The sequence below is a fragment of the Sciurus vulgaris genome, assembly GCF_902686455.1.
Source record: "Sciurus vulgaris genome assembly, chromosome: 4".
NCBI classification, from domain to species: domain Eukaryota; kingdom Metazoa; phylum Chordata; class Mammalia; order Rodentia; family Sciuridae; genus Sciurus; species Sciurus vulgaris.
This window is the reverse complement of record NC_136464.1, coordinates 148,045,570-148,117,658: the sequence shown is the minus strand read 5'-3', so window position 1 is coordinate 148,117,658 and position 72,089 is coordinate 148,045,570. Positions and strand designations below refer to the sequence as shown.

Sequence of the window (72,089 nt, the reverse complement as noted above, 5' to 3'; positions counted from 1 at the left end):
AGCCACACATGAAAATAAAGCGCGAGCACAGTGATCGCAGGCATTTTCAGCCTGATGAGTCAAAAACAGCTTTTGCAAAGTTTTGTTGTTGTTTTTAATGGAAGGGTTTTTCTAAAACAGAGAGTCTAAGGGTCTGTTTCACCTGTAGCTTGCCTCTCCAACATATAAAGAAATCTGGGTGGAATGGGCCGTCCTTTTTACAGTTAGGACTTTCTGTTATTTGCCGTTGTGGTAAAGAGGGGAGGAATGAAAACCAACAGGGTTAGTTTGGGAATGACTACTGACTGTTACCGGCAAAACCTTAGCAGGAAACCAAGGCTGCCTTCCCGAGGTTCACACAAGAGAACTCCCTTCTGCAGCTTTGAAAATTACAGCCGGTTTTTGAGTCCTGTGGTGAAATGGATATTTGGCGATGCCGAGGCTGAACCATGCAAACAAGTACACAACTCCAAGTCTCCCGCTTTCACAAAAGCGAGTAGACGCTGTGTGAACGCGCCTCTGGTCAGCTGGAGATCTAACAGCTCGGCTGCGTCCTACATCAGGTGCCTGTGAGACCCGACTCTTCGCAGAAAAAACGGTTTCCCCATTCGACTCATTTAGGAACAACAGATTTTTAAAACACTCAAACCCATAAATATTACTACAACAAAGGTGTTATTAAATAGAGTAAAGTTAAGTGTTTACTAAGGTAACATGCGGTTTTTCGGACGTTTGGCTGCTGGAGTAACAGCGAGTGCTCCGCAGGCCAATCTGTCTGCAGGTGTTGGTCCACTAGGAAGCGGATGCAGGGGAATGAAGCAAGGACACATTTTAGCTGACCTAACTGTCACCGGCTGCTATCCCTTACCGGCGGTTGTGGGCAGTTACCCTCACCTGGTTATGATGCCTTCCTTTAATTGAAAAAGCCTGCCGCCTGTAAGGCCGCCCACGCGGGCCGTACCTCTTCCAAGTCTGTTCAGGGCGCCCTCGTCCCTGCAGTGACTCCCACAAGGGGGGATGACGGGCGCGTAGGATGTCACCAGAGTTTCCTGAAGTCTTTATACAGCATAGAGCTCTGATTTTTGCGGGGAGGAGAGGTGCTTATCCGACTGAAAGGGAGCAAAAAGCCACGGGCCTCGAGTCCCATGCGGCCTCTAGGCGCCCTCGCAGTGCTCCCGCTCGCCCTGACCCTCTTGGGAATCCGCCGCTGGGCTCCAATGCTGGACCCCGCGCCACACTTCTTTGCCTCTGCGTACCTTCTGCTTGGTCCTAATCAGTCTTGAACTTCAACTCAAGACCCGGGCCAAACTTTCCCTGAGGGGGGTTTGGTATATTTATTACCCGCGTTCGCTTTTCCCAGGGGAGAAATAGAGCGACAGGGCACTAAGCAGATCCTGGCAACTCCTGGGCGCCCTCCGGGTACTGTCCCTACCCAGCTTCCGCGCAGCCCGGGACCCCAGACCTTGGCCTCCCACGGCCGCACTCAGGGAAGCTGCTGCTACTGATGCGCCCCGAGTGCTTTCGTTTTGCTTTCGCTCCCTCCTTTCCGCAGCTGGGAAGACCGCGGAAGAACAAAGTGGGGGCGAAAAGCGCGAGTCCTGACAAAGTGGCTGGGACACCGCAACTTGGTCTAAAGCTAGGGTCTGGAAGCCAACGCTGAGGCAGAGGCCTGAGCTATCTCTAGCCCTCATAGGGCCAGGAAGGGCCAGGAGGCTCTGGCTTGTTTTCTTCATGAAAAGTAACGTGATTTGTAGATACCGATGCAACAAAATTGGCGCGGAAACGAATTTGCTTTCCTAGGAGGGTTGTGTTTTTCAAATGCTGGCGGCAGGGTAAGGTACAAAGATGGGAAGAGGGGCGGCTGGGGCCTTTCCCTAAATAGGAAGGAAACCGGGGAATAAAAAGTCAGCTCCGGCACCGTCAGGTGTGGGAGACCAAAGCGGTCGACTCAATTCCACACTTGGGAAACAGCAACCACTGCACAAGTTCGCTTTACTTCATCTTGCTTCCTTCTTATAGCAGGCGCACACACTGTTAGCTTGAACCCGTCTTCTAGGGTCTCTTCCCCGCTCTCCCCACCAAAAAAGACGGCTCAAGCCTGGAAAGATTTCCAATATAGAGGAAAACTGAACGTCAGGCCCGCGCGAAAGCGCTCCCAGGCTTGGACGAACCCAGTATACCCGGCCAAGGAAGCCCAGATGGGGTGCACAGGCCACACCAGCAGCAGCAGCAGCAGCAGCATGCCCTTAGCCTGACCGAGGGTGAACGCGCGGGAACAATTTCCCTAAGGTCCTTAAAAAAATAACATCATCCTTCCAGACTGTTTACCACAGTCCTGCTCCAGGGAAAGATCCAACTCATATTCAGCCCTCGTCTTAGCTTAGCCTCATTTTCCTCCACCAGTGATCCGGTGGGTTAAATTATTCTTTTCCGATCCTGGAAAGTTAAACTGCGATCTAAATAAATCATTTAAGGAGAGGACAGGAAGCTGTGAGGGTAAATTACACCCAAACTAGCCACTTCCACTTGGTTTTGTTGTAAGGCCTTCTTGTGTTTACCGCCTTCCTTGTTTACAAGGAGCCCAAGAACAGAGGCTTTGGGCTGGCAGGGAGCTCGGTTTCACTTCGGGGTATGGCAGGGCCTATCATTTTGTCATCAGATTTTGAAGAAAAGTTAAAATGTTTTTGCCACAGTAACTCCTGTGACAAAACAGTAACCGCTCAAACACTACATTCTCCCCACCGTGGTTCAGGTTTGCAAAAACCTTGGACCCTAAACAGCCGGGAAGAGAGACGTGAGCTCGAGCAACTGCTCGCTGCACCTGCGGAGGAAGAGCGTCTGCGAACGCCCGCACGGGGCTTCCCGCGCTCTGCCGGCTAGCCGCTGCGAACCACCCCCGCATCCCTCCTGCCTACGCCCTCCCCGAGTTGTGTGGAGCAGTGGGGGCTAGCACCCCAATCCTGGCTGCAGGAGCCGCGCCAGGGGCACAAGGACGTGTCAGGCCCCTGGTTGCGAAGCGAGGCTAGAGCGCGCGCGCGCACCGCGAGCAGGGCGGTGGCGCTCCGGGAGCGGGAAGGGAAAGGAGGGGCGGAAGCGCGCGCGGGACGCTCGGGAGCACTTCCACAAGCCGTGGAGCCGGGGATCCCCGCCGGGTGGCGAGGGCTTGGGTACCCACGATGTGCGCGACACTTGGGCCGCGGCCCGACACCACGAGCTAGGCTTGCAGCTGGGCGAGGCCGCTGCACGGAACCCAGCGGGCCGCGCGGAGCCCTAGGGAGCTGGTTTTCCCGGGCGGGCACGTGACGGGGTTGGCAGCGCTCTGGCCCAGCCTGGGAGGAGGGGGGGAGCGGCGAGCAGGAGGCCGGGGGCGGGCGGCTGGCGCGTTGTGTACTTAGGTCGTGTGCTGGGGCTTTTCTCTCCCAGGAGCCGGGAGGGGGAGGGGCTACCGCTCCGCCTTCTCCTTTTCGCAATGTTGACGCAATCTATAAATAGTGGAACAAAAGGACCAACTTCCTCGGAGCTTTGCTGAAACTGCACAAAAAATCAAGCTGGGGGGTTCCCTGGTCCCTGGCGATGGGGCGGGAAGCGCAGCGCCGAAGGAGGGGGCGGGCGCGGCGGCGCGGGCCCCGCCGAGGGGGGACACCTGGCTGAGACACAGCTGCCGCCGCGCCGCTCCGCGCGAGCGCTCCCGTCTCTGTGCGGGCTCGAGAGCTCGCCCCGACCCGGGGTCTTCCTCCACCGTTGACAGGTCAGTGCGTACCGCCCCTTTCAACACTGAATTTTCTTTTCCCTCCCCCAAATCTCCACTTTTAGAAGGGAACTGAGGGAAAAAACAGAACGAGGCGCAACAGCAACCAAATGTGCAACCCCAGCAGTCCACGGCGGGGTGGCAGAGGGGGCTCCTGGAGGCTATCAGCGCCTGACCGCTCGTCGATTGGCTTGTGCCCGGCAGAACAGGCGTGTGACGCCTGGGTGGCGGGGAGAAGAAGGCGCGGGCCTCAGCGTGAGGGTCAGGACGGGCTCCCCACTGCCTCTCCCGCATGGGAGCCGACCCCCGGTGGCGACATATCAGGGCTGGGAGACCGCTGCGCGCGCCTCGCTGCTCCCCCACCCCCAAGCTCCGACCCGGCGCGTCCGCCTCGTTCTCTGGCTTCGGTGGGAGGATTGAGTACAGAAGCGCTATCGCCGCTCGCCGCCGCGCCCCCTGGTTCCAGTGCCCACGCACCAAGTGCGCTGGGGTTTGGGGGGCAGGGTGGGACCCAGGACACGCTGGGCTCCCGGAGTCCCGGACCTGAGCGCGAGCGCCCGCTGCGCCGCCGTGGCGGTTACTCGGGGCGCGGGGGAGGGGGCGGAGCTGGCGCTGTTGACAGCGGTGCCGGAGCAGGGAGGGCGAAAGTTGGAGGGAGGGGGCGGGGGAGAGGTGGGAGTCGGGTTGGGGGAGGGAGCGCGCGCGCGGGATTCAGCGGGGCGTGGGGGTCTGTATCACATGACAAGCAGACGCCCCCGCTACAGGCTGACTGTAGGGGTGACGTCACTACCCCTGACTGCAGGGGGTGGCACTTCCGTTCCCTCCCCCATTGCGGCTCCCAGAGCCCCTCGTACGGGCAACCGTTTCTCCTTGTGGGGAGTGGGCAGCGGTTAGGAAAGGGGTTTCCAGACGGTCTTAGATTTGGCTGCTTCCCCAGCAGCCGTGAGTCCCGGGCCTGGGACTAGAGCTGGAGCGGCGGCCGCCCCCTCCTGACGCGACCCATTGTGTGAGCGGCCAGCTCTGGGTGGAGGCTGGTGCCTGCCCCCCGCGGCTACCCGCTCGCAAGGGGGCGGGGGTGGACCCTTAAGCACATCAAGGCCAAGTCCCGTCGTCAGCCGGGTCCTGCGTCCAGACAGCGGCGTCCGAGCCAGCGAGGTCCGACGCTCTGGACTCCAGGCCGGGGCGCGGTGGCCTCGTCCGCGTCCCTGGGGCGCCGGGTGGTTAGTAACCCGCTCAGTGGCGCGGGTCCACGGCCAGCCCGGCGGGTGTGTGGTCAGAGTCTGTCACCGCTCCGAGGGGAGTGATTCCAGCAGTCGTTATGAGCTATTTGGGGAAACTCGGGGTTTGGGTGACTCAGCGCGGTGAGCGCTATTTATAGGTAAATGCGCTAAGAGCAGAGAAATACATTGAGACGGGATCCGTCCGCCGGAGTACAGCAAAGAACTCCATTAGGAGGAAACAAAAGACAACTTTTGAAAGAATAAAGATTTGGCTGTTTCAGCGTGTACTGTGGGACAACCAGTTTCACGAGCAGGCTCGTTAGAAGTGTATTTTTAAAAGTCGGAACGTTTTCCAGAAGTAGATGGAGAGTTGGAGGACACTTCTGGACTGTCTGGCTGATGGTTCTTGAACTAGGAGCATTAATTCGTGCAAAAGATTCAGCAGTCCTAGTAGATTCCAGAATAATCAAGACCTGCGTTTTTTAATTACAGGCTTTGCATACAACCATGTGGTGTCAGGGTATAAACCCGAATGATGGTGAAAGTCCCTACACCATATTCTTTAACATTGAGGTTTGTGTGGCATTTATCCAGCATAAAAAATCGGGTAGATTATAAATTACATGTTTAAGCACCCAGTTTTTTCCTTCCCAAGAAAGCACTACAAAACATTACAACCTGAGGTTCTTCAACAGTGTATAAATGCTGCTATTAACTTTTAAATCATTGTTTCTCTTGAGTTTATGGTTTTTAATTCCCCGCCCCCAGCTCCCTGTTAGGAAATAGAGGTAGAGACTAAGCAATTGCAAAGTTGGCTGCAGAGAGACAAGAGTTGACACCCAGCTTGCTTAGCCTGCCTGCACAACTTTTTGTAGGTAGTGTGACAGGAGCTGTTTCTTGAGAGTTGGTTTCCTGGATGACCTGAAGTTAGGACAGCTAAGAGGAATACAAAACAGAGCAAAACATGGACAGGAGCCTATAGTCAAGAATAACAGCTAGGTAAGTGAATGTCTGAAGAGGGAGGGGTAAGAAGGGAGCTGGACCTGTGGTCATGCAGGACTTTTTATACCATACTAAGGAAGTTGGGCCTTAGCCTGAAAACTTACAAGTTTTGATTTTTGGGGGGACACATGCCCCATCCAAAAAGCAATGGGCTGTCCTACAGACTTGCACTAAAATTTTGCTTATTATTTCAGAGAGGTTTTTCTGAGAGTAAATAAATTCCTGTTGTACTGAGTTGTAAAACCTATCAGAAAGGGAAAGTCGTGGAAGGTTTTTTTTTTTAAACGGAACTGACTTGATCAGGTGTGCATTTTGAAAAGTTCACTTAGTAAGAGTCCTGGAGACTTGAAGGTGAAATGTAAAACACTCTGTGATCTGAGTAAGAATCAACTAGGAATGATAGTAGAATGGATCAGACCTAATTACCCATGTGCATATATGATTACATGACCAGTGTAACTCTACATCATGTACAACCAGAGGAATGAGAAATTACACTCCATTTATGCATAATGTGTCAAAAATGCATTGTCATGTATAACTAGATTTTTTTTAAAAAGGAATCAACTAGGACCACTGCTGTGTACCCAAGGACAGTGAGGATAGAAAGAGAAATTCAAGAAAGGTAATTAGAGTAGGTGGAATGGAAAAATGGCCCTATGGGGCAAAGGATACCGGGAGTAGAAGGAATGGGCCTCAGGGCCCGGAGAAGGAATTATTTTCTCCTTTTAGCATTTGAAATACCAGAGAACTGTCCCAGGAAGGCTAACCATAAAGCCTGACTCCCTGAAGTCTTTAAAATAAAGATGGTAGCTAAAAAACATAGGAGAATTTAAGGTGGACCTAAAAGGGCACTAAGTGAGAAAAGGCCTAAGAAGGGAACCCTGGGGAATATATAACATATGCTGGGGAAGAGAAGAGCTAGAAGTACCTTTGAAGGACAGTGGTGTTCTTAACATATAACTGATAGGTAAATCCAGCTTCCTTCATAGTGAATGGAAACACTGCTGCTTTGCTTCCTTTGTACTATTGAAAAGACTCTTTCATGGAAAAGGAAAGCATAATTTTCCACAGATTTGAATTCAGATGCGTGATGAGGGGAGGAGAGGACTGAATCTTGCTTTTCTGTCTCCTTTTTGAATCTAGGGATATCTAGAAAATAAGAAAAGGAGAAATGGAGGAAATCAAACTTCCTCTTTCCCCCACTCAGCACTAAACCTTCAAGGAAAAGATTTAGGATAGACTGGGTCACTGTGACAGTTTTTTGTTCTCCCTATCACGCAATCTCCAATTAGAACTAGAGCTGCTAAGATGGCAGTCTGGCTAAGGAAACAAGGAAAAAGAGGGAAAAGGGATTTCTTTTGCTTCCTCCATCTCCTTCCTACCCGTACCAGTTAACATGACCTAGAGATGTATTGGAAGTAAGAACTCAAGTACATAATCAACACCACCATCCCCCAAATTTAGTGGCTTAAAATAACATTACTTTTCTTGTGAAAATGCAATGTGGACAGGGCTTGGCAGGAACAATTTGTAATCTACTTGGTGTCAGCTGGGGCAGCACCAAGGTTGAGGGCTGGCATCATCTGAAGACTGTTCAGTTCAACTTGCTTGTCTATAGTGATTAATACTAACTGATGGCTGGGACCTTAACTGAACACCTACACATGTCCTCTTTATGTGGTCTGGGCTTCCTCACAACAGAGTGGCTATGATCCAAGAGTCCCAGGACTTAGCCAAGTGGAAGCTGTATCACTTTTTATGACCTCGTTTTAGAAGTCACGCAGAATATCTAGCATATTCTGTTTGTTAGAAACAAATCACTAAGGCTATATGTAAGGAAGGGAATCCAGAATCTACCTTTTAATAGGAGGAGTCAATTTGCAACATGTTTAAAAATCACACAGTAACTTCTGATAGATTTATAAACATTTTTATTATGTTTAAAATGTTTAAACATAAGAAACCAAATATCCTCTTTCTGATGTTAGAATGAATTTTTTTAAAAACCCAAACATTTAAACATTTCAGCAAAGAGCGATTTGAGTGGGCAGTTTGTTTCATGATCTCTCCCCATTTTCCTCTCCTTGATGACCATTCATTCCCTCCAGCTGGGCTTCCTATAGACATTATGCCTGGCTCCCTCAAGCTAGGTAGGACCTTCACAGTGGCTAAACTTCAAGGGTAGTAATCAAGCCCTAAAATTTTGTTTTCCCTCCTTGAATTGCCCCCTATTTGGATGTCACTGGATCATTAGGAAGGCCACCAATGGTATGTCCTTAATTCTAAAAGCTAAAAAGAAAATTGCTGTAGAGATTATTTCAATAAGTAATTTATAATAATTCATGATTAAAACAAGGATTATATGCTTTCAGTCGTCAGGATACTGACTAGTTGGGCTTGCTTTTCATCAAACAGTAATTCTAAAAGTACAGTTGAGATTTTAGGTATTCTATGAGAATTTGCATGACTCCCTTGAAAGTGATTTAACACGATTTTTACAGTAAAAAGTTTACATGACACTTCTTCCACTTTTACAGGTCATATTGCATTATTTTTCTTTAAAACCAGCATAGTTATTTGATTAGTAAACTGGCTCATGAGCTTTCTCTCGCTAAAAAACTGAAAATAGTACTTTTCTCTGAGTAATTAAGGTTAAGTAATCTTTTCTTATAACCTAGTATTCTTTTTTTCACATCTATATTTATTTCTGTAGCTAAATCTTCAAAACCATGAATTCATGCCTTTATTTCCAACTTCAATCCAATGCCACCATAAGCTAACATGCTTTAAAATTCTCCCTAAACCAACATTAATTTATATATCTTTGATGTTCTCTTAGAAAAATGTGCTTCCTTTATGAGTTAGAGAAAAAAAACAGTGCTTATCCCATTTCAGTAATTCATACTCTCTTAAAGGCTGATACATTTTGGTAATTTTGCATAAATATTTATAATGAGTCAGAATCACAGTATAATTCACACTATACAGGTTTTTAAGTAAGAACATCCAAATAATGAGCAAATACACATAAACCTCTTAATTTTTTTAGTATTATTTTTAAGTAGCTTTTTTTAAAAAAATAAAATGAATAAAGTATACTTTATTCCTAAAATTTCTTATATAGCAATGACTTTTTTAAAAATTGCCACAGCATTCACATTAAACTAACAGACTTTGTTATCAGGCTCCAAACTGTTCTTTACTGTGACTTCATAGCTACCATGGAGGCAGCCCAAAGGAGCCTAAGTAAACACTTTTAAATTACATAATGCAGTCCTGAAGGAGGACCAACCCTCACTGAACTGTGCCGTATAGTTTAACAGACACTATTTTTCCATATGCTAAAATGCTCATTACTCTATAGAATGACTTCACACTAATGATAACATACAAGAAAATTGAAAGTGAGCCAGTCTGTCTCTAAAAATGTCAAATGAAGGTGAGGAAATTATTTCAAAGTAATTATCTAGTAATTTTTTTAATCTTATAAACCAAGCATTTAGTAGTATTTTGGAAAGTGCTAGAGTGAAACTGGCACATTGAAAAATAAAATATGGTCTTGCTAACTAACAGTAGTAATGTTCTGACTGCTAACACATTAAAAACTAAATAAAGTCTTAGTATTTTTATTTTCTAAACCAATTTTTATTTTTTGATTCACTGCACACAAATGGGTACAACTTTCATGGTAGAGTCATACCATTTGTGTAATCATACACATACATAGGGTAATGATGTCTGTCTCATTCCATTATCTTCCCTTCCCTCCACCCCCTCCCGACCCCTCATTTCCCTCTACACAATCCATCTTCCCCCATTCTTCTCTTACTCCCTCCCCCCTTTAAACCATTTTTTAAAATATTTTTTAGTTGTAGATGGACACAATACCTTTATTTTATTTATTTATTTTTAATGTGGTGCTGAGGATCAAACCCAGTGCCTCACACGTTTATGCTAGGTGAGCACTCTACCACTGAACCACAACCCCAGCCCATCTTGGTTTTATAAGTAAAATAATTCAGATCCCTTATTATTTTTTTAAATCTTTCTATGAGTTCAAATTGTAATTTATTTTTATAAGAAGTATTGCTAGCCAGACACAGTGGCACATGCCTGTAATCCCAGCAACTCATGAGGCTGAGGCAGGAGAATCCCAAGTACAAGACCAGTTTCACCATAAAAAATAAAAAAAGTGCTGGGCACCTGCACCTTCAGATAGGGTGTTAATATTCAGGATATATAATGAACTCAAAAAAGTTAACACCTAAAATACAAAAAACTCAATAAATTGGCAAAGGAACTAAACAGGTACATCTCATAAGAAATACAAATGATCAACAAATACGTGAAAAAATGTTCAACATCTGTAGCAATTAGAGAAATGCAAATTACAACCACAATGAGATTTCATGTCACTCCAGTCAGAATGGCAATTTTCATTTTTTTATTTTTTTAAAATGTATTCATTCTTTTTAGCTATCTAGGACACTAGAGTCTATTTTGTCATATATACATGGAGTATAACTTATTCTAATTATAATCCCATTCTTGTGTTTGTACATGGTATGGAGTTTCACTGGTCGTGTATTAATATATGAACATAGGGAAGTTATGTCCAGTTCATTCTACTGCCTTTCCTATTCCCATCCCTCCATTCCCTTCCTTCCCCTTTTGTCTAATCCAATGAACTTCTATACTTCCCTACCCCTCTCCTTATTGTGTGTCAGCATCTACATATCATAAAATGGCAATTTTCAAGAATACAAGTAACAATGTTGAGAACGATATAGGGAAAAAGGTACACTCATACATTGTTTGAGGGACTGCAAATTGGTGCAACCACTCTGGAAAGCAGTATGGAGACTGCTCAAAAAACTAGGAATGGAACCACCATTGACCCAGTTATCCTACTTCTTGGTATATATTCAAAAAATTTAAAATCAATTTATTGCAGTAATGTAGCCACATCAATGTGCACAATTCACAATAGCTAAACTATGGAGCCAAGCTAGGTGCCCATCAACAGAAGAATGGATAAAAAACAAAAGTGGTATCTATACACAATGGAGTATTACTCAGCGATAAGAAAAATGACTTTATGACATTTTCTGGTAAATGGATGGATCTGGAGACTATCATGCTAAGTGAAATAAGCCAATCCCCCCAAAGCAAAGGTCAAATGTTTTCTCTGATGTGTGGAAGTTAACCTACAATAATGGGGGAGAGGGGGTTGGAGAATAGAAGTTCAGTGGATTAGACAAAGGGGAATGAAGGGAAGGGAGGGGGAAATGGGAAAAGGAAATACAGTGGAATGAATCTGACATAACTTCCCTAGGTACATATATGAATATGTACAGTTGAGAGCTGGGGTTGTGGCTCAGTGGTAGAGCGCTTGCCTAGCACATGTGAGGTCTTGGGTTCAATCCTCAGCACCACATAAAAATAAAATAAATGTTTTGTGTCCACTACAACTAAAATAAATAAATATATATATGAATATATATAGAGAGAGAAATGTTGGAAACCACAGAAAAGTACTATCACCTTATAATACTCCACAGTCAGAGAAAAACCAGTTAACTCATGTTTCCTTATTGCATTTAAGCTAAATATTATACACTAATACCATATAATCATGCATCACTTTAAAGACAGGGATATGAAATGATTAGGCAATACAATCTTATGGGACCACCATCAAATACAGGGTCCACCACTGACCAAAATGTTATTTATATGCTGTTTTTCTTATATAGTTTATAATGACCATTTTCTCTTGTGACTGAATATTTTTGAAAACATGTTTTCAACATCTGTATAGCATTCCAACATATGTATTTACCAAAATTTATCCATTCCCTCATTTTAAATATTTAGATTGACCCTCAATTTCTGCAATTATATTGTAGAATGTATACTTGACTACTAGTAGTCAAAACAGTGTTATTGGTTCTCTTTTCTGTCATGTTCCTCTTGTGGCACAAAAAGGGTATTGTGTAATTCCTTCTTCTCGTCTATTCCAGCCCATACACACTTCACTGTGAAAAACTTCTCTGTAATAGATGTTATAGAAACTATCCTTTTTCCTTTCTAAAACAATGTCATCCCTGAGTAAGGTCCATATTTTTGTAGCTCTCCTGCAGCAAAAGAATGTGAGTTAAAGCCAATCCTATGCCTGCATAAAATCTGGATAATGTAGATTTTAGCTTTGAAAAAAGATGAAATTCCTGAGACTAAAACTTCACCAGCAAACAAATAGGCAAAGAGTAATTTCTACTGGCTATACCAAAAATGTGACTTTGCCAAACATGGAAGTGGGGACGGGATGGATGAAAAAAGGGATGAGGGAAATGGAGAGAGAAAAATTTAAGGTTTTAACTGGTAAACTCAGTGAAAAACTGTATGATCTGCCCTCTAACTTTTGAGGTTTTGACTTTTTTGTAATATGCTATATTCAGTATTTCGATAGCTACCACATTCTGCATCCTTCCCTACCCACTGAGTAAAGTATAGAAATCAGAAAGTGGCACACTACTTTTGAAATTACTCTTAAAAATCCTGGGTTAAAAACCTTAGCAATTTAATAGGTTTTATTTGGAAGACAAGTAGGAACTCTGTTGTGCCTATTTCCTAATGTGCATCCTGGAGAGTTAAAGATGTTAAAACTTCAAGTTACTGTTGTATCAATTTGAATTTTGAAGGAACACTCATATGCTAAAAACTGTTTCTCCCAATAGCTCTGGCTATTACATAGATGGCAGAATTTTAGTGAATAAAGGGAACACTGAGGTCTACATAATCTAACTCTCATTTTATAAAGGAGGAAAATGATGCCCAGATAAGTTTAGAAAAACATCTGTACTACTCAGAGCAGCAAGCGTTTTCTTTTTGAGGGAGAAAACGCATAACACTCTACAGGATATCAGAAGAATATGTAACCATCACTGTTGTAAAAATCCTAGGAGATCTGATTTGGATCATAGGTATACATTTTCCCCCTACAAGTCTTAATGGATGATCCATTCCATCTTTCTTTTTACCACAGAAGTATGCCTTTACACAAATTGGTGCTTATCCACAATACAACCCACAAACAAGTCAGAGTCAGTTTGGCCAAGCCAGAGTATTGCACTATGTCTGCAAAGAATATTCAAATCTATTTACATGGAGCCTTTCAACTGTGCTTCAAGAAATCCTTTACATAACATTACAATGTATTAGTTTTTGTTTGTTTTGTTTTTGAGTAACTGGGAATTGAACCCAGGGCTTCTAGCATGCTAGGTAAGCGCTGTACCACTGAGCTACATCCTTGCCCCTTATATACATTACAATGGAAATGGTGCCCACTGAAGTTGTCATGGGGACATTGCATATGTTTTATATATTGAATTAATTAGGGTAAGCTAATTGCCAAATAGATCAACAAAAAATAATGGCTCAAATTTGTTTCTTGCTAAAGTAAACAAATAGTTCAATACCTAGTTTCCATTGTCTTTCTGTAATTAGTCCTTTAGTACCCAGCTTCCAAGTTTTCCTTGCAGGTCTTCTCTGTTTCAGTCTGTTGGAAGGAGATATTTTCTTATGAAGGAGGTTCACAGTAATGGGTATCACTTCCATTCTCATTCCATTGACTGTAATTTTGTCACATTCCCACACCTAACTGAAAGAGAAGGTAGGAAATGAAGTTTATCTGTATATCCAAAAAGTGATAACATGGACTCTGATGTTTTATCTAGCAGTCATTACTTGATTGGGTGTTTCTCATCACCACTATCACACACAAATTCTGAAGTAGTTAATAAAAAAATATATCCTCAGATTGTCCTCAATTCCCCCATATTTTCATGTTAATGTCTGGTTTTGTATACTTGGAATGACTGCATGAGGATAAACAGCAATATTACCTGATCAATTCTCTTTAAACAACCTAACACTATAGGGCATAGGGAAAATCTGTGAAATAACCTAAATATTAGTATACTTAAATGGTGGAGGAAGAGGAAATGACTGAGAAACTTGTTAATTTGGCATCAGTAGAAACTGCTTTTATGTATAGGTTGCCAAAAGACACTGTGGATGGAGAAAGAGGTCAGAGAGTGAATGACTATTAATTAAAATATATGAAAATCTATTATAAAAAGATGGTTACACTTTAAAGTTTTATTCTGACACTTCAGTGATTCCTTGAATGTGTTCTACTACATTGATTTCTTCATGAGATAACTAAGGAATAGCTTAAGTATTACAAAAATCCAGGATAGTTTCTGCTTCTTCTAGATGAAGAAGAAATTAGATATTTTCTTATAATTAATTATTCATATTTTTTATATAACACCATTTCCATAGATTATTTCTACAGATATTTCTATGGCAATGCCAAGAAAATATTCCAGTTGACCAGAAAGAAAATAAATAGAAGGAAGAAATATCTTAAAGAAAAAAAAAAAAGTATCTTAATGTCAGATCTAAATGGGACATCACTAGAAGGTAGAGAATTCAAGCTTTCGTGATAAGCTCTCAGGCCTGTTGATACATATGTGAAAGTTATAATACAGATATAAATTGAAACTATAGGGTCAAATGAAGGGAATGGAATAAAATGGAAATCAAATGGTTATGCATGTACTTTGATTATAAGATAGCAATTTCTGAACAAATAAACTGCATACATACCACTTGATTCTATATACATAAAATTCTAGAAATTGCAAACTGATCTGTTTTCTTTAGCAACCTAACACTTTAGGGCATGGGGAAAATCTATGAAATAACTTAAATATTAGTATACTTAAATGGTGGAAGAAAAGGAAATGATGGAGAAACTTTTTTATGTACAGGTTGGCCAACTTCCTTGTTGCCAGAAGACAGGCAAACTATTTACAGTGGCAGAAAGCAGACCAGTAGTACCCTGGGGAGAGAAATGAGCAGAGGGGGAATTTTAAAGAAGCTGAGGAAACTCTTAGAGATTTCATCAGTTTTATTTCATCCTTTCCAGTCTGACTTGTTTTATCTTATTTTCTTGCCTGATTGCACTGGTCAGAACCTCTAAAAGTTTTATCAGTTTTACAGATTTCAAAGAACCAGGTTTTGGTTTCAATGATACTCTCAATTGATTTTATATTTTCCATTTATTGATTTTATCTTTCTTGTTTCTGTTCTTTTGCCCCTTTGGGTTTAATTTGCTTTTCTAGTTTCTTATGGGAGAAGCTGAGGTCATTTTATAATATAGGGATTTTATTTCTAAATTTCCCCATAGGTGATATTGCCTTAGAATGCCACAAAATTTGATGTACTTTGTTTTTATTTTCATTCAATTCAAAATGCTTTCTAATTTCACCATAGGTTGCTTTTTTAATCAACAGGTTATTTAGAAGCATGTTATTTTCTCTTCAGACATTTGTGGATTTTCCTGATAAGTGTGTTATTGATTTCTAATTTAATTCCACTGTGGTCCAAGAACATCCTTTGCATAACTTGAATTGTTTAAAAATTTTTAATACATATTTTATGGCTTAGAAAAAAGGTTGACAAGCTTTCTATAAAGGTTCAACTTTCCATAAAGGTAAATTTAAGCTTTGCTGGTCACATGCAGTATTTTTCACATATTTCATTTTTAAGGAATTTTTAAAAATGTGAAAAACATTCTTAGTTCATAGACCATACAAAAACAGGCTAGACTGGCTTCAGGGCCAACTGGCTGACTTTTGGCCTAGAGTATGGTCTATCTGAGTATGTTTCACATATACACTTTGAAGAGTATGTATATTCTACTATTATTAATGTAGTGTTCTAGAAATGTCAAATAAGTAATACTGGTTGAGAGTGTTGAGTTTAACTTGCTAAGTTTCTACTTGTTCTGGTAACTAGTGAAAGAGGGATATCCAAATCTCTCATTGTAGTTGAGGTTTGTCTGTTTCTCCTTATAGTTCTATCAATTTTTGCTTCACATATTTCGAAGCTCTATTATTTGGGATAGGAACATTTACTATTATTATATCTTCCCTATTACCTTGCCACTTTATTATTAAGAAATTATCTTTATCCCTGATAATACTTTTTGCTTTGAAATCTACTTTGTTTCATGTTAATTATAGTCATACCCCCCCCCTTTTTTTTTTTTTGTGGTACCAGGAACTGAACCCAGGGCCTTGTGCTTGCAAGACAAGCACTCTACCAACTGAGCTATCTCCCCAGCCCTAGTCATACCCTTTTCCTTTTTTTACTAATGCCAGCACCAGTAAGGTATGTCTTTTTCTATCCTTTCACCCTTAATGTTTTTGTGTCTTCGTACACAAAATGTGTTTCTTAATGGTAGTAGCTAGTTGGGTCTTGTTTTTAATATAATCTGATAGTCTTTGCCTTTTAAACTTTTATTTTGTTTTGTTTGTAGTGTTAAGGATTGAACTCAACCTCAAATGTGCTAGACAAATGCTTTATCACTTAGCAATACCCCCAGCCTAGTCTTTGCCTTTTAAAAGGATGTTTAAATTGTTTACATTTAATGTCATTATTGGTATGATTAGATTTAAGTCTGTCTTCTTGTTATTTTCTGTTTGTTTCATCTGTTCTTTGTCCCTTTCCCTCTCTTTCTGCCTTCTGTTGGAGTAATTTTTTATGGTTCTATTTTACCCCCTTTGTTGGCTTATTATCTATAACTGTATTGTTATACTACCAGTTGCAATAGGGTTTATAGAATACAGCTTTAACTTACCAAAGTTACCTTCAAATGATCATACACCACATCACATATGGCAAAAGAACCTTACAACATCATTCTTCCATTTCTCCCCTCCTTGCCTTTAAACTATTGTTGTATATTTTGTGTGTTATAAACTCCAAAATACATTATCATTTTTATTTAAAGTATTGATTACAGGGGCTGGGGGTATAGCTCAGTTGGTAGAGTACCTGCCTCGCAAGCACAAGGCCCTAGGTTCAATCCCCAGCACCCCAAAAAAAGAAATAAAAAATAATTATTGATTACCTTAAAGAATTCTAATTAATTTTAATAAAAAATTTTATATATTTGCCAGTGTAGTTTTGATTTCCAGTGCTTTTTATTCTTTTGTGTGGATCTGTATAATTTCATCTGGTATAATTTTTCCTTCTCTCTCATGGACTTTCTTTAGCATTTCTCATGGTGTGGCCTGATAGTGAAGATATCTGAGTTTTTGTATGCCTGAAAGCATCTTTGTCTTTTTTTCTGAATGATATTTCACTGAGTATAGAATCCTGGAATAATAGTTTTTTCCACTGTCTTTTCACTTGCGATGCTTGTGAAGAGAAATCTATTCTCATCCTTCTTTTTGGTCCTCTATAACATAAATATTTTGTCTGGCTACTTTCAAGATTTTCTCTTGCTACTTTCAAGATTTTCTCTTTATGGTTTTAAACAATTTGATTATATGAGTCTCCATTTAGTTTTGTTCTTTTTGTTGAGTTTGGATCTGTGGGCAATAGTTCTCAACGAATTTGAAATTTGGGGATTATTTTTCAAATATCTCTTCTACCTCTGTCTCTCCTCTCCTTTGGTGACTCTATATAGATAGTAAGCCTCTGGAATTCTATCCCAAATGATTTTCTTATCATTTTAAAAAATTCTTTTTCTCTCTTTATTTTGAATAGCTTCTTTGGCTGTGTCTTCAAGATTACTAATCTTTTTTTTTTCTGCCTTAATTATCCAAGAATCCCATTTAGTGGATTTTTCATCAGATATTATAGCTTTCATTCCTAGAATTGAAACTTGGATTTTAAAAAATGTCTTGTCTCTCCTTTTCAAACGTATAGAATACCATTACAATAATGTTTAATGCCCTTGTCCACTAGTTCTAATATCTGTGTCCATTTAAGTTCACTTTCAGTTTGTTGATTTTTCATGTCATTATGAGTCATTTTCTGGCTTGCATGCCTGGTAAACTTTAAGTGGATGTGAGGCATTGTGAATTTTATCATGTTGGTTGTTGTATATTCTTCTGTTCCTACAAATATTTCTGGGTTTTGTTCTGGGATGCAGTGAAATTACTCAGAGAAGTTTATTTCTTGGTCTTACTCAGGATTTGTTATGGAGTGCTCAGTTTATAGCTCATTGTTCAAAGAAATACTATATAGCTGGATAATACATTGCAAGGTAATCTTTTAAGTTTAGTATTTATACCTGCAAAAGACTTCCTCAATAACCATTGCACCATATTAATCTTTTTTTCTAATGACAAAAACATGATAATAATTTCAAAAGAAATATTCATTTTCATTAAAAATTGCAAAGCACCCTGAAAGAAAAAGAGTGGGAGGGAGAGGAATTGAGGACAGTGAGCATTCTAGAAATTCCTTTATTGCAAAGGTGAATCTTAGTTAAGAATTAGTCTATAACATATCAAGGTATTTATTTCTATAGATGGTGGTTAAAAACATGGACATTAGGGATAAACATACTTGAATACATATTGGATTCCTCGACCCATTTTAACCCAACTTGTCTAAGATTCAGTTTTCTCATCTGTAAACAGCATGTTCTTTTACAAAGTAATCTAGAAGAGAGAAAACTGTTAATTCTACCAAATTAAAATGTACACAAAAAAGTTTTAATATTCCTTGGTAACTGACTGAATTATACATCTAAATTGGATATCCTCTGCTTTCTTATCTCCTGCACAATTTTAAGTGGTTTAAAATAAATCAATTGAAACATTCACAATTTTAAAAATACATTTCTAATGAGACTATTTAATTCAAAAAACCCTACAGACTTGTTTATGATATTTGCTTAGTTCCTAGTAATATAGCTATAACTTAGCCTATATCTGCTTATTATCACTTTAATTCTAGAGCTCTGTAATTTTTCAACTGAATATCAAGGACAATTCTATCCCAGGCAGATTTCAATGCTAAATTAATTCCATGTAAATTATTTATTTACAGACACCAACTGTTGAATAGGAGCAATTCAACATGAATTAATGCTTGAACCTATAGCTGACAACATGTGTCCATTATTTTTGAGAAAATTTCACTGGACAACATCAGATCAAATCTTTTTCATTCCTTATAAGATATTAGCTTTTAATGGCCCTATCCTTTTCAAGAAAATGATGCAAAAGACATGTGAATCTCTTAGGTTTTATTCTATCAAACATTAGTTTTAACATTATTACAGAGTAACAATCTTTGTTGTGCCTAATAATTAGAACTGAAATTTTACTTCACAGAATAAAAAAGGGTAACTCTATGCCTAGCCCTATGATGATTGATTTTTTAGCTGTTTTAAAAATAACTCTTTAATGTGATAATATTTCAGAATATTACTAGATAGAAATCAGAAATTTCTGTGACCTTATTCTTTTTTCTACCAATGAATGCTTCTTTTAGGTTAAGAAGTACTTATTTGCTTATTTTTTATTCTGGTCTTCTCATTTTCCAGCAGCCTTTATCATGTGTCCTATCTCTTTCTAAAATTATACTGTTCTGAGCTTTGTACCCTGTGTGCCAAGCATAAGAGACAAAATTCTAATGGTCTACTTTGTTTCTTGGGGAGTTCCAAAATGCTCTATTTGTTTATTTTTCATTTTTTTACTGTGGTAAGAATATGTAACATGAGATCTACCCTCTTACCTGATTTCTAAGTATATTAAAATATTCTTAACCTACTAATGGTTAGAACTAGGATTCTGAAAGGAAGGAAAGAGGGAGGCAAAGAAAAATAAACTGATCTTAGGATGGTGTGAAGTGATTTTGTGGAACCAGAAAGAAGTACATTATGTCTCTTACTATATGCAACTCATTTCCATTTGGTGTAAGACCCTCAACTTGGCGTTAAGAAACTCAAATTTTCATTCCAGCTTTGCTACTATTCATCAATGTGGTCTCCAATCTTCTTAAAGGGGGGCCACTAATGAAGAATAGAATTATTATACCCAAGAGGGTTTCCAAGTCTCAGTAGTCATAACACATAGATAGTTGAAAAACTGGTACTCTTTGGAAAGGTGAGTGATGGCCCTATGAACATTAAATCATTCACTTTATTTGTATATGTCATTGATACTGATGAAGTGTGAGATTATATAAAATGCTTTTGAATATTCACTTGATGAATTTTCAGTTTCTGTGGAAGCCCCGTGTTCAAAGGGGATGAGCATCAATTAGTCTTCTCCCTGCCACACATAACTATCAATAACCTTGGCTAAACTGTAAAAGAAAATTGAAAAGGAACATGCTATAGAACCACAAAATAGCCTAGAACCCTGCCTCTGAAAGTCCAACTCTAGTGTGCCTGGGGGTTAAAAGCCAGTGAATAAACATGGGCCTTTTCATACATACCAACTTTACTCCAAGACCTTGAAAAAATGTGTAGTCATTATATTTATTATTTATATTTATATTAAACATAGGAATACTATGATATAAAATGCAATGTTTATTTTAAATTTAACATAAAACATGAAACTAAAGAAAATTCTAGCTTAGGACCAGACTATATTAAAGCAATTGTTCACTTTCTATGCTATTAACTATACTTCTGTGAAAAATTTGAGATAAAATGACCTTGATGGTATGTTAAAACTTATTCTAGATGGAGAGGGATAGTGGTGATGATCATACAACATTATGAATGTATTTAATACCACTGAATTGTACCTTTAAAATTGGTTAAGATGATAGATTTTGTTATGAGTGTTTTACCACAATTTAAAAAGTAGGGAAAGAACCTTTTACTAAAATCAAATGTTATCAACAAATGATTTATCCAGAGAGGTTTTTAATTTCAATATGCATATCTAAATTGACCACTGTATCCTGTTATTCAGCTCATGAGTCATCTCTTATTGCGCTCACAAAAAGAATGCTTGATTCCAAGTATTTTAAACAAATTAAAGAAAGGTGCCTATAAAGAAGAACTTTACTTACCAGTTCTCACTTCTGTGGCTGTCAGCCTCCATCTATAGTACAATGCCTGTGTTTCTGAATAAAATACACATTAAAAAGCCTATTAGAAATAGACTTAAAGATAAGCAGGCTTTCTATGAAGATCCTCCCAGAAAATTTCCAGGATATCCTAAACAAATTAAGAAAACAGTTACCTGTGAAACTGTTCTTTACCAGGAGAGAAAACCTGGTCATTATATAACTGAATATTTATTGCTAGGCAATACACATACACACACATACACACACAAATAACAAACTGACAGAAGTTTAATAACAAGGGGTTGCTGGGTATGGTAGTGCACACCTGTAATCCCAGCAACTTGAGAGACTGAGGCAGAAGTATAGCAAGTTCTAGACCAGCCTCAGCAACTTATCGAGACCCTGTCTCTAAATAAATTTTAAAAGTTTAAAAAGGGCTGGCAGTGTAGCCCAGTGGTAAGACACCCTTCAGTTCAGTCCCCTGTACCAAAAATAACAACAACAACAACAACAAGGGGTTAACAATGATTATTTATGGGTGATGGGATTGTTAATGTTTTTCTACATTCTGTATACTTATATTTATTGTTAACTGCTGCTGATAAATTCTTTTCAACATGAGATTATTTGCTTTATCATTAATTCAACTAATATTTTCTGTATTAAATAAAATAGTCTCTGACTTCTAATTTGTGAGACCAAAAAGAAGGCATGATCAAACAATCTTGGAAGTTTTTTCATTCCTCTCTTTCATTCTCATAACTTAAGGGCCCTGTCATTCCCTCTCTTGTTCATCCAGGACTTTGGTCCTTTGCTTACCGTATCTGCCTCTCCTGTACTTTACTGCCATCATCATCTCCCACTGCAGTGTCCACATGTACAACCTGTACAAAATCCTTGAACCTCTGATTCCACCAGCTTTTACAGTAACTTCATTGAGCAACCCATATCCTAAGCTATACCTTCTGATCTCTACATGGATATCCCACTGGCACTTAGTCTTCCCTATTCAGTAGGTACTTCAACTGAGCTTCTCACTTCCCTCTCCCCCTCCTAGTGTTCCAACCCACACCCTTAATCACACACACACACACCCTCCACCTCTTTCCTTTCCCCACTGTTCTAGCTCAGTTTAATACCACACTCAGATCAGGGGTTCTTTCTAGACCTCTCTATCATCTTTATCCCAACCATCAGTGGCTAATCAGTGGCTCATTATTGCCACTATAGTGTAAAAGTCATACAAAAATACTTTATTCTTTAAAAAACTGTAAGAGAAGTGTGTAGCTCAGTGGTAGAGTATGTGCTTAGTGTGCTGCAGACCGTGGCTTCAATCCCCAACAATAATTAGTAGTAGTAGTAGTAGTAGTAGTAGTAGTAGTAGTAAGAGTACTTTCAACATTCTCCCCTAGTATTTAAATTATGAAACAATACTACCTTATTAGCAACCCATGAAATTTATACAGAAACATATATGGTTTGCAGTACTCTCAGAATTCAGAAGCCCAAATGCTTAAAGTGAATGCATCCTCATGGCTACCCTTAGGGTAAGAATAGTGTACCCTCAGATGAGTCATAAGGGCGTTGCCTCACCAATGTCCTCAAAGATGGAGATTTCTTTTCCATAAGATATCAAACTGCAGTTTTCCTGAAGAAAAGAAACAAAGGACAGAATTCAATAATGCTACATGGATGAAATTCAGTAATACTAATATAAAAAGACAAACAGGAGCCTTCCACGGTAGATTGAGAAAGGAGATGGGAAAAGAGGTATTGTTACAAGGCATCTAATCATTCCTGATTGATTGGGGTTTTTTTTCAGTTTTCTTTAATACATATGTATTGAGGTGGGGAAAGAATTCAAAGGCAAGTACAGAAGTCTAGTTTTAAGGGCAAATAAAAGCTGTGTACAAAAGTATTTTTTACATCAAATGCTTTAGAAGAAGCCTTGAATATTAATAACCATATGTACTAGCTTTTTTTTGAACATCTAAATGATTTCAAGTTTACATAAAAGGAAACAAAATTTGAGTATAAAAAGGTATTAGGGGAATTGTTATATTTAGCCACATGCTATAAGAGTTTCTTTTTGGAAAAAGGTTTCATATCTACTGTACTATATTACTAGTCTTACCGTTCATTAAAAGTATTAACAGGTAAGTCATGTCCGCTTTGGGTTTTGCCAATAGCGTAAATATCTAATTACTAAAAAAAACTGTTATAAAAATACATCTTCTAATAGGGAAGAAAAGGTCCCTTGATTAAATATCTATGGTAATTTTCTACACAGTGGAAATTAATTTAATCTTCTGCGTCACATCAAACCTATCTTATTTTTTAAGAGTTTCTTTAAAATTAGATTGTACAACCTATATATACTGTCCAGAGTTCACTGGGGCAAAAAGTTAACAGTATGGGGTCATGGAGTAAATTAAATGTTAACAGCAAAAATTAAAGGACTAAATTAAAAACACAGGGCCTTAATCCTATATGATGAAAAAAAGTAAGGAAAAAGTATTCCCACAAGAGCTGTAAAGTGCTCACCTATTTAAAATAAATTACGTTTTCAGAGCTGCCCTAAAAGGTTAATTTGTTTTTAAACATGTAAGAATTTCTTAGCCAACAGGGAATGTAATATAGTTTATTTTCTTATTTCCCCATAGATTTGTTCCATAAGAAATGAATTTTACATATTAAGAATGTAGCATAAGGCTTAACTATCTTATAGAACTGGTCACATATCCTCAGTTATATCACCTAGAGACCAAGAGAGCCTCAATTTTACTTCTGTTCATTAAAAATAAATAAGAAATGAATGTTAATAGACTCCTCATTCCCTGATCTCAACTCCTAGGCAGGCTTAATCCCAAATCACTGAAGTCTCAAAGTCTTGAGGTATAATTTTAGAAATTTTTTTTTTTTTTTTTTTTTTTTTGGTGCCAGGGATTGAACCCAGAGGTGCTTAACTACTGAGCCACATTTAGACCTTTTATTTTTTATTTTGAGACAGGGTCTTACTGAGTTGCTTAGGGCCTTGCTAAATTGCTGAGGCTTGCTTTGAACTTACAATCCTCCTGCCTCAGCCTCCCAAATCACTAGGCTTATAGGTGTGTGCCACTGCGCCTGGCTAAAAGTTGTTTTTATTTAACATGAAGTTTAACTCTTCAGTTTTCATTTGATAAGTTGTCAAGTACAGATCCAGTTCCATAATTTATTATTTCTTTTTATTATCCAAAATTGTTCCCCAAATAAAATAATTTTAATAGGACAAAAATTTAATGTCAATCCTTGGTATATTTCAAGCTATAATATGATATATGACATACCATTCTGGGTGTCACTTTTGAAAGGGGCCATGTTGCAAACTGGAATATAATGAGGAGAAGGAAAACAAGGGGGTGAAGGGCTTAAAATCATAAAACAACTGAAAACACACACACACACACACACACATTAAAGAAATCATTAGAGTATGGGGGGATGAGGATTTGGAGATTTTGTTGTCATCATGACTGAAAATAGCAAGTTATATTTAAAGGATTATCACAAATGGGTAAGAATAAATTTGTTCTTGGTAGCTTCACAGAACACTTGGACAGTCAGTGGCAATAAGAAAGAAGCATGTTTTAACTCCTGATTATAAGATTCCAAACCTGAACAGGTTAAATTCCCTTTATTAAGTTCTTATGAAGTTCACATTATTTTAAAAGCAAAGTTTCAAAACATTGGATTCATTTCATCCAAGGCCAGCATTTTCACACCAATTTTAAACACCAGATAACTTGAAACAAATGGATTTATCCTTTTTCAGGTATCATTATTGGTAAAGGTAAGAAGTTCACACTTCCTCAGTAAATCTTAATTATTATTAACTGTAAATGACTTAATTCATTTGATTTGTGGCCAGGAACATGGAAGCAAAACAACTCATCCAGGGGAAAAAAAATCAAAGAAAAACAAAAAAAAACCCTCAAAACAAGCCCAAAATCTTAACATAATTAGAATTTAAAATGCTGTATATGAATATGCATTTCTAAAAATTGGGGCTGTAAATTTCCCAAAATAGATGTATATTCTCAAATGCATGTTTACTTTCCACCATGTAACTAATACTGATATCCTTTAAAATCACAGAAGACCCTAAGCAACTTAGCAAGACCCTATCTTACAATAAAAAATATAAAAAGTGGACTGGGGCCGAGGCTGTGGCTCAGTGGTTAAGTACCCCTGGGTTCAATCCTTGGTACCCTAAAAAAAAGTCACGTTAGAGAAAAGGTTTCTCTTTCATAAAACATTTATGGATAACAAAGTACTTGTATTGATCTTTCATTAAACAAATCTATCCAACTATAAAATAAATGTTAATAAACACTATGTTATCTTAAGATAGTAATTAAAGCATATAGATATATACCATAAGTAACCTCTAAGGAATATATTGTTTAATTGTTTTCTTTATGTATCAGTTAGCTACAGCAAAAAAATAAATTATACAAGTTATTTGAAAAAAACTGTCAATATCTAAAATAAATCTCAAGCTTGCATTTTAAAAAGGAAATATAGATAGGTAAATCTTTGAGAAAACTCATCACATTCCTGCCAATAACTTTCATTAAATGTTGTATAGGCATATAATTTCAGTTGTAAACTAGATGCTATGTTAATTAAATACTTGTCCACCTTGATGTCTCACACTTTATAGAACTTTTAAAAAGATTTTTTAAAGTACTTTAATGAATTTGTTAAACAAAAAATATACAGAAAAATATTTAGGTGTTATTTAATTTTATTTATATTTTTATGGACATGAGTCCATTCAGGAGGGAGAGTCCTCATAACATTTAGGTGGTATTTTAAAAAGTAAAATATACACTTATTACTATTATTACAACCACAGATCAAATCCACATAGAAAATGGTTGTTTACATACTATATTAGTGTCCTCTTGCTATAAATTACCACAAATTACTATAAACTTAATGACTTAAAACAACAAATATTTATTTTCTTACAGTATTGAAGTTCAGAAGTCCAAAATGAGTCTTAGCATATGCAGAACTGCGATCTTTCTGGAGGAGACTCTAGGAAAATGTTTTCTTTCCTTTTTCAGCTTTAGAGATCACAAGCTATTACTTGGCTTCTGGCCCCTTTCCATCCTCAAAGACAGCAATGGCTGGTTGAGTTTTTTTTCACATCTCATCACAGTCACTGACTTCTGCTTCCCCCTTCTACACTTGAAAGACTAATTACAGTAGGTCTACTCAGATAATCCAAGATAATCAATTTGTAAGTTGAGTAGCAGTCTTAATTTCTGTTCTCAATCTGAATTCCCTCTTGCCATGTAACATGACATATTCAGATTCCAGAGTCTTGAACATTTTCTGTAGGTCACTGTTCTACCTACCATATTGGCGGGGGACAGGGGGTGTTACCAGGGATTGAACTCAGAGGCACTCAACCACTGAGCCACCTCCCAGCCCTATTTTGTATTTTTATTTAGAGACAGTGTCTCACTGAGTTGCTTATCTCCTCGCTATTGCTGAGGCCGGCTTTGCACTTAGGATCCTCCCGTCTCAGCCTCCTGAGCCACTGGGATTACAGGCGTGGGCCACTACCCCCAGCCTACCTACCATATTTATGATTAATTTTTCCTTTAGTTTTCTTCATGGCCCACATGGACCCTCATCTATCTCTGAAACTGTATGCAAACTATTCAAATATGCACACATTATTCTAGAGAGAGAGTTTATAACTTTCAACAAAATTTCAAAGTTTAAGATCATTGAATTAGCTCACGGAATATCAATGTTCCTTAGAATAACAGTTTGGTTAATGAAAAATTATAGACATGCTTTTTAACATATACATTTTTAACTAAAACAAAACCTTGATATGGTTTGAAAGTTTTTTCTTGCATTTTCCTCATTTTTTACAAGCAATTAAAATCATTCAAATTACTTTATCTTACACTATAGAACAGTTTTCCATGTTACTGTGCATCACCTTTTGATGATGCTAATAATACATCTAGTAGATTTTCCACAATTTAAGATAAATTCTCCCAACAATTAGACATTGCACTGCTCTTGTCCTTCTATATACCCCCAATTTTTTGGCTATTATATTTAATGCTGAATGGGCATACTCCTGCATAACTCCTATACAGGTCTTTTTCCATGTTTTGGATTTATTTCACCTAGATAAGATTTGTAAAATTAGAATTTCTGGCAGCCAAGATCTGAATGTTTTTATAACCCTTTTTATTTTTCAAAAGAGCTGTTTGAATTTATATTAACACCAGTTCACCATAAATGTGAAGTGGCGTGGCTTTTTTTTTTTTTTTTTTTTAATTGTTTTTGTGTCTTTTGCTTTTTTTTCTTTTTGGTCTTTAAGACCAAAAGATTATGCAGGGGTCCCTTTTTTTTTTTTTTTTGGCAGTACTGGGGATTGAAACTGATAGTGCTTTAGCTACATTTACAACTCCTTTTTATTCTGAGACAGGGTCTCACTAAATTGCCTAGGCTGGCCTTGAACTTTTGATCCTCCTGCCTCAGCTTCCTGAGTAGTTGGGATTACAAATGTGTGTCACCATGCTCAGCTTGTGGTCACTTAAGTTTTGATACAAATTATGAACTAAAAACTTGTCTTTCATTAACTTTTCTTTTTTTTTCTGGTACTGGGGGTTGAACCCAGGGTTGCCTAACCACTAAGCCACATTCCCAGTCCTTTTTAATTTTTATTTTGAGGCAGGGTCTCACTAAGTTGCTTAGGGTATCACTAAATTGCAGAAACTGGCTTAGAACTTAGGATCCTCCTGCCTCAGCCTCCTGAGTAACTGGGACAACAGGCATGTGCCACCACTGCCTGGCTCTTTCCTTAACTTTTAAATTCAACTTGAAAATCTATTATTTGTAAATTTTAACAATAATCAATCACTTCAAGAGGACTTTTTATGTTTTTAAACTGACTTAGACTGTGTTGACAAATTCTATTTCCTTAAGTACTTAATGTTTGATTAATAAACAAGATCTGAGTAAATTCTAAATCTAGTATATTAACAGAGACTCTTAAATTATTTTAAATGTCCAGATAGTCTTCATAAACATGATTCCTTATCTTTTAAGACTAATCTGATAAATATATACTATGATAGGTCCAATTTTCTTAACCATCATAATTTAACATACACAGATCATTCCTAAGCCTAATATTTAAATGGTAATAGTACAAGTTACAAAAAAAAAGTATAGGATACAAAATCAGTTCTGTAATTTTTATATATTCCTGGGGTTAAAAACTATAATCACCTGGGAAAAACTGTCATCCCGAGCATGTTAGAATTGCATCCTAGGCATTGAATTATCAGTCAGAGCTTCCTAAATGGAGTGATCTTACCCACATCTCTCATATTCAAATGACAAATAACGTATTTTTTATTTTCTTATGATCGTAACTTTCCTCACTACTTAGTTGGTTTTGCTTATTTTTGGATACTCTATGATCAGTTCTGTGACTTAGTTCTTAGTTCTGTCAACTCTATAAAGTCATGACAACAAATGGGATCTGATTACTTATGGGACAAAAGAAGCAAATGGGGGGCTGGGGATACAGCTCAGTTGGTAGAGTGCTTGCCTTGCAAGCACAGGCCCTGGGTTCAATCCTGAGCACCAAAGACCAAAAAAAAAAAGAAGCCAATGTTTTAAAAATAGATAGGTAAGAATTGTGTAATCCATCAGTCAGTTAAACATAGCATCCTAGTCTTTTATTAATGTTTTCAACAATGAAATAAGATAGTGAAAACTTTATATATTTCTTCTTTACGTTCATTTTGAGATTATCTTTTAAAATACTAATTAATTGTGGGTTTGATTTTGATTATAATTTGTTATCTCTTTATTGTTTTCTCTATTTAGTTATACATGACAGCAGAATGCTTTGTGATTCATTGTACACAAATGGAATACAACTTTTCATTTCTCTGTACACAATGTAAGGTCACACCATTTGTGTAATCATGTTTTTCTTCTTGCTAACTAAATACAGAGCCATTCTTTTCTTTCTTACAGACTTATCTCTTTATATGAGGTTATTTAACCTTTACCTGCACTATATATTGGTAATATTTTTTAGTTTGTCATGTATCTTTTTATTTATAGTGAAACTTTTTCTATATGTACATTTTTAAAATACTTTGGGATCCATCAAATAATGTTTACCAGGATTCTGTGCTGAGCTTTTTCAATCATTCTATATACCTTCCTCAGTGATATCATCTAAACACATCATGTAAACTACCACCTATAATCAGTCAATTACTAAATCTATAGATAATATGAAAACTAAGCCTTTTCCCTAAATTCCAGACTTCTAATCCCAAACTCCAGTTTTCTCTAAGGGGGAGTGGAAGGATACACTTGGCCCATAGGCATCTCAAAATCGGTATGTCACATATCAAAATTAACCCAACTTTTCTTTTCTTTTTTCTTTTCATTTTTGTACTGGGGATTAAACTCAATGGTGCTCTACAACTGAGCTACATCCCCAGCCCTTTTCATTTTTCATTTTTAGACAGGAGCTCACCAAATTGCTTAGAGTTACTAAATTGCAGAGGCTGACCTCAAACTTGCAATCCTCCTGCCTCTGCCTCCTGAGTCACTGGGATTATAGGCATTACTGTTCTATTTTCTCCTCTCAGTAAATGTTACCAACAGCCAACCACTTAGTTGCCCACACCAGAAATCTATGAATCATGCTATTGTACCTCTCCTTGTCTCTCATATCCATATCAAAAGGCTCCTAAACCTTTTTAGTCTTACCTTCTAACTTTTTCCATCCTTCTTTACTCTGCTCTAGCCCTGTGGATATTGAACTTACTGGCCTTTCCTGCTCAGGACATTAACATATGGCATCTTCCTTTGCCTGGAATGGTCTTCCTTCCTTTTTGGCCCAGCTGATTCTCCTTTGTCCTTTTAAGTTTGTGCTTAACCATCCCACCTTAAAAAGGCCTTACTTAGTGTTAGGTGTCTATGGTGTATGTTTTCACAGCACCTTGTACTTTTCTGTTACTTATAATTGGTATGATTATTAATTTAATATCTCTTTAATCAGACTGGACCATAAAAGGAGAAACTATGACTGTTTTGTTCACCATAATCTCAGTGCTTAGCAAAGACTACTGTGTACATGGCACAGATTAGGTGCTAAAAGTTAACCTGAGAATACTTACATGAGTACTGAATAAATAAATCCAATCTCTTTTATACTTCATTTCACTCACATTGCTACTTTTTCTAGTTTAAGTACTCATTATTTCTTGCCTAGATACTAGAATAGCCTTCAAAATACTCCCTATCACCTCTCCCACATTTTCTAATCTGTTTACTAGTATCCTCATTAAATGAATTCCTAAAATACAATCCAATCATATCATGGATTGGTTTAAGATTTTCCACTTGCATCAATATAAAGGTGGGACCTGAAGGTGCTTCATGGTATAACCTCCATCCACCTGAGCAAGGTGACCTTTCTCAGCTACAGGCTACAAATCACAGCAAACTACCTGATTTTCTTAAACATGCCAGGTTCTCTGTATCTGCCCTGTTAACACTCCAGTGATTCTATTTAAAATGCTTTCTTTGGCCTATTTCTCCTTCTCTTCTATACTAGGATAACTCATTCCAATCCTTTTAGGCTCTGCCAAGTGTCCTTCAAGACACTCTTCTCCAAAAGCTTTCTGAGCTACCTATTCCTAAACAAGGCTAAATGGTCTTCCTCTATATTTATTGCAGTTCAATTTTTTTAGAAAAATATTTCGTTCTTTCATTAGACATTCAGTTCCTTGCTAAAAGAAATTATATATTTTCATCTCTATCTGTAATTCTGGTATGGACTTTGGTAAATGTTTGACTAATCCTGTGTGGCAAGGCATATGAAAACCCATAGACACATACCAACCTTTTGAGAAAGAGTATTTGTTCTTCTAGGAAATCTTCCAATCATTTGATAAGAAACTAAATTAGAAAAAGATATGCCCAAGAAATGTTCACATCAAAATTAGTTAAAAGTAGCAAAAACTGGGAAAAACCTAAATGTTCAGGAATAGAATAGTAGAATCTGCTGAATGATATGTAGCACAGCAAGAGAAAATGAAGACTGTGAAAATGATATAATTCACATATTTATGATATGCTAAATGAAAAAAGATTAAGAAAACTACGTCATACAATGATTCTACAAAATTAAATGCATAGACATCGACCAAAAGGGAACATGAAAATTGTATGGATTGTCATTTCCTTTACTCAGAACTTTATATATTGTTGCTATCTTCTTAATTACAATTAAAATAATTAAAAATTAGCCTGGTGCACTAACAAACACCTGTAATCCCAGTGACTTGGGAGGCTGAGGCAGAAGACAAGTTCAAGGCCAGCCAGGGCAACTTAGTGAGAGACCCTGTCTCAAAATGAATTTTTGTTTAGAAGTGCTAGGATGTAATTCAGAGGTAGAGCACCCATGGGTTGAATCCCCAGTACCACAAATAAATTAATTAACTTAATCCATGTCATGAACAGATGATAGATATTTGTGTATGTATATTTGTGTGCGTGCATAGGTACATGTATATATTTCTTAGCTCTGTTTCTGAAAGGCCCAAGAAGCAAAGACACCCATGTAGAGCAATGAACACACCTAGTTTTGGTCTCTAATATTATTTTCCACTAACAGGAATTGGAACTCCTTAGAAAAAAGGCTAATTCTAGGACTGAGATAGGATAAGTATAAGATAAATGTGGAACACTTTATTATATCAGAAAGTAAAGAAGTGCTTTAAAAAATGATGCGGACAAGTCAGAAAGCCACAGGAGAAAGAACTTCCACTAGCTAAATCTAAGACATTCTGAACATCAAAATAACTAAACACACAGTTAAATATTAGAGATGAAAGGCCATGATATAGATATTTTACCCTTAGTTGGCTCAAAAAAATTTTTTATATTATATCCTGATCCTCATCAAAATCTTCTGCTATATTTAGCATCCATTTATATTTCTTCCATTTATATTTAGCTGGCTTTGAACTTGTGATCCTCCTGTCTCAGCCTCCTGAACCACTGGGATTACAGGCATAGGCCACTGTGCCCAGCTCAAAAAATTTTTCTACATAAATAGTGAGATAGATGGCACAAAGAAAAATAAGCAAACACAGAAATGGAAAGAAATAGGAATTCCTAAGTTCATGTAGATAATACATAGGTAAATAAGAAGGAAAGAAGAGCTCTACTTGCAGTAGAATGCTGTAGAATGAGGAGGGAATACTAAAATTTGCTCAAGCACTTTGTAACCATCATGGTAAAATTATATAAGCAATAATGGATGCTAAATATAGTGGAAGATTTTGATGAGGATCAGAATATAACATCAAAAATCTCCCTACAAATTGGTTATGTACTGCCAGGAAGTAAAAAAAAAAAAATTCAGATTGCATACTGATGAAGTGATCAAAATTAAGATCATCACTGAAAGGCAGATGGATATCATGTGTTTCCAGATGTGATGCTTGGAGAAAGAGGCAATATTACCTGTGCAAAGGTCCAGATGAGAAGGCATAACTTTGATCCAATCATGAGGAAACACCAGACAAACACAAAATGAGGAACATTCTACTAAAAAAGAGAATGGAGGGAGAAGCTGTATTCTTCAAATATGTCAGGGTCATAAAAGACAATGAATAAGGGATGGAAGTTTCACAAAGAAAAGGAAGCTAAAGAGACATGACAACTAGTGCAGAACCTGACACAAGACTGGATCCTGTAAAGGAGGGGAATATGCTATAAAGGATTGACATCAAACTGGAATATGGATGATAAAGTATTGTTTCAGTGTAATTTATAAAGTTGACATGAAGTACACAATCATGTATTCAGGAGTGGGGGGCCAGAATCTGTGTAGCTTAAGGGAAAATGGTTCAGGAAAAACTGTATATGAAATTACATATATATGAAAAGAAAGAACTCACCCATGTCTAAAAGCAAGCAAATGATATGGATTTTTTGAACTATTTTTATTTTTGGAACTTTTTGTAAATTTGACATTATTACCAATGTAAAAGTTTTAAAAAAATAAGTCTACTTCAGAAAAACAAGACCAACAGGAAAGTAAAAGGAACTTTAAAAATTCTGCTAAACAAATTGTTTTTAAAATGTTCACTAGTGTGTATTTTTCTAAGTTATTATTCAGAATGTTTTCTTTTTTTAAGTTCCTCCATTCTTCCTTAAAAAATGAACAGGCCTACAGCTTTCACAATTTTATCTAAATAAGTTTATATGTTGAAGCCATAAGTTATAGCTTACTTATTAGAAATAGCAGGAGGGGAGGAAAGAATAGAAATTAAAGACTTCTATTTACCATTCATTTGCTGGTGATTGCCTTCCAGTTTGCAAAAGTAAATCCCCAGATTTTAAACTATGACTTCAATTCTTACGACAACAAGAGAATGCAGAGACACAAACTGCATGGACAGAAAGGGGTAGAAAAGAGATGATTTTCTTTACTGTATGGAAGAAAGAATGCTGAAAACTTAAGCCCTAATTGAACACCTAAGTAACAGTTTTCTTCTCATAAAGTATATAATTCTGTGGAGTTTTAAAGTTCTGGGCAGGTAGTTTACTAGGTTTTTTACCCATGAGTTTGATAGTCTGAAGTAAAAGCACTTTTTTTTTTTTTTTTCCCTTTGAAATTTAGCTCAGGAATTTGCACCCCCTTGTGGTCAAACATAAAATTCTTAGCTTTGGAAATATTTTTTTCCAATTGGGCTTTTTGTTCAAGCATATGAACAGTTGCTTTTGTTTCCCCCTATTTTAACAAATCAGGAAACTTCAATAAAGGATTTCTGGTTTATTAAATAATACTTTAAATAAAATGAGACAAATCTGAAAGCCACCTCCACAAAATGTGCAAAATGGAGTTAACTGCACACACCTCATGAGTTATATGATTCAGTGGGAAAATAGATGTACATGTTTAGAGCAGTCCTGACACAGTAGGTATTGATAAATGTTATTTTTGTTAATATCATAATTTTAGAATTTTTTTGGCAGGCTATATCAAACATGTTACAGTGAGGACACCAGGTTATGTTACTTATCTCTCCATGAAATTCAGTACAGTCTTGCAAAATCCCCAGATATACCACTTATCCAGACTTTCGGATTCTCCATGAGATGCATTTTATTTTCAAAATACAAAGAATACGTGATTTTCTCTGAATGCTACAAATTTAGATAGTTCTTACTTTCTTTACATATTTTAGACTAGCCTGGAGTTTTTTCTTTAAAAAACAGAAAAGGCAATGAAACTATCCCATTTCTGTGTATTACTGTCTTAAACAATAAGGTGAACTAACATCCTTATTCACTTGACAAAAATTGTTACTCATATTTGTCAAAAAGTATTTGTCAGGGGCTGGGGATATAGCTTAGTTGGTAGAGTGCTTACCTTGAAAGCATAAGGCCCTGGGTTCAATCCCCAGCACCACACACACACACACACACACAAAATGTATTTGTCAGCCTGATTTATCATTTTAAGGGGTTCAAACAAGAATACTAACTACTTAATGGCACTGACTAGAGTCTGAAAATACCCATTAAAGAAGACATTTTAAAAGATCAGTATTAATAATTAATTCAAACAATAGCCAACATGTACTACTAATATGCCAAACACAGCTGAAAGGCCTTTAGCATGTTAATTTATTTACATCCTTAAAACTGCCCAGTGAGGTACTAATACTACTACCTTGTTACAAAAGGTTAAACAGATAAAATAATTCACCTTAGTTTACACAGCTAGTAAGTAGCAGCACTAGGATTCAAACTCAGGCAGTTTGGCTTCAGATTCAACCCACTTAAACAGTTCTTAAAAGTGCCAAAGAGATAAAAGACAAATATACTCTGCCATGTTGCTTCTTTAAAAAAAAAAAAAAAAAAAAAGTCTTAAAAAAAAAACTTTACGTGTATGTGGTGCTGAGGATCGAACTCAGAGCCTCACACGTGCTAGGCGAGTGCTCTACCCCTGAGCCACAACCCCCGCTCCTACGTTATTCCTTGATAATCTGAAAATGCTAAAAGCTATTTCTTTTCCAGTTGTACTTCAATAATACAAACCGTGCTAGCTTTCTCCATTTTCTTACTTCTTAGTACTTAAGGCACTTTCGTACGCATTATCTTTCTTATTCAATCCTGACAATAATGGCATGTGTTTTCATACTCAAACAGTTATGGTTCATCATGAGTTGTTTTATAACAAATACTGGGACAAGAGAAGTTAATATCCCAGATTCCGTAGATCTATTTTGGGAGCTGGGCCCATAACCCAGGACTGTAATCCCAGTTATTTGGGAGGCTAAGGCAAGAGAATCCTAAATTTGAGGCCAACCTGGACAATATGGTGAGACCCTGTCTCAAAGAAAAGAAAAAAGAAAGAAAATCCACTTTGTGATTAAGGAAAAAGTAAGCAATCAAAAATAATCTTAAAACATAATCATTTAGGAACAAGAACAGTTGGTTTTCTTTCATCTTAACCAGCTTGATGGCAGATATGATAAATCTTCCAAAAAATGATTAGATTTTCTAAGGAAGCTATTAAAATACTGACAATTTAAATATCACTTATTGTCCTATCATTGCGCCCAGGTTTTGAAGGTGGACACGGGTTTGCCTAGGTCTTTACTTCTACTTACTAGTAAGACTTGGGGGGTAGGTTTCTTAATCTGAATGTATGTCATAATCTGCAAAATGAAAATAATACCTACTTCATAAGGCTGTTGTGAGCAATTAAAGGAGGTTAATCCAGAAAGCGTTTGTTCAGCACAGTGCCAAGTACAGTCAATACGTGGTAACTGTTACTACTTTTTTTTTTTTTTTCGTCGCACAACAGGAACCCGTCTCCACTGGATTCAGTAATTTACCACGCCATTACAAAAACGTTACCCTAAATGACATCCAAAGACTGCCCTTTCCTATCTCCAAAACAGAAATGAAAGTGTAAGGATAAGTAAGGCGGTAAGAAAAACTGAATCGATGATAACGGCTTAGTAACTAGCACCCTAGGGCGGAGAAGAGCTCCACCAAACTTAAGTAATCATTAGTAATCATTAACTCTAGGCAGGGGCGCGCACACAGACCAGAAGGGAGGGGAGACCACGCCTCCTGTGTGCTCAGATTGGTTCCTTCAGTGCTAGTGGCCCGGGTTCCAGAATCTGACAGATGCGGACTCGTCCACGTGTCTGGTACCTGTGCTGCCTCAAGCAGATTATTTAACGGTCCCAAGCCCTGGTTTCCTGGTCTTGGTAAGAATAATAACAGTTCCTACCTCGTAAGGCTGTCCCGAGGCTAAAGTGCAACCGCTCTGGTAAAGCGTTGACGTACTGCAAGAGCTCTACACAGTGGCGGGGCTGTTTTAAGTACACGTGTATCCAACACATGATCTCAAGAGGCACATTCCGTTGTCTGGAGTTTAGCAAGACGTTTTTCTTCTAGCTTAAGCTGGACCCCAATTTGTTTACCTCCAACGGTAGACTGACTGCCTGTCGCCTGACAAGTATCTGTGGACTCTCAGGCCCACAGTCTGTAAGGTCACTCCAGGTCCACGGCTGTACAAAGGCGCTGCACGCACGCGCGAGAAAAGAAGCAAGAGAACTGCAACCGAGGAAGCTAAGTGAGAGCGGCGAACAACCATGCGTCTGCGCATGTACAAGGTGTGTGTGTGGCGGGGGGGTGGGGGTGGGGGTAGGAGTTTGCGCATGCGCAAATATCGGGGGAAAGCAAGGCGGGTTTAAGAGGCGGTATTGACAGCTGTGGAGGCAGCCCGCGTTCCCGGCATGCCCCGGGGCGGCGGGGTTGGCTCTAACGAATTTGAATGAAGAGCCTCAGCGCTTTCGGCGCCATTTTCGAGTGATGCCTGATCTCATCAATCTAGCGGGAGCGACGGGATAACCTGTCCGAGAGTGCCACTAGCACTACGCCGAAAAACCAGTAAAAAAATCACCAAAAATAACTTAGAGAAAAGGCAACCCGCCGAGCTTCACAAGGGTTGGCGCAGTCGGTAAGAGCCTAAAGAAGTAGCAGAGCGGGACTCGGAAGGTGGCAGTGGTGGGACCAGCAGGCGTTGAGGAGTCCAGGGAGTGGGCGCTGGGTCAACCCTCACTTTAGTCTTTAAAAATTCCAGGAGATAGAGTTGGGGTGACTTGGGCGCCTGCGAGTGGGCGGTGGCGGGCGGAATGTGGCGGGAGCGCGGTGAGACGGGGCTGAGGGGGAGGGGAGCTGTAGTTTGAGCGGGACCCGGACGGCTGCCGCCGAGCAGCCACCGCCCAGCCGATCTGTCAGCAAGACCCCCCGCCCGGGGCCGGGGACTGGGCGCCGCGGGGTCTCGGCAGGGCCGCGACTCCTTGACAGGAGGGGACGCTCGCCCCTCCCCCGTTTCCGAACCGAGCCGCCTTTTCTCTAGTTTGCCCTGTCCGCTGATGGCCGTCTTCTGACAAGAAACTTGAGTCGACGGAAAATTCGGGACCCGGAGTAACGGGTGCCTCCGGTGGGTGATGGCTCACAGTGTCCCCGCCTGGCCCCCGGCACCCAGCCATGCATGTTGTCGTCTTTTGACGCTAAAACGAGAGGTGCCCTAGGAAGGAGTCAGCCGGGGCCGCGCTCCGCCCGCGCGCGGCGTCCCGGTGCGGTCTTTTTAGAGAGGGGTGGGACTGCCGCGCCCCGCGCTTGCCGGCCGGGCTCCGGGCGGCCGGGGCAGGCGGCGGACAGGGTAGCGGGCTTCTTGCAAAGATGCTGGACTTTCGCTTCTGGCTCGGATTTTTGTTATTTACTCCCACGGCGTTGTCCTTCCTCGAGGGGGAGGGGTGTTCGGGGTGAGATGAAAGATGGGGCTGAGAGCTAGCGATTTCCTTCTCCTATTTCCTTCTCTAAGTCGCACTCTTCTTAGAAGACTTTTTCCTTCTCCAGTCCTTGAAACGTATCCGAAGGGGCAAAAAGCAATCTGTGAAACCGTACTGGTGTTCTCCGGAAAACTCTTTACCAGGGCAACTTAACGGTAATTTTGCAATCCCCACCTTTTCTTGGGAACTCTTACGGCGGAGGAAAAAGGGGTTGTTCGTCTTTCCCTTTAGTGATTTTTGTTTCCCCTTAGCTGTTTGTCACCTCTTAGTCGACAGCTCTTAAATAAAGTAAGCCAGTGACGGCTTTAACTTTAGGTAATACTTTATAGATAATAACTTATGTAAAAATTCCATATCAAACGTCTATTAGATCTTGAATTCCTTTTCCACAATGAGGCACCACTTAGATTAACCCTTTGCTGGTGTGATGTATTGCGTGTGGGGCGCGCGGCACTGGGTTGCAAATATTCTGGAGATGAATTTTGTAGCAGCTATTCAGTTATTTGCAAAGAGGAATAAAGCTTACAGGGAACCGCAGTGACACTTAAGGACTGCCAGCCTACAGTTTTCCCCTCTGTAATTAATAGAACGATTGATTTCGTATATTTGAATGAAGAGTAGGGGACCCGCCCTCACTTAGAATCTTTCCCGATGGAGAATAGGATAGAGCAATGTGATGTTTTTCAAACTGTTTAACGGAGCTCCCCAAACACCCGACTTCGTATCCCCTGATTGGCTGGAAGGAAGTGGGACTGGGGGGTTTGAATATTGATCGCTGGATTATAATTCTCGACCTACTGAAAAATTATACTTTTAGCCTGAGCACCTCAGAAGTAGTTATAAAACGTTTCTAAAATAAAACAAGGTTAAATAAAAATTGGTGTTTAATATTTTTTCTCCCGTTAAAGGCTTTCGATTGGCTCTGAAATGTATATGAAAAGTAAAACTGAAAAGGCTATTTTAATTTCTGCTGACAGAAATTGCAAGACATATTTGCCCCTGTTTTTTATTGGTTAAAAACTGAGTGAAGGATTTAGGTTTTTGTGTTGCTTGGGGGTTTTTCCTTTGATAAAATTTTTTTCATCTTAAACTACTTGTAATTGTTGGATGCAGATTATGGAAGAATTGTTTATTTTGATGAAAAAACTTTAATTTTTTAAAATGCTACATGATCTTTTCCACATTTCTCATAAGGATTGGATATTTTTTAAAACTTTTAACTTCTATTTTAACATATATAGGTTTAACTAATTCAGCCATTATAGAGGACTTAAAATTTTAATTACAAGACATTTATGTTTCTTAAGGTAGATATTACAACAGGTAAGTATGCACAGGTGCGTATATGTGATTGCATTCCATGATAAATTCATTACAAAGAAATATATACAGTAGTGTGGTTGTGTTATTTGGTTGGTTTTAGGTTGATTTTGTTTAATGTTGCTCAAGACAGGCGTCAGTATATTTCTGTTACCAAACTTGTCATTCCATTTAATTGCATCTTGATAAGAGGCAAGTGTAGTTTTCAAAGAAAAGCAATAAACTTGCTGATAAACCAACTGTAGATGCTTTTAAAAAGAAATTTTAAAAATTTAATAGAAATTTATATCATTTTATGAATAGTAGTTGAAACTTACAGTTTGCATTTTCAAAATAGGCAGTTAGAAAATATTTATATGAAAATATGACAAATCTGTAGAACTGTAAACATAATATACATTAATAAGTGGTTTAGCTGAGTTTACAAATCATACTATTAATTGTGATAGCTGAACCCATCAATGTTTGTTACTTTTTTCTAAAGTTGTTTATTTTGGAGCATTTCATGAAAATTTCATTAAAAGTATTAATCATCTTCTATAAAATTTTGATTTAGCCTACTTGTAGATGTCATTTCTGTTTTAAATGTAATTATGCCTAAAATCCCCATACTGGTGAGTTTTACTTTTTACTGTTGGTTTTGTATTTTAATTTTCATTCAAATGTTGTGACTGGGAGAGTGTTTTGGGGTGGGGGAAGGATTTAAATTCCATCAGGCTTATTAAGTTTAGCCATTTTTTTTTTTTTTTTTTTTTTTTTTTAGTGATTCGGTTTATAGGATTTATTTGGGGGTTTTTTGAGGATGATGAGTGAAGGATTGTTTTGTTTAATAAGCCATTTTTTAAATAAGTGAAGGATTCTTTTATTTAAAATACTTCACTTAAAGCTTTAGAGCACACTAGTGCCTAACTAAAATTCATAGCCTTCGAAGTATTTTCCTTTTTTATGTGATGCTAAATAAGAGGAATATTTTAGTTTTAGATTTGTGAACATGTACGTATGAGTTCCAACCGATGTATGTTTTTAAATGTTTGTATGCAGTTATCCCTTTTTCTCTATAAAATGACAGTTTTCATTTATTTGTGTGTGTGTGTGTGTGTGTGCGTGTGTGCGCATGTGCTATGGTAAGGACTACAAAAATCATTTGTTACCACAGGAAAAAATGATGGGAAATAGTGCTGCTACAATAGTTCATTTTTTTTTCAATACTAAATTTACATACTGTGGGGGAGAGGGAACAAGAAAAGGTACCAGTCTTCCTGTTTCATTTATTTACCATTTATATACTATTTTTTTAAACTCCAAGTAAAAGTCTAACTTTAGACTTTTTTTTTATTGTTGTTAACTTGTCTTCATATTGCATTTACAAAATGTAGCCTTAGGTATTTGTATGTAACACTGCATGTTTTCTAATCAGATATCAATTTTAATGTTTATCAAAAATGACACTTAAGGATGAAAATTACAAAGTAGTTGTGGTATTTTGGATCCCTTGTTTCTTTCGTGTTTTGTGTATTTTGTTTTATGAAGTCTTGTGTATATTTTATTTATTTATTAGTATATAGTAACTATTCAGAATGTCACAAGATACTTCAATCCAGAAATATTGGTCAGTTGATTTGGTTTACAAAAAGAAAAAAAAAAAAAAACCCAGAGATGATGTTAGCTGTTTCTTACATATGACATATAAGCTTTCACCAATTGGATTGTAAATTTGTCTCTTATTTTAAAATAGTACTGACCTAAAAAGGCTCTTGCCTTTTTTTTTTTTTTTTTCTTTTGTTTAATGACATTTAATTCTCACATTGATTTCTTTTTAACCCCTTTTAGGAGAAAGAGTATTGGTCTGAATATAACTAAAACACACATCTTAGAAAGAATTGTCAGTATAGATGTAGTTTTGTCTTTTTTTTTTTTTTTTTTTTTTTTTTATTGTGCAAACCTAGGCTTGTGCTTTGCAACTAATTTTGGCCTATAAGTAGAACTCAAACTATGACTTTCTAAAATTTTATGGCCCCCAAATCTCATAAGACCAAAGGAAATCAGTAATAAAATACTACTTTATTTCAAATAAGTATTGAAAATGCAATTGAGAATTTAATTTTAAGAAGTAACAAGTAGCAGTATTAAATGAACTTTAAAGTGATTGTCTTTAAAAAAGTCACATTAATTTTAGAATATCATACTACTAATGTGTGTGAATGTATCATCTGATTGCATGTATAAATGACTGTAGATCCTATAAATACTGCTTTCTGGTAGGAAATATGTAGGGGGGCTGGGGTTTTTATTTTTCCTGTATTAGAGATGTTTTAAAGGATATTCCTTTTAGAAAAGTTTCAAACAATGGAATGAATATGTTAAGTATATACATATGTATTGGAGTTTTATACTTGATATTTAATATTGAGTTATGAGAAGTTTAATATACTTAATCTGTCATTTCACTAAAGAATGTTTGCACTGAAAAGACTTATAGTGGTTTCAAAGTATAAATAATAAGCTATAATAGATTTGAGTTTTATTATTTGAAGATTTTTTTTAATATCACCTCTTTTATCACACATTTGGTTTAAAATTTCTTTTTTATATCCAAATCTTTCTTTTCCTTATTATCTGGAATTTTTTGTTTCTCTGCTATTTAAATACTTATGTTTAGTTTTTTACTATTTTCCTTTTATAATTTTTAAACTTAAGATACCTTAATTTTTAGGGTACTAAAATATAGAAAACTATCTTTTCAGAAATACTATATAGAAATGGTTGCTACTGAATCATTAAGATCCAGAAAGGTGTAACAAAATGACAAAACTGCTTATACATATTGTTATATCTCACTTTTACTTGGGAACATTAAGAACTATTTGGTCCAGAAGTGATCCATTTATTACTGCAAATAGGTGTTTATTTTAAAAATGAATTTTAAATTTTGATCTGTTAGAACTTTAATGTATTAAAATATTTGGAAATGTTATTATTCACTTAGGCTTGGAAAAAGACTAAAATTTAAAACAATGGCAATTTCTGTAATCATTAATATATTTGATGATTTGAGGGGAAATTTTGTCCCTATACTTTGAGTAATTTTTTAAATTGTGTGGATTTTGAGTTTCAGAAACACAAACTATATTTCTTTTATTTTTCTCTAATAAGTTCCCCTTTACAGCTATCTACATATATACACTCATTCATTCCTCTTGAAAGTGAATGCCCTAAAGAGAAATGAAAGCAGAAACATATTAATCTTATTTGTTTGAAGAGACTTCAGATGATAAAGCATGTCACAGGTGTTTATAATCAAGCTATTTCTGTTTTTAAGATATCATTTTCACATTAGGACTTCTTTGAACATTGGCACGATTGAGGTCATTTTGAAGACTTTACCTTTGTATTCAGGGATCAGTTGTGGAACTGAAGGAAACAGAAATCTGTTGCGTGTCTTCATGCTATAATACATGACATTTTTATTGCAGGTTTTGACCTTTAGGAGAGAGCCAATTCTGGAAAATAACCTTACTTCTTTGATTGAATACACACGTAATACATTGGAACATGATAGGAGATTAAGGTATACTAACATATTTTAAAAGCATATAATTTTATATATTTGCAATGTAATTGGACTTGACAATTGGTGACATTGAAACTTTTGGGTAAACTAAAATCAGTAAATAAAAAACTAATAGAAGTTATTGTGTGAGGTGACTAAAACTGAGTTGTCTTGCTTATTTAAACTCCAGATCTTTTTATATAGTTTATATTCTCATGGTATTGTGTTAAGATCTAACTCTTTTATTTATTCCCAAGACAAGTATACATAATGACTTTTTTTTTTCCTCAAGGGTATTATTGCAGTGTCTAAAATAATTAAATATGTAGTAGACTTTCTTATAAAATGGAGGGTTTAAGTCAAATGGAATTTGGTACTTGGCTGTTTAACAGGTAGAGAGGTAGGTAGGGTGTACAAATTTAGATTAATGAGAATATTTTACGAGAATTTAAAATATTCCAAGTACTGTCCTAACCAAAAGTGGCAATTTGGCTGAAACTGAAAAACTCACTTTCTTAAGCAGAAACTAGTATCTTACTCATAGATGCTCTGATTATTAGTTGTTCATATCAAAAGTTGCAAACTGTTTAATAATAAAATTGTAAAATGCCTAAATCTTCAATGTCTTTGTCTTAACCTCCAAAATACTTTATTACAGAACCATTTTCCCGGCATATTTATTTTCTTTGATTTTTACAGGTTTAGTTGAAAAATTCATACAGTATTTAGCTAATGCAGTTTTTGTTATCTAAGTGGTAACCTGGTATAGTGAAAATGAACTTATTGAACAGTTTTATCAAGTACTACTTGGTTAGTTCTTTTATAGTAAAGTATTAAATATTTTTTAAAGCTTTTGCTAAATAGTTGCTAAAATCCAAAGTAGTACAATTTTTCTTTAAATTCTTTTCACCTACAAAGTATTTACTTTATACACTTCAGATATAGGAAATCCCAAAGGTTTGTTTTCATAAGAAAAAGTATTTTAGTGTTAGAGTGAGGTAATTATCATTATGATCATAGAGTTGCTTCAACTTTAAACAATTTGAAAAAATTTTAAACATATTCTCTGATGTGTTTAAGAATATTTGAACGTTGAAATACTTTTCAAAACACTAAAATCAGATTTGATTTTTTTTGTCTTAGATATTAGAAAATTCAGGAATGTGAATCTTAACAGTAGAGATTAAATAAAATGTTACATTTTAATAGAAATCTGTTTAGAAGTTCTGGTACTTTTATATTGGTAGCATCATACTATAAGGTGGTTGTTGGAGATAAATAATGTCTTCATACCTTTGATTTTAGACTTATAAAGAAGCAGTTCTTTTTGAATCAGATGAATATAAATACAGTTTCCCTGTCTCACTTAACCAGTGTTTTCCAGATTAGAGAGAATAAAGATGAAACTGAAAAATGTCTGAGTATTGAAAAAGATACCAGTTTAATTTGTCACTTTCAATCCATTACCTTTAACATGGCTTTAAGGAGTTACAGGAAAAGAACTAGTATGTTAGTTTGTATTGTAGATAAAGATATAAATCTACAGAATTGTTCCTCATTTAGACAGTTTGAGTTGTGATCGTTCACAGTGTTCGAACTTATTTTTGGGACACAAATGTTTAGCATTATATCATTATCCTTTCTATGGTTATATTCTCTGGCTTATAAACTAATAAGCTTTGTAAACAATATCTAAAAGCATCAATACAGATATTAACAGTTTTATTATACTCAGATACTTCTTATAGGCTAAGGAACTTTAACCTAATTAGTAGTATGTGTTATTTTAGGAGGCAGTTGATAAAATTGGCTTTTACTCTTATGTGTGCTTGTCTCTCCTAACCACCCCATTTACAGGGCAATTTGTAAAAACTTGGGCTGTTTTAATTTGGCAAACCTGATTATATGATTAAGCTTTGATATGTAGTTCATTTTGTCAGAATTTGGACGAAGAAATTTATTGTGCTAATTTAACTTTTTTTTCAGTGATAGATTTGTATCTCATTTGTACAATATTTATTTTGATTTTTGGTTAAATGTCTATTGGGTTTAAATAACAATTTTCAAGAAAAATTCTTAATTATCTGTAAAATACAGTTATACTATCACTGTTTCTTACTGAAAACTTGTCCTTAGAATATTTGAATAAACTAAAATAGATGTAATTTAATGTATCTGTGGATGAAGGAACTTGAAATTATTCATTATTTGTGATGTGTAAGTATAACTTACATTTTAAGCAGTTTGTCAATTATGACATTTTTCTTTGATAGAGGTTTTAGAATGTTGCTGAGGATTTGCTAAATAATAGATATAATTAACTTTTTTAGCTCAAATTTTTTTATGTGTTTACTGAACCCATTTTGTGTGTATTTTTGTATGTTTTGTCTTGAGGTAGCCAACAACCCTTAATCTGTTTCTATTGTTTCTCTTCATATTAGACATAATGTTTCAGAATTAACATTTTCTGATCAGCATTTTTCAAAAGGCAATATTTAATTAATTTGAGGGTTTTAAATTTTTATTCAATATCATTTTGAAGTAGAATTTCTGTTCTTATCACTACAAATCACATTTTTAGAATACACTAGCATGTTATTTAAGTTAGTTTTACTTTCTTATTTTTGTGGTTAGAATCACTTAGAGGAAAAAACTTGCAGTATCTTTCAAATGCAATTTCCAAAAATTACCCATTTGCATTTTTAAATAAATTTTAAGAAATTCTTTAGTATTTGTTGTTTTTTCTATTGATAGCTTTCATACTAAATAAATATATTCAGTTATCTTGTTAGGCTGTCATCTTCAGAAATATTTATGTTTACTAATAACATTTCTTACTGAGCTAAGCAGAAAAATTAATTTTCAATTTTGATAAAAATGAAAGATTGAAGTTGGTTTTCCTTTTTTACAAAATACCTGAATTTAAAACATTTCATATTTTTTATCTCAAAACTAGCCTTTGTGTCTTATTATTACTTAAATTTACCAGCCAATTCTAGTCTGTAGATTTGTTTGTTTTATAATATTGTCCAGATTTCTTTGACTTTTTATTTTTCTTAATCAAAAATTGGCTAAGGTGCCAAAAAGGACTCTCATTTAAACTTGAGTTTATAGGTCTATAAGTAGCATTATATTGTATTGAAAGATAATTTAACAGAATAAATATTTCTATTTCTGTTATTCATCGTTTGCTACTATGTACTTACTAAGTTTTTAGCTCTATATTACACATTTAAAGTAGGTAAATTGCATATGGAAATTTTTTTTAATAGTTGGCAATTTTTGTTAAATATTTATGAGCTAACTCTTATTCTTTGCTAATAATGTCTAAAGTCAAACATATGGTGGTGATTAAATACGTGGTACCTGGAAGGAAGCCAGGGGCATTTTGTAAGCAAAATATAATTTCAGTTCTTGATTGGAGTTTGAACACTTTATTTCCTGGGGAATAGTTAAGAAGGTGCTCTCTTTATGCATTCACTCTGACAAATGGCTAAAACTCTTCAGAGAATTTAATAATTGAGCAGTTAAATCTAAGTAGTTGAAGATTATTATATCATTAATTTTTTCCTTAGATATTTTAAGTTCTCTTTCTAACCAAACATGAATTTTTGTCTTTTCTTCCCTTCCTATCCCTTTTTAAGAAAGAAAAAAAAAAAAAAACTTAAACAATTTTATCTAGCAATATAAGCTAACTTGGTAGGTAGGTGTAGAGTGAACCATTTTTTTCCTCTGTATTAGTTGCATGCAGTTTTCTCAACTTGCTGCTTAAGCAGAGGAAGCAGCAACAGTGAACAAACAAGTATTACCACCGCAGCCCTTGTTCTTATCCCTTACAGCTGGGAGCAAGGGCTGGGAGATTGCTGCTGCATGTCAGCTCTTCTACAGAAAAGCATCAATATGCAGAAATAGTCATCAAAATAGCCTGCAACCATCATTTTTTACAGACCAGGTGGGAAGGGCCCAAATGTCCCTTTACCCATATACAGTTTAGAGAATATGTTCTTTGACAGAAAGGTATTTTCTTACCAGTGCATCATAAAGAGAACAGAAGATGCTGTAGTTCTTAGACTCTATTATTTTTTACTATTTACTCTGGTTTTAGTTCATTTAGTTTTTATTTAGATAATTCCATTTGTTCAGAATGGAAAACTGATTGTATATATAATATGTTTCATGCTTTTCACTTTTAAACTGATAGACTGGAAAAAATAATAATTAGTTGCTGATACTACAAGTTAGAATAAAAAAAGGAAAGTTGACTACACAAGAGTGTATCTTTCACTTTGGGGCCATATTCTGACCCTATGTTATCTTTGTTTTATAGCCTACTCTAAGGCTGAATTCTAATTGATTTTGCTATAATTTTTTTAAAATCCTATATTACTTTAATGTTGTAAATAACTAGATACAAGGCAGACCACAGGTGAAAACTTTTCTTATTTTTTCTCATTATTAAACTTTTCTATTACTAACTATTTCTCTTATAATAATGTCAGGCCACATTTCAAATCTTTTGCAGATAGAACTTTAATTTCAAATACTATAAAAAGATGTTCTCAATTTGTACAATTTGAATTTGTACAAATTCAAACCTTCTATAACCTAAAATATTAAAATACCTTTTTCCTTTTTTATATCTAAATGATTCCAATAGATTGTATTTACAGGAAAGTAAATATTGGACTTTTATTAAGGTTCTGATTTCACTTATAAAATTGTTGGTGGGAAAGTGACATTTTGTCTTAGTGTATAAGCCTAATGTCCCAATTTGAAGCCTGCCATTTACAATAGAATTTTTTTTTTAAGTAACAATAGTTTCTTCCTGGTCATCTTCATTAAAATCATTCATATCCACTCAATGTTTTCCTTTATCAATGATAGCAAACTTAGAATATTATTTCTGTGGTATTATTACCAAAAACTTCTGTCAGGATGTGCTTATTTAATTGAAATAACTAATGGACCCACAATCTATTCTGGCATTGTGAAGTCAAGCATATTTAACCATAAATTGAGATTTTTTTTTTTTTTGAGCTAGTGCTAGAGTAGCTTTTTAAAAATGTCAGTGTAATGTAACAGATAACATTAGTTACTGTTACCTACTCTTCACCAAAAGTGAGTTCTATAATCCTTTCTTTTGAAATATACTTTTTTTCCCCATTAATTACTGCTTAATGTGTGTGGACCACCTGTACCAGAATGACTTAAAATAAAACATTTTTCCAAACCTGCTATATCAAAACTTTTGGAGCTAGGGCTCAGGAATTTGTGGGTTTTACAAGCTTTAAGAGAGATTTTTCTTCTTTTTAGGAGTAACACATGTGAAACACTGCCCAAAATGAACTGGGGTAGGACTGTTCACACCAATAAACCATGTACTTTTCTTGCATTTTTTCCTCTTTGATCATCTTGGATCTAACTGAGCTCAGATCTAATTAAGAATCTTATTTCTGTAACAACAGTATTGGTACCTCCTCAATCATGTGAAGAAAAATGCATTATCAGAGCTTTATTTTTGTGTAAGTGCCTTGGGCCAAATTTTAGTCTATTCTGTTTGTTTGGAATATTTAGTATACTTCCATTATACATATACTAGATGAAGAAATTGATCACATAAGGACTTTTTAAATGTTCATATAGAGAGTAGCGTTTTTCTTAAATATACTGTCAGGTGTTGAAAAATATATAAAAAGAACTCCTCATATGATATTATGGGAACATTTAACTATATCCTATAGTAAAGTTGAAAATAATAGTAGACTTGAACCCATTAATTTCATTCTTGTTTATTTTTTGTAGGAAAAATATTTGAAACCAGTGTAAATATTAAGCAACAAGAAAATGGTAAATTATGACATGGTCCCATGGTGAACTATATAGCTATTAAAATGAGAGCTGTGTGTATCATCATGGATAACCTTACTTATACAACAACTACCTTTATGGAGAAGTTATACAGTATAACATTTATATAATATAAAAATTTTATATGAAAGGTAATATATCCATATGATACCATGTATATAAACTTTTAAGCTACAGAATTTGTAGTAATAGTATAAAAACATGCATAGGAAATAAATATCAAAATCAAATTGGAATTGCATCTTAGGAAAAAATGGCATGGAATCAAGGTATGGCACATCAGGAGCTATATGTTTGTTTTTCTTAGAAAAAAAAAGCAAGGACAGGATAGTAGAATTTGAAATACAAGACTAGGATGTAGAGATTTATTTTGGTATTCTTTTCATTTTTTTCTGTGAATTTCAAAATGAAAGTGCTCTATTTTGTGGTGAAGATATTCTGTAATAAAATATGTAGTTGGAATGATCTGATAAGAGCCTGGATGGGTTTGTTGTATTTCTATTCTGTATCTCAGAGTGAGGGTTTAACACTTGGTGTAAGAAGTACAACTTGTAATCACAGCCCACAGAAATTAAACATTCTAACCAACTCTAGTTACTAGGATACATTTATTTATTTATTTAAAAGATGAGGGCTGGGGAGATAGCTCAGTCGGTAGAGTGCTTGCCTTGTAAGCACAAGGCCCTGAGTTTGATCCCCAGCACCCAAAAAAAAGATGAGCCATAATATTTCTTGCTATTGTATATATTATGTAACAATATTATTCTTGGAATTGGCAATATATAGATTGTAGATTTTGCAAATGTGTGTGTGAAATCTCAGGATATGATCTTGCATTAACTTAAAATACCTACAATTATATAGTGTCTTCCAGCAGCCCAGTATGCTGGAAGTTAGACTTTGACTTTCAAACTCCCAAAAGGTAATAATAATAGAAAAGCAAATTTTAAAAACTAATTACAGTGCACGGGATTGAAATACAGAAATGTTGCTACTGGGTATTTATGATATGATTTTTCTGTGATATAAGAAGATCAGAAAACAATGATTGTCAACCTCAGTTAAATGTTCTAATTTCTGTGATCAAATTTTTAAAGTCTTTTATCTTTTTCCTAGGTTTAATAATGACAAAATGAAGACCATGATAAAACAGCCTCCTACTAGCCCAGCAATTCTTACTTCGTGAGTATTAATTTTGAGCCCCTCTACCATTACTATAAAAGTTAGTTTGGTATCATGTTTACATTTATTTCTGATCTTTTTTTTTCTACTCATCCTAGAATGCTTACTTTCTAATTTCCCCCTCAGCCCTCTACACATGGAGTTTTCTGTTATTTTTCTATTATCTCTGAGAATCACAATTTAAAATCTTCTCCCTTCAAAGGAATTTACAAATAAGTAATGTTTGTTTTTTAAAAATTTTATTTTCTTGCTTTGTTTTTATGTGGTTCTGAGGATCAAACCTAGTGCCTCACGTGCAAAAAGCACTCTACCACTGAGCCACAATCATTATTCATGTTTATTGATCTTATAATTTATAAATTAAGGGTGCCCTCTTCACTTGCAATTTTTTAAAATTTGCTTTTACATTTCATTCAATTACACTTGAGACTTTTTTGTAAGGAGCTTCACGTTTTTCTATTAAAACTTAAAGAGGTAGAAGACACAGGAAAGCAATCCCTTTTCTTTCCTCCTTCCAATTCCTTTCCTTCTTTTCATATATGCATATGCACACCTCTTTCTTAGAATAAGAAACATTTTTCTCATTTAATTTTTGAGAATCTTTTAAATTTAATGTAATAATTCTAACAGTTTAGCTAAAATCATATCCCTGGAAAAACTAACATGTCAAAGTTATGTTAAATGCACAAGATACTTACTTCCTAAAAGTATTTGAGACCCTAAATTAGAATGGAAAAAAATTTCCATCTTTTTTTTTTTTTTTGGTTGTTGTTGGACCTTTATTTTATTTATTTGTGGTGCTGAGAATCGAACCCAGTGCCTCACACATGCTAGGCATGGCCTTTTTAAATGAAAATTAGTGCTTCAGATGCTTCCCATACATTATCTTACACATTGCTTTGGTAGCCCAGATCACATGTTTGTTGGAGGGTGACCTTATGGTCATTAAAGATTGGCCATTCAACTCATAAGTAATGAGAGTTCTTTGGGGAGGAAGGATCAGTTAAATGTGTAAACGGTTAATAATGGGCTACTTTGCAAAGGTAGCCAAATGCCACAGGTCATTTTCTAATTTTTTCCCTTCATATTTTTATCTCTGGAAAATTAGAATGGAAATATTTGTAAATCCCTAAAGAATTCTATATAATATAGGCTCGGGTTCTTTAATTGGTCCCTTAGAAACGAGTGTAGCCTTTCTTCAACTTAACTCTTAGAAAAAGACATCTTTCCATTGATATTGTGCTCCTACCGTATACTGGAGAAGAATCCACTTTTCAAAAAGAAATAGGAAGCTGGATGCAGTGGCACACACCTGTAATTCCAGCAACTCATGAGTCGGAGGCAGGAGAATCACAAGTTCAAAGCAAGCCTTAGCAATTTAGTGAGACCCTCAACAATTTAGTGAAACCCTGTCTCAAAAAATAAAAGTACTACAGATTTAGCTCAGTTGCAAAGCACCTCTGAATTCAATTTCCAGCACGAAAAAGAAAGAGGTATTATTTATCCTCTAATTGTCTTATAAGCACCGATAATGTCATATTCTTAACCCCATTTCATCTCCTTTATAAATTTTTAAGCAAACAGTCTGCCTTGGCTGTTCCTCAGCACTTTTAATAGGTCATTTGCTGTATTCATAGTTGGAATGTTATGTTGGGTGTTACAGGTTGTATGCCTGGAGTTCTACTAAATCTTAGGTACTAAAATGGTAATATTTCCTATTAAATAATATCCCCAAAAAATAGGTCTATAATGATCCTATGTGATTTTATGTGTTTGTCCCCATTTTTCTTTATTTAATGTTTATTTTAATGCCATAGTTGCTTTTAGAGAGTGATTTTTATAAGTGAATGATTTTTATTTGTGAAATTTGTGCCAAAAATTGTGGCGTGGTGTTCATATATTACGTGCTGTCATAATTAAATAATGAGTGTTTTGAGTTCATTTTTCCAAATTGAGTGAAGAGGTGGAATATTTTCAAGTTTGATTTTGGATTTAAAGCTCTAAATCTTTGATGACTAACAAAAAACTCATATAGTCTTATCTTTCTTTTTCCTCCACTTTTTCCATTTTGAACTATTTTTATATATTGCATTTTTGGATACATAAATTAAAAATAAAAAAACAAAGATTTTAAGACGTTGACTTTTATAAAAAGGGAAATAGAAGATGAAGCAGAAAATCCACCATTCTTCATCGTCATTGTTGGTAGTCCTGTAAACTGCTAGGAATAAGGAAAAAGTATTTCCTAATTCAGGAGACATTAAATTTGTCTGCTCTCAAAAGCTATGCTAGTAAAATATGACAACTATTTCCCATGTAGGAAAATAGTTTTTACAAATGTTATCAAGTTAGCAATAAAATATCAACAGCATGTAATTATACCAGTCTAGAAAATACTATCAGTGTTGAATTATAAGTAGCATAAATGTAAGACTGACTGGAAGTACTGCCAAGAAAAAAAATTTTTTTCAAAATGTTTTTATCAGTAGATCAGTAAGTAATTGATGATAGGGTGAGTAAACTAAAATCTGTTTTGCTTTCAATAAAAATTTAATATATTGGGACTGGGGTTGTGGCTTAGTGGTAGAGTGCTCACTTGTAACACATGAGCACTGGTTTCAATCCTTAGCACTACACAAAAATAAAGGTACTGTAATTCATTGCTGTTGGAAATTTAGTCTTAGGTAAATCGCTGTCTGTGTTTCTCATGAGGAAATTTTAATTATCTTGAATAATTTTTTTTTTTAAGTGGGAATGTTTTCTGGGAGAAAGGTATGTGTCAAAAGGGAAAAAATGAATTGCTTATTTGGCAATTAGATAGGTGGTAAAGGGTGTTCACAGGGCACCAGCTGATGTCAGCATTTAGTTAAGTGGATGCCTTATAAACCTGATAAGATTAATTACTTTTTATTTAGTAAATATATATAGGCCCTTAAATATTGTTTCCTAATTTATGAACATAGGAAAAGTTCGCAGTATGCCCCTGTTTCTCAGTCATTGTTCTAATAACTGCTTCTTTTTTTTTTTTTTTTTTTGTGGCGCTGGGGATTGAACCCAGGGCTTTGTGCATGCAAGACAAGCACTCTACCAACTGAGCTATATCCCTAGCCCTACTAACTGCTATTGTTAGGAATTAGACAGTACTTAATCAAATGCCATGTGTTCTTTGTCCTCAAAGCCTATACATTTGACACCATAGATGTTTAGCAGAATGATTGAGTTAAATCTGAGCTTTTATGTTTAAGCTATAGCTATATTTCTACTTTAAATAAAATAGCCATAAAATTTTAAATTTTAGTACAAAAATTATAGACTCATTGTTTTTCCACTCTGAAAAACTTCTCAGTTTCTAGATGAATTTAAAGAAAAATCATAGGGAATTTCTTATTTATGAAGTTATTTTGGATGTTTTCATAGGAAAACTAAACAAGACATTTTTAATACCATAGACCTGATTTAAATAGAAACTTACATATACTAATATGATAAACTCTAGTGAATAAGGATTTCAAGCTTTCTGCCTAAGTACAGTAGGTCCCCAGGCCATTTGATGTAATTGTCCTGAGCTTCTACTGTTCTGAAACTTGAGTTTTTAAATTTACCTCCACATAAAAAGAGAAATAAGTTGAATATGGAATTTAAATATATGTTCTCTTTTTAGAGGCCTAACTTGGCCTAAACCATCAGTTTTTACTCTTCCTGTTATTACTCTTCCAGTAAATAAATTTGTTTATTTTGGTTATTAAACAAGTTTCTTTAAAATATCTAATATAATAGTGAAATTATTTGTAGTTCATGAAAATGAAGTTTTGAAATATTTAATAGCATTTACTCCAAAGAATGCCATCACTTTCCAGTCACTAGTCACATTTACCATTAATCAAATTTCATAATCTTCATTTAAAAGTTTAGGAAAACATTAATATCAAAGAATATTTGAATTTTAATTAATTTATTTATTTTTCAGTTTTTCATATGCTTAGTCTGGCTATTCAAGCTGATTCTTTATGCCCCTGGTAATTGATATTCCAGTATTTAGAACTTTAAATTGGCAGTTTTTCCTCTAAATCCTCAATATGACAACTTACTAAAGTTAAAGTTGTTATGGCATGGAAATGTTTCCCAAAGGCCCAAATGTTAAATAAAGGATTGATGGCGAGTCTGAGGCACTATTGGGAAGTGGCTGAACCTTTCAGAAGTGGGCCTACTAGAGGAAGTTGTGTTATTGGGGGCATGCTCTTTAAGGGAATATTAGGACCCTCATGCCTTTCTGTCTCCCTGTGTGCTTCCTGGCCATTATAAGGTGAACAGTTTTCCTCTGCCACATGTTCCTACCATGATGTACTGTGCCACCACAGGCCCAAAGCAGGAGGACTGAGACCATGAATTGAAACCATTAGAAAATATAAACCTTTTCACCTTTAAGTCTTAGATATTTTGTCATGATAACAGAAAGCTAAATAACAAAAAAATCAAACTGAAATGTTCTAAAAGTCAACTTTCTAAATTGATCTTTACTTATTTTTAGCTATAAACTATTAAGAAAACCATCATAAGGTAACTTTATCTTTAAGGTTACAAAGAACCATAGTAAGTACACTTTAATATTACAAATTGCATTTATGTTGATGATAATTGATAGAAAATTATTCTCATAATAGGGCGGTTTTCACCTTAGTATAGAACTTCATTCTTTGATCCCAGATCAATCTTCTGAAAATAGTTTTTATATCTTTTCTCTAGACTGAACAAACCCAGTTCCTTTCACTGGTTCTCATAAGCATCAATTCTATACCATAGGTATCCTGTATGTTCCACTTAAGGCAGCTGCATTTTGTAGTATTCCTTTTAAACATTTATAAAACCACACTAATATACTCATTTTGGCCAAGGTACAAAGTATAGTGCTTCTCTTATGAATCAGGTACTTAGGTTACACAACCTGATCGCACTGACTTTCTCTTTATCATCATCTTGGTTGCTTCATGTTGAACTGCCACAGTCCACTAAAACACTAAGTTTGTCAGAAATGTCAAATCATACTATAAATTTAGATTTGGCAGACATCTAATTAATATCTATTTACTACTAGATGTGCTTCTGTAAGTTGTGATAGATTATACAATGTAAATGACAGAATTATAAAGTAGGCAGTAGTTGCCCCATTGTACAGAAGAGGAATCAGAAGGTCTGTATACTGAAATTAACCAAGATAGGATTAATGAGAATCAAAACCAGGATTCTGTCATATGTCTTCTGACTTGAGGTGTACTGTTCTGTCATTGCTGCCACAATAAAATATGTCTATTGCTTATTATATTGATAAGTTTTAATATATAAAAATTGACCAGCAATTCTAATATAGTCATGACTATATAGTTTAGGCAGCATGTCCAAAATTTCTGAATGTTTTTGCTAAATGCAGTAATGCCTTATATAAACTATGTGATTTGATACTAGAGCACTTAAAGAAATATGTCTAAACAAAAAAAAAATGTTAATGGAAACAAATTAGAATTGTAAATCATTTACAGAAGGGTAAAAAACACAATTTGTGTTTACTGTATTCAATTATATTAAATTGTTTTCTATTGTAGAAAGAAAACTGAATGTAAAGATTCTACTCAGGTCTATAATCAAGTAGACTTCTTAAGACAATTTAGTTATCTTGGTCTCACCTTTCAAAATGAATATTATATTTCCCTCGGAAGAACATCAGAATGGAAAGTTGAGATATATTGAAAGCTAGTAGAAATAATTAATTGTTCACAGCCTAGAATATAAACCACAAGACTCGAAGCTATGACTGTTATATAAAGATAGAGAACAAAAACTGAATGGTATTGTTTTCCTTTTTTTGTTTTTCTTTTTTGTTCTTAGTAGCTCTTTCCTTTGGTTCTACATCTAGTCATTAGGACTCTTTCCATATCTTTTCTTTTAACCAGTAAACTCAAAAGCAGAGATTTAGGGGATAAAGAAACAATATTTCCAGTAGACAAAGGTAACAGGAATGGAGAAATGACCTGGGCCATACCAGGAAAAAAAAAATGGAGAGGTGTGAAAAACCATTTACTTGCCCAACATAGTACTCAATACTGAGAACAACTGTCTATGTTCAAAATTTATTAGCAAATAGACAATTCAGCATCAGCTAGAAAAGCCGAAGTGAGAATCCACTGGGTGGGGGAGGAGGGAATCGATTTAAATTGTCCTTAAAAGTGGGTGTAAATGGAAAGGGGAGTCATGTACAGTGGCACGTGCCTGTAATCCCAGTGACTCAGGAGGCTGAGGCAGGAGGATTTTGAGTTCAAATCCAACCCCAGCAACTTAGTGAGACCTTGTCTCAAAAGATAAAATGGTCTGGGGAAGTGGCTTAGTGGTTAATCACCCCTGGATTCAATCCCTGGTAACAACAAAAACAAACAAACAAAAAAAAAAACAATGGAAAGGGAGTATGAAAATTTAGCCTCTGGCGGTAGCTTTAACAAAGAATCAAAAGATCTGATAGGTATATTCAGTTTAGGGGGAGAAAGAACTAGAAAATAATTTTGTCATATGAACATCTCAGTTCTTCAGGGGTAGCTTTGAAGAATCAAACTGCAAGGATTAAAAACTGCTGTCAAATGATCACTGATTTATTTCTTCCAATTCCATTCTTACCTGGTGACCAGGAAAACCATGATTAAGTCAATCTTTTTTCCACTCAACTACTTCACTATGCTTCTCTAACATACGGACTTTTTTTTCTTAAACATACAACCATACTTGTCACATATTCATATAATAATCCCTTACTTTAAATATCCAGTTTCTGTTAAAATTTCTGATTGTTTCAGAAAGGTTCACATACTGTATTTGTTGTCATGTTTCTTAAAAGAGAACCTTTAACTACAGTGGTAACATGTTTCCATTGGAAAGAAATAGGAAATAATGGATAGATCCTAATATAGACATCAATACTCAGAAGAGTAGAGACGACTTAGGAAATCAGATGCATTCTTGAATATTTGAGTTTTAGGAAGTTTTATTGACTAAACATAGAAAGTCTAGCTGAGATGCGATTGTAGGTATAAGGTACTTAGACCTAGTTTTAAGTCATAAAATTAGAAATGGCAAAGAAATAGATGAACTGAGATTGCAAAGAATAAATTGGTTTTACTGGCTAATTGATTACAAAAGAGTTGATAATGCAGTGTGAGATGATTCATCGACTAATGAAGACATGGAGCCACAGTTACCAAAAAAAAAAAAAAATGGCTGTGTGATCCAGCTGCAGAGCCAAAGTGGACTTGTGGTCTTAAAGACTACCCAGTCTGTGAGATCTGTCAGGAAGGATTTCTAGAGGATTGTACATTAAAAACAAGCATCAGTTTATTTGGGAAATTGAGATCAGAGAGGTAGGCAAAACATACTGTATAGACCACTAAGTGGCCCACACCATGTCCAAAATGGACCGCAAATTTTCCACAGAACCAGGGGTTCATAAGTGGTTTGAAACTAACCCAATTTGGAAACCCTTCCCCTCTAAAATCAGGGAGATGTAGATGTTGGCCCCAGGAAGTCCCTCTTTCTTTTGATTTGATTAGGAAGGAGCCCAAACCTGTGAAATTCTTCCTGAGTACTAGAATCTTTGGTTGTTGTAAAGGTCACAAAATTCCCCCATTAAGGGTTGACTTGTGTTCTTATTGACTGGAAAGTCTTTGGGCCTGCATTTCTCCTTCAGATAACAGGTTGTTTCTGAAAATGTACAAATCCTATTGATTGAGCCAGAACAAGTCCAGAGTGGCCCCAGATAAATTGCTTTTCGAAAGAAAGCATGGGGGAAGGGTTCAGCACAGTAGGCCCAGACCATAAAATTATACCTTTAACCTCATATTCCCACAGTTCATGTCTGTTACCTATCAGTTGACACAAGGGTAAACACTTGAGTATAAAGGGAGAATAACAAAAGGTATGCATAATTAGAACACAAAAGAGCAAAAGAAGAATGTACCTAAGGAAAAATGTTATGGTTATAGCGCATTATATTTTTATCATGGCATTTCTTGACTGACATTATTCTATATCTGTAATTTAGTCATGCCTAGGGTGTAAAGTCATCAAACTTTTAGACATATATGAAATGTCTGACTTCTAATTAGTTTAACTTTGTATATAAGGAAACTGTTAGGGAAGCTAATATCAAAATAACATTTAGGGGGCTTATGTATATATAACCTCACTTTCTGAAATAAATTGTTTTGATTGAAATCTACTTCATAGGAGCTGGAGCTGTGGCTCAGTGGTAGAACGCTTGCCTAGTACGTGTGAGGCGCTGTGTTCAATTCTCAGCACCATATATATAAATGAATGAATAAAGGTCTATCAGCATCTATAAAATATTTTTTAAAAAAGAAATCTACTTCATAGATCCTTTTTAAGCAATTTTTCACCCATTCATTTCTGCATCAGAAGAAATCAAAGGGAATGTAGAAAAAATATAAACTTTTTTAACCACATCAGAAATTTTTGGGGGGACAGGAGGCCACTGGTTTTTGAGCCTTAGGCTTTATACATGCTTGAAAAGTACTCTACACTGAACCGCATCCCCAGCTAAAATAAAGTTTATATTCACTTAAACTCAGAAACTTTGTTTTTTAGATTATATACTGTCTTCTTGGCTCTGTCTGTATACTATTTTATTACATGTCTGATCTTGACACTGTTTTGAAGAAATCTTCTCTTATTAAATGTAGTCTTTAAGTATTTATATCCAAGAAACAAAAGTCAAGCAAAAGCAAATTTAATCTGCTTCCTGTAAATTTTATTTACTTGGATATTTACCAAAACTTTGAATTTTGTAATAGGGTAGTGAAAAAAATTGCCTTGTTAGTAAAATTGTCATAGTTTAGTTAGACCTCAGAACTCTCCTTTCTTTAAAGATTTTAAATAGTAGTTATTTTTAAATTTTCCTTTAAATATATTATTGACATATAATACTACTTGTTCATTATTCTGCTGTTAAATAAGGATAGCTATTCTGTTTCTATGGGCTAAAGCATAGCTAATTCCCTAGAACTTCAAGGGCAAAATTTGCAGCATATCAGAAGTAGCAATTACTAGCTTACACCAGGCTCTGGGTCCAATTCCCAGCACTGCAAAAAAAGGAAAAGTAATTGCTATTACTAATTATGTTGATGCTGGATTAAAAGTAAAATTAAGCTGGGCACCACAACACACACCTGCTATTCTAGTTATTCAGAAGACTGAGGCAGGAGAATCGCAAATTCAAGGCCTGCCTGGGCACTTAGATCTATCTAAAAATAAAATTTAAAAGAGCTGGGGATGTGGCTCAAAGGTGGAACACCAGGTTCAATCCCCAGCCTAAAAAAAAAAAGAAAAAGTTAAGCATTCAGAAAACCTAAAGCAATGTAGTGTCACATAAGGGTATTTTGTGCCAAGTACCAGTATATGAATATCCCTGTCATGTGATGGTAGAAACAGTCTAAACTTGATAGATTCAAGGGAATTGTTAGTTTACTAAAATGACCCCTTCTTGAAGTCATAGAATAAGACCAACTTTGATAGCTGGCAAGTAGAAAATAAATGGAAAGGAAAAGAAAACCTTCCACTCTTGGAGATTATTGTGGCTGTTGAACATAAGTAAAAAAGAGATACACCTTCTCTATTTACCTGGAATTGTTTCACTGAGTCTTTCAATTTGCTGATATGTTTAAATAAAAAATTTCCATGTTTTTCTGGAGTGAGGGAATAATTCTTCTAATATAAATTTATCAGGCTTTCTATTTAGAAATGTTTCACATAATTAAAAATAGAAGTAAAATTAAAATGGAAAATCTTAAGTTTGCTTATTAAAACACTGATGACAAAATTGCAATATTGTCACAGAAAGTAGTAATCTTTAAGAAATGAAATAATGCTGAGAGAAGTTACAACATGTTTGTTGTTGGAAATTATCCATTAGAGGAAAATTAGCCGGGCACTACGGTACATAGTTGTAATCCCAGTGGCTTGGGAAGCTGAGGCAGGAGGAACACAAATTCAAAGCCAGCCTCAGCAACTTAGTAAGGCCCTAAGCAACTTTGTGAGACCCTATCTCTAAATAGAATATAAAAAGGACTGGAGATATGACTCAGTGTTTGAGTGCCCCTGGGTTCAATCCCTGGTACCAAATAAAGAAGGAAAGGAATATTAAAGATGCAGGGGAGAATTAAAAGAGGAATATCCATAAGCAAGTAAAGAAAAATCTGATATACAATGGAAGGGATTTGTCTTAGGAATAGTGATGTTCTATCTCTAATGGAAGAGTTATATGGGCATAGATACATGAAGATACATGAATTTAGGTGAAGTTCTCTTCTGATGGCTTTTAATTTTTATAAGGCTGTGAAGGGGTATTGGAAGTTTGAAGAGAGAAAGAAAACAGCTGTCTTGTGTTTTTCTAGGAAAATGATAGTGAATGGACCAAGCTCACCAGACAGCTCTCAAACCAATTTTAGGTGTAAAAGGTAATTATAAAGTTAAATTTTCTCTATTCACATATGACATGATCCTATGTGTAGTAAATCCTTAAGATTCTACCCAAAGAAAACCCTTTTAACTGATGGTCAGATTTGGCAAACTTGTAAGATACAAAATTAATACAGAAATCAGTTGCATTTTAAAACACATAACAATGAACAATCCAAAATGGGAATTAGGAGAACAATTCCATTTACAGAACATCAAAAAAGAATAAAATACATAGGAATAAACTTAACCAAGGAGATGAAAGACTTGTACACAGCAAACTGTAAAATATTACTAAAAGAAATTAAGATAAATAAATGGAAAGACATCCCATTTTAATGAATTGGAAGGCTTAGTATTAAGATAACAATCCTACTGAATGTGATCTAAAGATTCAATATGATCTTTGTCAAAATCCCAACAGGTTTTTTACAGAAATAGGAAAAATCCAACTTAAGATTTATATGGAATCTCAAGGAACACCAAATAACAAAAACAATCTTGTATAAGAAAAAATTGAAGGTTTCACACTACCCCATTTTAAAACCTACTACAAAAGCTTTGATAGTCAAAACAGTGTGGTACTGGCATAAAGATACAGACCAATGGAATAGACTTGAATGCCCAGAATAAATCCTTGTGTATATGTTCAAATGATTTTCAATAAAAGTGACAAGAGATGTCAGAGTTCCTATTCAGTGGGGAAGAGGACAATCTTTCAACAAATGGGGTTAGGAAACTGAATATCCAAACAGAAAAGAATTAGAATTGCATTCTTAAATTATACCATATACCAAAACTAACTCAGAATGGGTTTAAAGGCTAAATATAAGGTCTGAAACTATGAGACTCTCATACAAAAACAAGGGAAGAGATATACACATACTCCCAGCATCTTCATAGCATTTCTCCTTGACCTAGACCCTTTGGCCACATCCCACAATTCTTAGGGCTTCTAAAACTGTAGGAAGCAGTATCCTCTTCTTATTTTGAGAAAACATGGTTACTGGCTTCAAGGGTGACCCAGAGTTTGGGGGTTATCCACTTCTTGCTCCACTTCCAGCATGAAACAAGTCATCCTACAGGAAAAGTCCTTCCCAGACAGTATCTTGGGTAAGCTCCACTCTGACTCCAGAACCAGTCTGTAATGGACCTGAACCATGGATGTCTATCTATAGCAAAGTGGCCTGTGGGGAAGCTGCTTAAGCCACTCACTCTCCACAGGAAATGGCCCACCCTCCAGTGAAAATGTACAAATTCAGGGGGCACTTTCAATAATAATGGTATAGTGATAATAGCAACTGTTATATATACTCTCCACAAAACGGAGGTGTTCAAAGAGCTGTGATGCTGCTCTGAAACAGCCAGGGATAACTTAGAAGAAAGTTGAAAGATTTCCAATGAGTTTTCAGGGAGGGTGAAGAAGAAAACAAGGAAAAAGCTTCAGACTTGACCTTTATTTCTTAGAAATGATACCAAAAACAGGCAACAACAACAGATAGATTTTACTTTTTTTAATTTATTTTTTGCGGTGCTGGGGATTGAACCCAGGACCTTTGGCATGCAAGGCAAGCATTCTTCCAACTGAGCCATATCCCCAGTCCCTAGATTTTACTTTTGTTTGTCAAAGGATATTGTCGACACACTGAAAAGGCAGCCCACAGAATAGGAGAAAATATTTGCAAATCATGTCTCTGATAAGAAGTTCATGTTCAAAGTATATAAAGAAGTCAGCAAACAAAAGCATGATAAATTGACAAAGAACTTGAATAGACATTTCTCTAAAATAAGATACAACAAATGGCCAATAAAGGCAAGATGCTTAGCATTGCTGACCATTAGGGAAGTGCAAATCAAAACTACAAAGACATAACCACTTCACTCCCTATTTAAAAATAACTTATCAGAAAAACAAAATAAATATTGGCAAGAATATATAGAAATTAGAAACCTTATAAATTGGTGGAAATGTAGCTACCCTGGAAGACATTGCAGCAGTTTCTAATAAAAATTAAAAACAATGAACATATGACCTAACACTTCATTTTGGCTATGTACCAAAAGAATACTTTATCATAGCATTATTCACAATAGCCAAGAGACAGAAACAGCTTAAATGTCTATCAGATAAATAGATAAGCAATATAGCATATACATAAAATGGAATGCTATAAAAAGGAAAGGTTCTGATACATGCTTCAACAGATGAACCTTGAAAAATTTATACTAAGTATAAATGCCAGCCATAAAAGGACAAATGCTATATTCTGAGTATATGAAGTACCCAGAATAGTCAAATTCATAGAGATAGAAGTAGAATGAAGATTTCTTGGGGCTAAGAATCAAGAGTAATGGACAGATAGTGTTTAATGAATATAGTATCAGGGAAGATGAAAAGATTTTGGAGATGAAGGGTAACAGTGACTACACAGCAATGTAATTGTTGTTTTTTGCTTGCTTTTGGGAGAGGGTACCAGGAATTGAACCCAGGGGAGCTTAACCACTGAGCCACATCCCTAGCCCCTTTCTGTTTTGAGACAGGTTCTTGCTAAGTTTCTTAGAGACTTTCTAAGTTACTGAGGCTGGTTTTCAAACATGTGATCCTCCTCCTGCCTCAGCCTCCCAAGCCACTGGGATCATAGGCATGTACCACCACATCTGGCATGGTTGTTCTTAATGCCACAGAATTATGTACTTTAAAATGGATAAATTGATAAATTTGCTTTGGGGGGTGGCAGCAGGATGCTGGGGATTGAACTCAGGGGCGTTCGGCCACTGAGCCATATGCCCAGCACTATTGTATTTTTTTTATTTAGAGACAGGCTCTCACTGAGTTCCTTAGTGCCTCACTTTTGCTGAGACTGGCTTTGAAGATCCTCCTGCCTCAGACTCCCAAGCCACTGGGATTACAGGTGTGCTCCACTGCGCCTGGCTAATTTGATGTATATTTAACCACAGTTTTAAAATAAGTGAGAACATTCTTCTTGTGAATTTTTTTTAAAGCTTATAAAACATTGACATAAACATGAACATTTACATTTATTTTAGTTTGATGCTCTTGGCTTAATTGAACATATATTAACTTTGCACATATAAAAAGAGAATTGGAATTAAAGTGACCTGATTTATCTTGATTTTGGAATGATCATTTAATATGTGGCATATACTGTACAGAGACCAAAAGCAGTGTGTGTTCTTGAACAGTTTTTCACCTATTTCATGATTTTATGTATTATATTTTAATAAATAATTTTAAATTCTTTTTTTCTTGTTGGGTTTTTGTTGTTGTTGTTGTTCTGGGAATTGAACCCAGAAATGCTTTACCACTGAGCCCTTTTTTATTTTTATTTATTTATTTATTTGTATTTTTGAGACCATCTCATGAGGTTGGCCAACACTGAGAAGAGACTACATTTGGTAACCTAGTTTACCAACTAGTGTAACAACTAGGGCAGTGCTTGGCACATAGTAGATAGTCAATAAAATATCTGTTTAATGAAAAAAACATATACATAATATTTGAAATATGTTTAAATTTTTGTCTGGAAAATAGATGTGAGGGGAGCATAAATTTCCTTCATGTGATTGATAAATGCAAATATTTGTTACAAGTCATCATGAATAGATTTATTTTGGTTACATTTTTTTAAATGTGCAGAAACTTGAGACAGAAATATGTGAAGCACTGGTTGCTTAGTTGTGGGATTAGATTTATTTTTTAACCATGGGGGAAATAGAAAACATGAATATTTGACAATGTGCTTTGTATAAACAATTGGATATTATGGAAGGACAAATCAGTGTTACGATTGTGCACATCACCTTATTCTGTAATAGAAATAGTGTAGCTTTAAAAGCATAGCCATTTTAATGAGAAAACTGAGGGGGAAATGGTTATTAAGGCTTAAGATAATGATGGTTTTCTGGTATCTTTAGAGAAGTAATTCTTAGATCTAAGTGGAAACTAGGAGTTGGCTTCCTTTCCTGGTGAATGGAGTAGAGATAGGTAAGGCATAGGTAGATCAACAGCTACAGTATTTCTTGTTTCATATCTCCTCTCAGGATACTGAGTTAATACGTCATTCAAGGCTTAATATTCTAGGTAATTATTATATCAAATGATATCTAACTTAGAATCATCATTTTAATATGAGGATGAATGTTGAGAATTAATATTTAGCATTTTTTTAAAATAACGTTGAGGGAAAATGTGATATATTTGGGGCTGTGTATATTTTACTGTATTTAGTATTCAGTATTTTATGTGACTCCTAGTCTATTTTTTTGGAAGCAAATTTGCATTTTGCCAGCGTAAGTTTATTGAAACTGAGCTCTTGCATTTCATTTCATGTTTTTCTCTTGACATGATGTCTATGTACCCCGATGAACATGTCTTTTGAAAGATATACTACGAGGAACAAAGTGCTGTTTGTAAATTCTACTCTTATCAAGGTAAAGATTAATTTTACAAATTCATTTTTTTGCTTATAAAAGGAAAAAATAGGAGCCAGAGGTGGCTCATGCCTGTAATCCAGAGACTTAGGAGGTTGAAGCAGGAGGATTGCAAGTTTGGGCCAGCATTAAGCAACTTAGAAAGACCCTGCCTCAAAATAAAAAACTAGCTGGGGGATGCGGTTTCAGTGGTTAAGGCCCAATACCAAAAAAAAAAGAGAACAAAAACAAAACTTCATATATTGAATACATTCAGAAGTTTTACCGACTATTTACCTGTATTTCCTTATTAAGTTGACACAGTTAAAAAAAATCCATTTCTTTTCTCATATCATCTTTGTGTTTCCTATCATAGCACTGTGTTGGGCATATAGAAGGATTTTATTAAGATTTTGATGCAGAATAAACTTTTTTCTATTTAAAAGCTTTTAAAAACAACTAATCATGCACATAATATAAGTGTTGTACTCTTTAAACAAGGACTTTAAAATGTATTCTCTTCATAAAGAATCTTTTTTATTCTTTAGGTGCTAATGTGTTTTTGTTTTTATTTAAAAAAAAAAAAACACAAAAACAAAAAAAAACAAAAAAACAACCTTGGAGTAAAGTAGCAGCACATAATGGTTTGTGGATTTTGAAAAGGTGCAGGCCATATTGTGCTGCCTCAAAAATACAAGGATCTGATCTTCTGAAGAAAATATATTTCTTTTTATTTATAGCTATTATGACAGTAATGTCAACAGTGCCTTAGCAGCACGTAAATATTGGGTTAAGATTCTAAAATTATCTCCAGTATTAACTGTGCTGCTGAAGTAAGGTTGGCCATACTCTACAATTGTATTTTTTACAATTTTAGTGATAATACGTTTTCAGTATTGATAATATTATGATTAATGTGATTTTGTAAACAATATTATTAACTTTTCTATATGCATTAGGTCTATTAAAATAGTAGACAATGGTCCCTGGTATCCATGAGGGATTGGTTCCAGGACCCCTGTGAATACACAAAATCTGCAGATGCTCAATTCCTTTATATACAATGGTGTAATATTTTGTATATAACCTGTGCATATTCCCATATATACTTAAAGTCATCTTCTATATTACTTAAAATACCTAATACAATGTAAATGTTATATAGTTTTATTGTTTAGAAAATGATAAGAAAAATTCAATACAGATGCATTTCTTCCCCAAATATTTTTGATCCGTAGTTGGTTGAATCTACCAATGCAGAACCCACAGAGGAGGAGAACTGGCTATAATTGCAATTTAATAATTGTGTTAAATGCCATAAAGAGTTTCCTGAGGGCTAAGGGTGTGGCTTGGAGGTAGAACACATACCTAGCATATTCATGGCCCTGGGCTTGATCCCTAATACTGGAAAAAAAGAAGTTTCTCAAAAGATTTTAGGCAGTGCTGGTGTGGTGGCACACACCTATAATCCCAGCAGCTCAGGAGACTGGAGGATCACAAGTTCAAAGCCAGCCTCACCAACTTAGTGAGGCCCTTAGTAACTTAGTGAGAACCTATCTCTAAATAAAATATTTTTAAAAGGCTAGGAATGTGACTCAGTGCTTAAGCATCCCTGATACCAAAAAAAAAAAAAAAAAAATATGGTTTGGGCAGCATCAGAAGAATGTTTTTAATGGACATTTATAATCAATTTAAATATTCAGATTTTTACTTAAGTTAGACCAAGTATTGTTTTTCCTTTGATTAAAAATTACTTTAGATATAGCTTATCTCACAGATAAAGTATGAAGTTTATTGGGCTGAGTATCTAGTTCAGGGGTACAGCTCTTACTTAGCATACTCAAGGCCCGGGGTTCAATCCCCAGTACCAAATACACACACACACACCACACACCACACCACACCCCCCACACACACACGTATACACTCCTAAAATAATTTTTAGTAATACTTCTAAATATTTCATTATTAATGAAGGGGGAACAACATCAAAAATGTAAACTAAATTCCTGAACATTTAAAATGCACTAATCATAACTTGAAAGGTAGGAACAACCTTATAGATGACCAACCTATTCACTGGGTAGCTGAGAAAACAAACAGCAGGTGACAAATCAGAATTCTAATCCTATGTCTTTATAATAATCCATTTTTTTTTTTTTACTAAAATGTTTTCTTAAATCCTTAGCTGAAGATTTTTGACGAGTTGAAAATGTGAAGATCTTCTGTACATTTTTAGATCCAATATTTAACTTCAGAGTAAGACCAAAATGCAATTTAGTTATTAATTTATAACTATGTAAATAAATCAAAATGCTTAAAATTCAAAGGAAAGTATATTCCTATTTGTTGTATTTGAAGTCATTTAAAAATGGTGATGTTTAGTATAATTTGAGTATATGTGCAGTGTTTCATAATTTTGTGTTATTTTCTTCAAGGAGCATTTTACCCTTTCAATTTTACCCATACAGTAAATATATAATAAAAGCAGTTCTTAATGAATTCTTCCCAATACTAATTATCTGTTTTGGAAATCCTAGAAGTATTTCAGGTTTTGAGGAATTATATTCAATGAATAAAAGTCCTTCTCTTGACATTCTAACTTGAACATAAAATCTTTTATGTAAGACAAAACTCATTTTTAAGAACAATCTCACCTTTTCTTGGGTATATAAGTATTTTTAAGCCTCTAAGTATCATTACTGATAATATGCACATGTTAACCATACTTGGATTTGCAAGATTATAATTTCAGAAATTATGATCTCTAAGTTAATGTATATGTTTGTTTAGAAGTTGACATTCTAAATCAAATATTTTTTTCCTTTTGCAGGTGGATATTACTATACCTTCCTCATGGAAAATATGTTATTCTAAGTGTTGTTTTTCACTGAATATTAACAAAAGAGAAAAATTATTGTCCTAATTTTTGAGATAGATTTGGCAATAGTAAGTATTTAGATATGTCACTTACATAGCTGGGAGAAAGAAGTAAGAGATCATCAGTACATTCCTGTCTACTAAAAAGTTTTATTTTCTTACTCTTGTCAAAGGATTTGTTTTATAACTTGTTACTAATAGCTTGAGCCACTTTAAGACAGAACTAACTCCCTCACCAGAAATTTAAGAACTTAGGTTCTCACCTTGTTTATTTTATAAAATATAATTCATGTATTTCTATTTCTCTTTTTTCCTCCTTTTTTTGTTTTGTTTTGTTTTTGTTTTTACAGTGTTGGAAATTAAGCCCAGGGCCTCATACTAGGCAAGCACGCTACCACTGAGCTACACTCCAGCCCCCTTTAATTTTTACGGCTGTATGCAGTGAAAAATATTTTGATAAAATAAATGTTTAAATCTTTTTAAATTATGATTACTGTGTAAGATGACAAGTTAGTTGCTGGTTTTTATTTTTGTGCTGAAATTAAATTCAACATTTATAATTTTTTTTGGATTAATTTGATTGTTAATACATGGAAGTCATGCAAAAACTTCATGAATAATGCACTTAGGTTAGCATGTTGACAACTTCAAATCTCTAATTCTATAGGACTTTGAATAATCTTTTATTGTATTCTTATGATTGGACTTTTGTTTTGAAAAGATATAAATTTCCCAAAGAATCTTAAACATAGCATTATAACAATCTTATACATATCATTAGATTTTGAGACATTCTGCTGAAAAATGGAATATCTTTCTTTCTGTGTATGTGTATTTTACTGGGGATCAAATCCAGAGCCTTTAGCATGCTAGACAAGTACTATACCATTAAACTACACCTCCAGCCCAAAAAAAAAGAAAAAATTTAAAGTTGTTTTTTATACTAAATGTTCCTCAACCTGATTAGCTTATTATTGAATGTATACTATGGATCTTTCTTTTATACGGTTTCTTTTATCTACTTAGCATGGATGATTCTATTAAAGAATGTCTTTAGGAGCAGGGCATGGGTGGCTTACACTTGTAATCCCAGCGACTTGGGAGGCTGAGGCAGGAGAATAGTGAGTTCAAAGCCAGCCTCAGCAAAAGCAAGGCACTAAGCAACTCAGTGAGACCCTGTCTCTAAATAAAATACAAAATAGAACTGGGGATATGGCTCAGTGGTAGAGTGCTTGCCTGGCACATGTAAGGCACTAGGTTCAATCCTCAGCACCACATAAAAGCAAATAGATAAAATAAAGGTATTGTGTCCATCTACAACTAAAAGAATATTTTTTTAAAAAGAATGTCTTTAGAAAGAGGTAGGAACTGTAAATCACCCCATAGTTTATTTCCAAATATTACTATTTTACAATTTTTGAGACTGCTTATACTTAATTAATTTAAAATACAACATTAGAACCAGGCATGACGGCGCACACCTATAATCCCAGTGGCTCAGGAGGCTGAGGCAAGAAGATCATAAGTTCAAAGCTAGCTTCAGCAACTTAGTGAGGCCCTAAGCAATTTAGCAACACTATGCCTCAAAACAAAAAAAAAAAAAAAATTTTTTTAAGGGCTGGGTTAAACCCCTGGTACCAAAAAAAAAAAAAAAAAAAAAAACACAACTAAAATACCACATTAGTATGAAGCAATGAAGTCTATTCTAGTATATGCTATCCCATAGTATAAATAGAAAAGCTTAAGCACATCATTTCTTCTTTCATTCCCCATATTTTTTTAATTTACAGTTGTACATGCCAATGGAATTTGTTACATAGTTTTATATGCACACAATATTAAGTACATTATTTCTTAAGAAAATTTGTAATTTTTAACTTAGACTTCACAGATTTTTGTATTTTCATATCTTTTCTGGCAGTGTCAGAATGCTAATATTGGAAAAGCAACATTAAAAATGGTTGAGTAGCTTGGAATACTGACGTAGAAGTACAAATTTATTCTGTTTGAGTGCTGAAGATGATTACAAAACAAATAAATCCCAGCCGTTGAGGAATTTATAATCTTGGGAATAGAGGGTAGATAATGGAATATACAGAAAACTGATAGCTACTATATGTGATTTGTCAGACAGTGATAAGTTCTATGAAGAATATAAAGCAGGGAAGATGGGAATGATACAATAAAGGTGTTTGAAAGTCAAGAGAAGTCTTAAATAGTTATGTTCAGAAGGTATCTCCCAGAGATAACATTTGGACAAAAACAAAATGAAAACAGATCTCTGAGAAAAGAGCCTTTGAAGCTGATGGAATAACAAGCAACAAAAATCTTGAGGCTGACGAATTTTTGTGGGTAAAGAAACAGCAAGAAAGTGTTATGTGGTTATCAGACAAGGAGGGTAATAGTAGCTAATGGGATCAAAAATAAAAGTCAGATCTTCCACCTGTTTAATCCCAGCAGCTTGAGCCTGAAGCAGGAGGATTGTAAGTGCAAAAGCCGGCCTCAGCAACTGGAGACACTGTCTCTAAATAAAATACAAAAAAAAAGGACTGGGGAATATGACTCAGTCTCCTGGGTTCAATCCCTGGTACCCACACACACACACAAAAATTCTAACTTGTTTTGTTTTTTTTTTTTTTTGGATAGCTGAGCACAATACCTTTATTTTATTCTTTTTATGTGGGTGCTGAGGATTGAACCTAGGGCCTCAAACATGCTAGGTGAGCATGCTACCGCTGAACCACAGCCACAGCAGCCCTAATTTACTCCTTAAAAGTTCAGTTTTTCATAATTCTTTGAAGACAGCCATGGATGGTTGTATGTGCCTCCACCTATTGAACTTTTTACAGATTGGACAGAACATTCTTATGAATGTGATTCAAGATTGGAACCTCCATCTAAGACCATTTAGAGCACAAACCAAATGTTTAAGTGCATGGTTAATAGGTATATGTGTGGTAATCAGGTTTAAATGAATTGTGCTTTGATGACTCTGAAATTATTTTCCATTTCATCAGTTTAGCTGGAGTTAAAGCTAATGGATCCAAGAGACATTGAATTTGTCCATATTTGTCATCTATCCAAACCAACCACAATCATCTTTGATTCATCCAGCCTTAGAATTGCTGTTGTAATCAAGTACTTTATTATTTCTCACTTATTTCTTTTCAACAGCATCTTAACTGAGGAATTCTTTGCTTCTAATTATTTCAGTCTAACAATTTAGATTCTTAGTATATACCACTAATTTAATCTGCTAAAACACCTCTTATAGAATAAAATTCAAGCTCCTTACTTGTATCTTGTGATTTTGCCTCAGTGTTTTCTAAATTGTTGACTTCTTCTTCAAATGAACTAATTCTAATCCATTAATTTTTCTTCCTCTGCTCCTTTTTTCGTGCCATTCATTACACTACTTTAGTTCTCCCCCAACTAATTCTGGTACTTTTTTAAGTGTTAAATTTCATGTCATGTGTGCCAAGTGTTTCTTGACTTGACATTCTGGCATTACCCATTCTTCTCATAAGTATGCATAACTTATGTCTATAGTTTTGTTTTGTTTTTTGAAATAGTGTGGCACTGTTGCCCAGGTGGGCCTCCAAATCGATATTCTCCCTGTCTCAGCCTCTAAGTAGCTGGGATTACCAGCACATACCACGGCATCCAGCTTTATATCTGTAACTTAAACTTTTTCTGCTCCTTAATTCACCTAAATATTTATTCTGTCATTGTGCCTCATTTATTTTTATGTTAACCTTTTAAATGTACTAATAATGTGAATAAAAATTTAAGAGACAAAATGAAGACAAGCAGATGGACTAAGACAACTTCAGAACACCTGCCTAAATATCAGGTCCCAAAGTTTATATATGGATTTATTTTGACAAGTGATAAAGTTGATATAGTTTTTTCTGTGTGTTAATGTGTAAGCCAGCTATAATATGTTTATGATTTTAGTTTAATAAATATGCTCTTTTAAAAAGTATTCCATGTATTTATTATAGTGTTATCAAAAGATTGCAAGAATTTAAGTGCCCAGTAATAAAAGACTAATTAAATAACATGCTGAATACAATACTATGCATCTGTTTAAAATAATGTAGGTAAATATTTAATAAGTTAAAAAATTGTTCACAGAGAATAAAGGTTATCAAATAGTATGGACAGACTCAGTAAAATAAAATATATGCTATAATTATTGCTGGTTCCTCTGGGTAAGAGATGAATCTTATTGGGGTAGAAGGAATATTAATTTTTTTTAGTTTTCAATGGATCTTTTATTTTATGTGTTTATTTATATGCAGTGCTAAGGATTGAACCCAAGGCCTCACATGTGCCAAACAAGCACTCTTCCACTGAGCTACATCTCCAGCCCTGATATTAATTTAAAAAAATTTTTTTAGTTGTTGATGTACCTTTATTTTTTTCATTTATTTATATGTAGTGCTGAGAATTGAACCCAGTGTCTCACACATGTGAGATTAGTGCTCTACCACTGAGCCACAACCCCAGCCCTGATATTAATGTTTTGATTATAGATAAGCACTATG

General features: G+C 35.5%; 1 protein-coding gene across 10 annotated transcripts; it reads left to right on the top strand.

Moving 5' to 3' along the window:
- Positions 1-36,483: 36,483 nt before the first annotated feature.
- LOC306659852 (uncharacterized protein) lies at positions 36,484-71,524 on the top strand. 10 transcript variants are annotated; one of them, XR_013763467.1, is made up of 8 exons: positions 36,484-36,614; positions 42,593-42,687; positions 49,654-49,719; positions 60,165-60,227; positions 64,632-64,680; positions 66,848-66,918; positions 67,493-67,608; positions 67,890-71,524. XR_013763467.1 is itself a non-coding variant. In XM_079137692.1 (7 exons), the coding sequence occupies exons 1-6, from the start codon at positions 36,594-36,596 to the stop codon at positions 67,583-67,585; spliced, it is 387 nt and encodes a 128-aa protein (XP_078993818.1). In that variant the 5' UTR covers positions 36,484-36,593; the 3' UTR covers positions 67,586-67,608; positions 67,890-71,524. The 10 variants fall into 10 exon arrangements, 6 of the variants coding, with proteins under 6 accessions (XP_078993818.1, XP_078993820.1, XP_078993819.1 ...); XR_013763469.1 differs by lacking the exons at positions 66,848-66,918; positions 67,493-67,608 and adding an exon at positions 63,045-63,140; XM_079137692.1 differs by lacking the exon at positions 66,848-66,918.
- The last annotated feature ends 565 nt before the right edge of the window (positions 71,525-72,089 follow it).

What these genes read in the sequence shown, in the direction of transcription:
- LOC306659852 (XM_079137692.1), top strand. Translation starts at nt 36,594, where the DNA reads ATGCGTCTGCGCATGTACAAG. An exon ending in GAACATGATAGGAGATTAAG is followed by an intron (nt 42,688 to 49,653) that starts GTATACTAACAT and finishes TCTTTTTCCTAG; the next exon opens with GTTTAATAATGACAAAATGA. An exon ending in TAAATTCTACTCTTATCAAG is followed by an intron (nt 64,681 to 67,492) that starts GTAAAGATTAAT and finishes TTCCTTTTGCAG; the next exon opens with GTGGATATTACTATACCTTC.